The sequence below is a fragment of the Lissotriton vulgaris genome, chromosome 6 (assembly GCF_964263255.1).
Source record: "Lissotriton vulgaris chromosome 6, aLisVul1.2, whole genome shotgun sequence".
Taxonomy (NCBI): Eukaryota; Metazoa; Chordata; class Amphibia; order Caudata; family Salamandridae; genus Lissotriton; species Lissotriton vulgaris.
The window spans coordinates 519374665-519446753 of NC_141694.1; positions in this window are offsets into that span (position 1 = coordinate 519374665).

Sequence of the window (72089 nt, forward strand, 5' to 3'; positions counted from 1 at the left end):
GGGTGACGTACTGGCTTAGCGACACGCATCTCGACGACACGGCCACCGCGGACTACCAATGGACCCACCCCCAGGTGTGCGCCCTGTTTCACCCGTTGACCAAGGGACCCCGCCATCTACCCCTACATATGGCCGTGGCCCGCAAATGCTTTGTCCGTAGCCTGAAACTGACGCAAAACGTCAGACCGTATGCTCCTGCCCTCCCCCTGATGGGCACCCTCAGGAGGAGTGGGATGGTAACGCCACGCAACCTGGAACACAGGAATGCAGCCGGAATAGAGACCATGGGCGACCTGTATGCTGACGGGGCCCTGCTTCCATTTGCGGAATTGTCGGAGGGCACGGGCCTGCCGGCTGGGCAATTCCTGCTCCAGTGTCGGTACTGCGGGCTTATACTGACTCCTGGGGGGACATCCAGGAAGAGCCACCGATGCATCATCTGATCCAATACCTGCATGTAATGGGCAGAGGCTCACACATTACACACTGGTCAGCACAGGCGCTTCTCATCCACACACAAAAACCCACGCAGCAGATCAGGGATAAATGGGCAGCACGCCGAGGGAGGGACTGGACGGATAAGGAGTGGAACCTGATCCACAGCACGGGCCCGGGATTGCCCGACACGTGGGAGGCATGCTTTCTCGGGTTGTATAAAAGGACTAAACTAAACAAAACGCAGGCCCGGTTCTGGGATCTGGGCCTCATCACGGCCAAGTGGCTGCTCACTAGGCACTGAAAGCGGCGGGAACCACCTACCCCAGCACACTGGTTCGCATCCTTCACTAACTGGGCCAGAGCAGAGGGTACAGCGCTTCACCGGGAGGAAATAGCAGGTCTGAGGCAGTTCCCGATTGCACAGCTCTGGGATGGCATCCTGGGGTCCCTGCAGGGGGAGGGGGCAGTCAGAGGGCTCACGTAGAGAAAGCAGTGCTGGGCGAGCGCCACGGGGGCAACAGCTCAGAAGACGGAACCACCACGCACTGTACCGCCCACCCCCAGCCCAGACGCCGATCACCCAGCGCGCAGACCACAGACACGGCCAGCCACCCACACGAGTGCTCACCAGCAGACACCGCCTCACAATTCGCCCCCAGTTCCAAGTCGTTGACACCGCTCCCGCAAGTGCACTCCACCCCCCACCCCTTCCCCTCATATGTTCACATGTTTGCAGTATCGGACTCCTGATCACCGGCTGTAGCCTCACCAACCTTCCACGTCACGGTGGACAGACGCCACTAACCGCGCCCCCGACAGCGAGTCCAGGCGCGGGCGACATCTGCTACACTAACAGCTAGGCTACTCCACTTGACTGCTACACACGCCACTAGCCAGGCCGGCGGCCGGCGAGACACCACGGCCCACAGGAGCTGTCCCACTTCAAGTCCGCGATCATTTGCGCATGCGCACCATTGAACCCCTAATGTACTGACGCATTATCGGTGTACACCACACCGTCTAGAGGGGTCTTCTTTTAGCACTGTGCAAGCAGGACAGACACGACGCGGCGCAGCCGCTAAAGGAACATTGGGACACGCCGATACGAACTGTTCTGTTTAGTTTGCTGAATTCATGGTTTAGTTCTAGAAAAATTGTAAAATAAGACGTCACTTATGGAACTGTTTATTTGCTGAACGAAGGTAATATGACCATAATACATGTAATCTTATATGCCAGAGGCACGTGGGGCACAACAGCACACCCTCCCCTGCAGACCTGCACCCTCACGAACTACCGCTCTTTTGCAGCTATATGTACTGCACTTTTGAATACTAATAAACGTCTTACAAAAAAAAAAAAAAATGATATCTGAAGGAGCCAGAAACTCCCAATACGCAAAAAAGCAGCACGCATCTGGATGAAAAAAACATACAAGCCAGCCTTCTCTGGGGCCGCACCAAGATTCTGGAACTCTCTTCCTCCCTCCATCATATTAGTTCCGTCCCTGGCACACTTTAAGAAGGAGACCAAAAGCTTCTTAATGGGAAGATATCTCAGCTAATGAATACTTTTCAATCACCTAATCAACTTGTTCCACACTCCTCCTCAACATTATCCATGACCTCCACCAATGACACATGTTTGTGCACTCCAGGCCAATCCCCAATGAGATGAAACAGTGTGTAAATATACCTACCTGCTTTGATTTTATCTGCTTTCATTTTTATCCCACATGTAGATAGGACCCTTGACAGCGTGCACCTCCTGTATATTCTGCTTTAATTTGATCCCACATGTACCTTGGACTTAGGACTGCGTGTTCCTCCATTACTATGTATCCTTGGCTCACCCAATGTGATCCCTCCCATCCTCACGACTTGTATTCCTCCCCCTCAAGGCTGTAAAGCACTCTGATAACCTCACAGGTTTGTTTAACGCTCTAAAAACCTATGAAATCAATCGACAAAATATCCAGTGTGGGATACCAAGCCCCCGCATGAGCAGTCAAGCACAGCGGAAGCTCCAGAAAAAATCAAGATTACAAAGCAGGGGTCGGTACTCACGTCCGTCGTTCCTGCATATATAGGCGGATTGGTGACAAATTTGCAATGCTGGCTCCCCAGTGTTCATGCTCTTCAACTCCTGCATGTTTTAGGACAATCTGCACTGCTGTTCTGGCTATGATTCTTGACAGTATGTTTGTGGCTGGCTGCTGGGGTCTCACATAATGGCAGCCATTCCACTTGTGCGCAACCTAGCGGCCCCTGCTTCTGTGTGCTTTGCTGCATATGGTACATGAGAATTTTGAAGTGTGTCATCACACAAGTGTTGGCCATCTTTTAATGAAACATTGCATTCACTCGTTTGAATGTAATACTTATGTCATGTTCATGTCCGTCATGTACTGCTTGCCTTACACATGTGTCCTTCTTTTCATACAGTTAACATAAATGCAGAGGATGAAAAAGGGTTCCGCATCCGAAAAGAAAGATATGGCCATATCTTGGCAGTGGCAAAGGGGTTTCGCTGGACCTCAAGTCAATACGATAAGCAGAAGGTGGCCAAAATCTGGATCATTGCCTCACCAACAAAGAAAACTACAGCAGGTGGACAACAACCAGTGGTTACTAGTGCCACAAGTACTACAGGTGGAGCTGCTGGACCCCAACCTTCCGCATCTGCTCAAACAAGTGCAGCAAGCATGGCAACAAGTGTAGTTGAGCCCATGCAAAAGAAGATTGACATTTTAGAGTCAAAAATCCAAGTTGCAGCAGACCTTAGATTATATTGTTACCCTCATATGAGGGGTGTTTGAACAGTGTTTTTACATTCATATTTTTTTTTACTTAAGTTTTCTTTTATTGTTCCTTTTGTATTGTATATATGTGTATTCATAGTTAGATTAGTTAGTTAGTTAGGTGTTCATTTTAGATATGTGTATACTGTTTTTTACAATAGGGTTTTAACTTTACATTTAGGGTGGGTGTTTTTTTTATATGTGTTAAGCTATTTTATAAAAATAAATTTTTTTAAAAAAAATATACATATATATATTACCTACTGGCGATAGCCAGTAGGTATATATAGTTAGGATTATTTCTCTATGGAACTTTTGAAAATTCTATGTCTAATAACTTTGGCGTTTGTGGACGGAATCGGCTGAAATTTTCAGGAAAATGGCACATTTTGTTTCTGAGCAGCCCCTGAAAATTTGGGGGGGGGGGGGTTCCTCAAGGGGGGGCCGAGAAAAAAGGGGGGTCCCAAAACGCGTTTTTCCCATGTTAATTTCCATAGGGCGTTTGGCCTCACTTTTAGCTCGAACGGTTGAATGGATTTGTACGAAACTTGGCAAAATTGTAGGGACTGTTAGCCCGATGTGCCTTTGCTGGGTCTCAATATATGTGCTCCAGTGGATTTTGAGAAATTAACGTTTTAAAAAATGTATATATCTGTGACAGCGTCCCAGATAGCGCTCCAGATCGCGTACTTTTCGCGTCACGGAGCTTTGCGAAGCGATGCTGATTGGCTCTCCGGTGTCTGTCAACATTCTAAACAGTCCGGTGCGGCCGCCATCTTGTCTCTCGGTAGGATCGAGAGACAAGAAGAGGTGAAAAACGAAGGGGGAATTTAATGAAAGGGGGCAAGGTAGACCCCTCTTGACCCCCTAGGAATGATGTTGGGGTTATTAAAGTGTCCCGTGGGGAAAATAAAAAAAAATTGATTTTTCACGGTAGAAGCGGTTCTTGGTTCGCGAACCGGGTCGCAAACTAACGGCTGAATGGATTTGCACGAAACTTGGCAAAATTATAGGGACTGTTAGCCCAATGTGCCTTTGCTGGGTCTCAATATATGTGCTCCAGTGGATTTTGAGAAATTAACGTTTAAAAAACAGATATATCTGTGACAGCGTCCCAGATAGCGCTCCAGATCGCGTACTTTTTGCGTAACGGAGCTTTGCGTAGCGAAGCTGATTGGCTGTCCGGTGTCTGTCAACATTCTAAACAGTCCGGTGCGGCCGCCATCTTGTCTGTCGGTAGGATTGAGAGACAAGAGGAGGAGAAAAACTAAGGGGGAATTTAATGAAAGGGGGCTAGGTAGACCCCTCTTGACCCCCTAGGAATGATGTTGGGGTTATTAAAGGGCCCCGTGGGGCAAATAAAAAAAAATAGATTTTTCGCGGTAGAAGCGCTTCTCGGTTCGCGAACCGGGTCGCAAACTGGTAGCGAAACGTGAATTCGCCATTTTGTGTTTCGATTTCATTAAATTACTAGGTATAAGGGGGTACGGGAGACGTATCCTGACCCCTTTTGTTTTCTGAGGGTGGCTGAGGAGGCTCATATATGTTGATACATGTCTTCCAGCGGCTGTGCGTGAGCGTTTTTTTTTTTTGCTGCGTGACGTCTGTCAACGTTCGATTCAATGGAAATCAGGAAGTGTTGACCGCCATTTTGTCACTGCGAGTAAATATTTTATTTGTTATAAATAAATCATTATTGATAAACATTGTCTGCGCCATCTTGCCTTTTTTGCAATGCCACACTTTTGTCGAGCACAGCAACCCTTTTAGATGCCTTGACCAGACCCACTGTCTGCACCCTCACAAGCATCTCCCCCATGCACTGGTCACTCCCGCTCTCTTTTTCATGTATGGGCTAGAAACCTCCTCCCATCTGCGCTGTTCTTCTCTGAGAATCACACCCTGTGCCCGCCCGACACCTGCCTTTCACACTATTCACTACCGCACCCTCTGACACTCCTCTTCCTCTGTGTCCGATTGTCCAGGCCCGTCCCAGGCTATCACCTAGCCCTGCAGATGTAGTTTATGGCCTCAACTGTAAAGAATCACCCCTCTTCAAAGAAGTTACAGTAGATCAAGGCCCCCACCCGATGAGATCCGTCACACTACATGCGTTCCTGCAATCTTATAACCATCCTGTATTGTGATTGGAGAGGGGATTCTCACTGTGAGGGTGTGTGGGACCGAGCCGGAAGCGGAAGATTCCAGGGATGCCTTTTTGTACATCAAAGTCTTCACAATTATGTGTCACATAAAAAATATATAGCACTCACAAAAAAGTAGAAGGAAAATAACACTTTAATAACTTATAAATATATACATCGCAACAAAAACAGTAAACACCTTAAAACATTTTTTATTAAAACAGAAGCAACAATGGTCAGTAGCGGTCTGTTGTGCGAATAGTCCCAAGGCAGCATATTTACCTAGAGAGGTGCTGTGTAGGACATTCTGAATGGAAATTAACCAGAACTATAACCATCTACTTCCAATAATATAACTTTTATGGCCAAATTATTCAAAGATTTAGCTAATCTGCTAAAGGGGGGAGTCGCCATTTCTTTACAATAATCAATAATGAAAAATCAACATCAATAGGGTTGTCCGTATTCCCGATGCAGCACTATAGTGTAACATACACAGCACCTGGGGTGTCAAGAGTGAACAGGTCCTAGCTGCTTAACCAATGACTGACAAATGCTATATTAAACACTTACTATGTATAATACTTGCGTTCACAATAGTTTTACTTTACAAAACAGAACAAAAGATGTCCCCTGTAAGTAAACCCATATTAGCTGTTTCAGTTATTGAACATCCTAAGGTTTTATGACATGGGGAACAGTAGTGATATCCTGGGCGGGTGATGGAACTGGGTTTGTTAATGGAAAAACATCTACAGAGAAAACTATTGGTAAATTATATTTCTCCGGAAATTTAAAACTCATAAATGTTTCATTTGTGTAATCGTTTTATGAACATGTACATTAAAAAACTAAAAGAAATGCCAAGAACGTCCCATGTGAAAGTGAATTTTATCTGGCAATATTTTTCTTTTCCTTCTCATGAAACGAAAGTTAAAGCCAGGTTCGTTACCTGCCTCATCTGCAAAAAAAAAACTCTCGAGAGGGACCGAAAAAAAATATAGCTATGGTAATCATACCATGCATCAGCACATGGAGAGGTGGCACCCTCTTAATTATTCTAAAGCACAACTTCGAGATTTTGGGGATAACCCCCGACCGGCAAAAACATCCACCAATGACTTAGCAATAAGTGAGTCAAAGGCAAGGGAAACGGTCCCAAATCTGCAAAAGAACTTTGGGCAGATGAGATTGACTTGTGTAGCATGTGGAAAATTAATTTCATGCGGAGAGATCAGTATTACTTCAATAAATACAGTAATCAATGATGCATTAGAACTTAATATCAATTCATTTTCCAAACGTGTAATCAGTACCTGTCCCATGTCAATTCATTGTTTGAACTTATAATCAATACCCATCCCGGATCGAATCATTGTCCGAACATATAATCAGTAAAAAGTGCGACAAGTGCAACAAAATTATATTGATAATTCATTGTGAGCAAGTTCCAAAAGTGTCGACAATTCTAACCTTCAATAAATACAGTAATCAATGATGCATTAGAACTTAATATCAATTCATTGTCCGAATGTGTAATCAGTACAAGTCCCATGTCAATTTATTGTTCGAACGTATAATCAATACCCATCCCGGATCAATTCATTGTCCGAACATATAATCAGTCTTATCCCATATCAATTCATGTGCTAAAAACTGCATACATATCTCATGATATCAAGGCTGAGCAATCGGGGCACAATAGTTTCATTTGTACCGGCGCCATTTTGGGTGAGGTCAGGAAGGTCCAAGTATAGTCAAAATGTCTCCACCAACTCGTGGTTGGACCGGGACCTCTTTCGGCAGTCTAAAAGTTCTCGTTGAAGGGTAGTAGAGGGGACTGGCGACATGAACCATCAGTCAAAGAGGGGTGGGAGGCAAAAATCTCTCCTACCGGGTCATACTGGTGTCCCACCAGAACTGATCAAGTTGGTAGTCTTGCAGGATTTTGGTTATTTCAAGACTGAGGCCGGCGCCGGCATGAGCGCGCCGACGTCCCGCGGCTACGTCGTGGTCGTTCCGTGGGTGATCATGGCAGTCATTCCCCATTGGGGGTCGGGGGCCCCGTGGCTCCTATAGAATCTTCAAAGTTGAGGAGAACGTTTCTGGATGCAGGACTCATTTTCTAGTTGAACTCAGAAGCGCCGTTGCACCGCAACAGTGGACGAGACCCCCGCTGGGTGAGCGGAGCATCATTGCCTCGCAATAGTGGACGAGACCTTTTGTCGGGTGAGTGCAGCGTCGCTGCATCGCAAGAGTGGAGAAACCCTTTTGTTGGGTGAGTGGAGCGTCGCTGCATCGCAAGAGTGGAGAAACCCTTTTGTTGGGTGAGTGGAGCGTCGCTGCATCGCAAGAGTGGAGGAACCCTTTTGTTGGGTGAGTGGAGCGTCGCTGTATCGCAAGAGTGGAGGAACCCTTTTGTTGGGTGAGTGGAGCGTTGGGGGTGCAGCTGAGGGGCCCCCACCTGGGGGGGTGGGAGAGGCTCGTTCGTGCCGCCTCTCCCTCCCAGCGCACCCCACGCCGACACCTGGCGTTGATATCCGTGATGTCCGGACCAGGCGATAAGAGGGGGGGGGGGTCGGAGGCAGAGGCAAGACATCCCCCCGCGTGGCCTGCAGGGCGCCGCTTCAGGCCTGAACGGGGAGCTCATATCAAGCCGGGGCCAGACCAGGAGATACGAGGGGGGGGGGGGTCGGTGGCATGTGCAAGACATCCCCCCCCCCGTTGTCGCAGCCATTATCTAAGAAAGAAGAAGAATCCCGTCGGCCTCGGCTCCTCTCCTGGCCCACCTTACGGGATGACCTCCCTGGCCAACGGCTGCGAGCAGGACTCGCCCTACACGTGCCGAAGGCCTCGTCTTCCGGATGGGCGTAGCCGCAAACCTGTTGCACTTCGGGAGTTTCCGGAATGGGGGTAGGTATCTGCCGATTTGTATTTATTTCATGTTACCGTTATTGGGCGTGGCGGGCGGTGGGACAGACATGCTTGGAGCAGTGGGGGGGGTGGCGGAGCCTAGCTACCTTGTGGCTGCCGTAACGTCAAGCTTGGCTTCTTTCACCACTTTCATGTTTCTTATTTCTAGCGAAGTCAAAAACTCATCAGAGGCCTACTGATTTTGTTCGATTTCTTTCCCTTCCTTTTCAAGTGTGTTTCATGCTAAAGTTTCTGTTTAACAGGATACAGGGATTACTTCGTATTTTACATATGACTTCTTTATTAGGGGTTCTCTCCGGTTGAGTCAGATGACGTACCTCTAATAAATGGTCCGGGTGGAACTAGTTTCTCAATCAGTGGGGAGTAGATGGGCATGACAGATTACAACGGGGGACAAAGGTCCGCATTACCCACCCTTCACTACCTGCAAAGACTAGACAGAATATTTCTATTCCACGTTATTTGCAAACAGAGAGTACCTCGAAAGAACTATTCCTTGAACAATAAATGTCCAGCCAATCAATCAATCAGGCATGACGGATTACAATGGGGGACAAAAGTCTGCATTACCTATCCTTCACTATCTGCAAAGGGAGACAGAATATTTCTATTCTTCTCTGTTTGTAGACAGGGAATATCTCAAACAGCAATAATCGATAAAAAAATTAGTAGGATTATAACACTTTAATAACTTATAAATATATACATCGCAACAAAAACAGTAAGCACCTTAAAACATTTTTTATTAAAACAGAAGCAACAATGACAACTAACAGTAGTGATATCCTGGGCGGGTGATGGAACTGGGATTGTTAATGGAAAAAGATCTACAGAGAAAACTATTGGTGAATTATACTTCTCCGGAAATTTAAAACTCACAAATGTTTTATTTGTGTAATCGTTTCAGGTCAAACGGATTGTGGGACAATGTTCACAATGGAAGAGTCACCAAAAGGCATTTGGATCGATGTTGCAGCAGGCTGCCATTTTTATAGTTATTTAATAAAACGTTTTACCCTGTTACTTTGCTGGTGTGTTGTATATATTTCTAATATTTGCATAGGGTTTGTCGTTATTTTGGGTGGGGTGGGGTGGGCGGCGGAGTCGAGCTGTCTTGCAGCCATCATGGTGTGGAGCTAAGTTCATCTTACTAGTTTCGTATTTCTCATGAGGGGCTGTTCTTAATGTTTCTATTTTAGCGAGGTCAAAAACAGATCCCATTAGTGGCCTACTGATTTTGCTCGATTCCTTTTGTTTTTTTAAACGATTTTTCACTATCTGCAAAGACTAAACAGAGTATTGCGACTCTGTGCTTGTTTGTAAATACAGAATGAACCAAAGAGACCCAATTCTCAAACAGTAAATGCTTGGATAGCAATCAATCAAATAGAGAGAGAAGCAGGCACGACGGATTACAACGGGGGCAAAGGCCTGCGTTAACTACCCTTCACTATCTGCAAAGAGAGAGTACTGCTAAGAGAAAAGAGGGGGGGGAGGGGGAGGGCAGCGTTCAAAGCACATCAGCGTGCATAAACACGAAAATGTTTTTACCTATCATGTACTTGACATTTGACAGCTTTTGATATTTGCTATTAAAAAACCATTGAAATTCAATGAAAAAACCATAGGTTTTAGCCCATATATAGTTAGGGATTAGCATTTACAAAACCTTATTTTACTCGCATAAAACCATTGAAATTCGCATATATAGTTAGTTATTTAGTTAGTTAGTTAGTTAGCACCCGCAATCCACTGCTGATGATGTCACATATTACATCATTCATGACATGGTCAGTGACATCACTGATGACATCACTGATGACATCACTGATGACATCAATGATGACATCTCATTTGACATTACTGATCACATCACTGATGACATCATTCATGTGACTATACGATGAACCTCTTTAGACTCTGATATAACCTTAGATACACTCAGTGTAAACAGACACTCTCAGACTGTCACTCATCCATGGAGTTACTCACACACCTAGTCAGCATGCAAAGAATCAATCACACCTCCATTTCCTCAACTATACAGTTATACACATCTTACTTATTCAAACATATACTAACACATATTTACTCCCTTATACAATCCCTGATACAAGTTCACAATGATCCATACAGCCACTCGCACATTCACTGGCTCTTATGCACAGTTATTTATATATGTCAACTCTCACATGTACTGTGTTTTACATATGTACTTACTTTGACATGTAGCACTGAGATATCCATTCACTCACCAATACACTCATGCACACAGTCAACCGCCCATGCAGCTGTTTCCACATGCACTTTTGAACCCATACATCTAGTGAATCAACTGCTCACACATCTATGCACAGAGTCATACACCTCCCAGCCACCCCCACACACACTCAGTCTCCCATAAAAATACTTGGGCAACCAATCAATAACCCATATAGTTACTCATATAGCTACTGATCAACACATGCAGCAGTTTACAGAACAACAGACATAATGATGCACAAATTAAGACAGTTTAGTCACTAACCCATGCACTCAGTGAGACACATTTAATCACTCACTTATACAGTCAGTCATGCACCTACTAAATCCTTCATCCAGACACTTATACATCCACTCATTCTTCAATATGTAATACATATTTTAACTTTACAGAAACATACAGTCACTGGATAATGTCATCAGTGATGTCATCAGTGATGTCACTGACCATGTCATGAATGATGTAATATGTGACATCATCAGCAGTGGATTGCGGGTGCGCGATATATAGTCAGCGCAACTAACTATATATGCGAATTTCAATGGTTTTATGCGAGTAAAATAAGGTTTTGTAAATGCTAATCCCTAACTATATATGGGCTAAAACCTATGGTTTTTCATACTTATCCTAAACATAAACTACATACAAATCCAATGAAAAAACACACACATATATATATATATATATATATATATATATATATATATATATATATATATATATATATATATATATATGTACATTACAGGGATTGCCATCACATGTAGTCACAGATGGAGCAGCAACATACTAGAATGTAATAATTACATGCACTCCAACATGAACCTGTCTTCATTCAATGTGTCCACTTACTAACACTTACAACATAGTAAATGCTGAACATAAAAGAAGATAGTTCAAAGTACGTACATTTTAAGTTTTAATATGTAAAAAAAGTTTTACAAAATTGACTTTTCAGACACACATTTTTAAATATATACACTACAAATATTTTTTATAAAAAGTCTAAAACTATCTACACCAACTAATATTAACACCTAACTAACTTAACTTACTTATCCTAACATAAACTATGTTCACGCAGGCAACTAAACATCATCCCCACCCCCCTTAACACATAAATGTACCATACACATACACATACTTATCCTAAACATAAACTACATACAAATCCAATGAAAAAACACACACATATATATATATATATATATATATATATATATATATATATATATATATATAGATAGATAGATAGATATATATATATATATATATATATATATATGTGTGTGTTATAAATGTACCATAGACATACACATACTTATCCTAAACATAAACTACATACAAATCCAATGAAAAAACACACACACATATATATATATATATATATATATATATATATATATATATATATATATATATATATATATATATATATATATATATATATATATATATATATATATATATGTGTGTGTGTTATATATATATATATATATATATATATATATATATATATATATATATATATATATATATATATGTGTGTGTTTTTTCATTGGATTTGTATGTAGTTTATGTTTAGGATAAGTATGTGTATGTCTATGGTACATTTATGTGTTAAGGGGGGTGGGGATGATGTTTAGTTGCCTGCGTGAACATAGTTTATGTTAGGATAAGTAAGTTAAGTTAGTTAGGTGTTAATATTAGTTGGTGTAGATAGTTTTAGACTTTTTATAAAAAATATTTGTAGTGTATATATTCAAAAATGTGTGTCTGAAAAGTCAATTTTGTAAAACTTTTTTTACATATTAAAACTTAAAATGTACGTACTTTGAACTATCTTCTTTTATGTTCAGCATTTACTATGTTGTAAGTGTTAGTAAGTGGACACATTGAATGAAGACAGGTTCATGTTGGAGTGCATGTAATTATTACATTCTAGTATGTTGCTGCTCCATCTGTGACTACATGTGATGGCAATCCCTGTAATGTACAATCCAGGCCAAGATGGCACGCAGGTTTGCGCATAGAATTGTACACCGTGTGTCGACCCAACATACCCGCTCAACTGTGAAGTGTGCGTACAGTCTGGCATGGACCACAGCAGACTTCAACCACTGCTCAATGTATTCCATGTGCGTAGATCGTTCTGCTCCCACAGGCAAACCCACAATTTTTTGTTTGTTTCGGCATGGCCGGCCTTCTGCATCATCAGCCCATGCCTGGAGGTAGTTGATATGATGGTGCATATGATTAAATTTATGTTCATGGACCTGTACCTGAGGTTCAACGGTGGCCACCGTCTGGTCAGCTATGTTGAACCCTATCAACAAGTTTTTTATATCATCCTTCAATATGTTGTAATCAACCAAGATCATGCCCAACTGTGCCTCCAAACAGAACGAGAATCACAGATCTTGTGCAAAATAATGTCCAGCTTGTCACCCAAAGTAGTGGTCTCCACTGGTCATTCCGTTTGATAGGACAGGGCAGAAGAATGGCCCAAGCTCTGTGCTAGAGATCCCACTCTCCTGGACATTTTGTGGACACCCTAGACTCTCCCTTGACCACAGCCAGCAACGTGGTTGGGCCAGACAGTGATCGCCTACCAACAGTAATTGGATATCAGGGATAACTCCTCAGATGGTCAAGAGCCTCACCAGCAAAACAAGCAGCCACCACCAGCAAGTAATACAAGTCAGTGTCGGGTGTGACACTCAACCCAGTCACAAGGGCATCCCAGGGAACCCAGTCGGGATATGGCAGCCGATGTCCCATGCAACAGCGAGACCCTCCAGCACACCAGAACGGGCCCAGTAGTAATGGTGAATTTTACTTATTATGCTGCTCCAGGGGTGTAAAGGCCAAGCAATCGATTCAGTCCACTGTGCAGGCTGGTGCTCCCTCAGCCAGCATGCCAAGGTGGTCCACCCACTGCAGTCTCAAGTCACATACAACCACAACTCAGCGCTGGGTATCACCAGCCTAGTCAGGATTGGGCTGTGACCACGTGGTATGATTGGGCCTTCACAGATATGCATAACTCACCACACAAATACTTCCAGTGTAGGAGGCAGAAGGGGGATCCACAGCAACCAACACCGGCTAAACATGCCCCTCCAGGCCAACCAGTAAACTGAGGGTGGAACTCCAGACGCTGCCCGTCACGGGGTGGGGGTGAGGAGACATCACTACAGCATCCAGCAGCAGCGCTCACCTTGATTCCATCACTGAAGGAGTGTGGCATCAATCCAGCACTCCTAGCTACCCCCTGGGCAGTATAGTGATGCAGGCACAGTAGTAGACCACTGAGGACATGCCACCAATCTGTGGTACTATATGGTCCTTCAATTGATGAGGGCCACTCCAAGGGATGTCAACCCTGTAGCTGGAACAGCAGTATTAGCGTGCCAGGAGGCATCAGGAACCCAGCGCACCCCAGTGCGGCAGGGCATGACAGCGACCAATTGTATCTGTGGCAGTGAGGTATTGGAGGCCCAGAGCTGGTATATTGAGTGGACACTGCAGCCAGGATCAGGCACCCGCTGCCCCCTCAACCCATCGGACAGTCGGTGGCTCTACACTTCCAGCGGTCCACAAGAAGGCCAGGAATCTCCATCACTCACAAGATCACTCCATGGGGTCACAGGCATCTATGAAATAAAGTCCAGGCATCCCGCCAGTCTAGGGATCCCATCTGCAACTAAATCACTTTTGGAAAAAGTATAAAGATTTGGATATTTACTCAGATGTGATGCCCCGGCCAGGAGGCCAGCACTTTAGTGACCTCCATCTTTTGCTGCAGACTACGTCCCCCAGCTATGTCATGTCAATGTATAAGTAGTCATTGTGTTATGACTAGCTGGTTCTTATGACTGTAGAACACAATGTCTGGTTTCAGGCATAGTTGATTTTTTATGCTGGTGTATGATATATCAAGGTGACAACTTCAGCACGTCTTGTTTGCTTTTATGTTTCATTTGTTAAGGTATATGAATCATATATTCAGAAACAACGTCATAATTGTTGGATGTGCAGATCCTAAATCTAATTGTGCATCCAGTATGTGATTTGTGGTGCACACTGGCCTTGCTTTTCTTGCCCCGTTTTGACAAACACTCACCAAGCCGTCAAGCGTGTACTTTATCATGTTAGGTTTTGTGTATACTCTTACGGAGCACAGCAGCACCAGCAATGGCATGTACCAGCACTGATTGCACACAGACCAGGAGGCATGTCACAGAATGAGCCAATTTTTTTAGATAAAAGGTGGATCTTGAATGCCTTACAAAAAAAACAAAGATGTATCAATGATACATTTGTGTGTCTAAAATGTGTTTGATAGTTTAGCTGCTAGTGTGCTGAAGGAGCGCCCACCAGCTGAGCACCTCCTTACCCTGTTGAAAATGGTCAGCTGATGACCTATTAAGCCAAGTCGGCATGTGGTGGTGTATTGTGAAAGCATGTTGGTCAGGATAGCAGGAGAGGATGAATTGTACACCTAAAACTTAGATATAGAAAATGGAACTTCGCACACCTGGCCACCGGTAGCCACTAAAGCAAACACCTGGTACTGGTATTTGAGTAGGTTATAGGGAGACCAAGAGGACTTGTGTCAGCTGCATAAGAGACCCTCTGGGTGCTCACAATCGCAGGCTTCTTTGCCCCCAGCTGCAGCAAGGTGCCATAATACAGTCTCAATAAAAGAGAGTCCTGGAATAAAACCTGACTGATGGATAGCTTGACAAGGAAAACCAAACAGCTGTGTGAGGCCATGTAGTATCCAAACACATATTCCTAGCATGTTCTTAATTTGTGCATGGAAAAGGAGAGGCGAGTTTTGATAGAAATCCCAAGGTCTTTAACACCACATTTCTGTGTGAGGCCCTTACCAAGAGATGGAGGCCGCCAGCATTCAATCCGCTGCTCAAAAAGTTTAACCACCAAAAACACCTTAGACTTACTAGCATTGAGCTGGTGCAGTTGGCAGTCACCCACCCAGCACCAGCTGCAAAATTATTCCAGAGATTATATGCATCCTGCACCCAGTGATTTGAGAGTGCAACTACCAACTGCGTGTGCAGTACTTTCTGCTATCACATCCTGGACATTGTAGCTAATGTTTTTCCATATGAATTTAATGGTGTTGTTCTCAGAATTGCACCCTGTTACACAACCTGTTTATTAGTGCGAAACATGGAGGTGGAAGAGGGTGTCCATTACATGGAAGGTCCCCTCAGGAGAACCAGTGCAGTGCAATGTCCGCTATGCCTGTCTAGTCCAACTTTGGCAGTGTAATGTTTTTGAAGAATGTGTCATACACAGCACAGATATCCACTGGGACCACTGCCAACATACATCCCTCATCCAATGTTGCCCTTGTCCGTCCCGCATTTTCTTTGCAACATTGTATTTGTGAATGTAGCATTCCATGTGTGTTAATGTGTGTGTTGACACCTCTGAACCCAGGCAGTAGACAGATAGCAAGCTTTACAATAAATCTTATTCCTGCTAATGCATCAGCATGCTACAGCACACTAGGGGTTACAGAGAGTGGGCCATTGATTAACTTTGCCTACTACACGTTTCAGTGGGTGAGAAGTTGTGCTGCAGTCTACAGTATGTTTTGGTTTGGAGACCAGCCAGTTGTGACACTTCTTGTGTGGGATCGGGACCATTCATGTACAACTATTATTCCCAAAATGACTCAGGCTTCCCTGAGGAGTGCCACAATGGTGCCTACACAAGCGCATGACAGATGTTCAAACACAAGCACAGGGTAGAGCACAGGAATGCAACATGTAATTGAATATGTGGGCATTTATGTGTTCATAAAGGAGTTGTTGCAATGCACTGCTGTAGATTCCTAAGAAACTGTCACTTATGTCAACATATGTCACCATATACTGTCACATTAGCAGATTCTTTTCATACTGACCAACCTTGACCAAGTACTTAGCCTCTCTTTCACAGCAGACAGTGTACCCAGTGCTATTGTTGAATGTTACAAACATGACACAACTGTACATTGCTACAGACACACAGGTGCTGAGAAAGAACTCCTTCACAAATGTGACTGTGTTAGTACAATGATATTTTATTTCAGGAATGTCATTGTGAATTATACATTGTTATTTTCACAATGTGTATTAGTTCAGTGTTTCATGCAAACAATTTTGTAGTGTGACACAATTTTTCAGACTGGTCTTGGATGTCAGACATTGTTCTCCTCCGTGAAATTTTTAGTGTGTTGTCCAATGACACCTGTGTGCAAATGTAATTTACTGACCAGTATTCCTTTGTATTGTTATAGAAAACTCATCCTCAGAGTCTTCGCTTTGTTCAGTAGGTGCCGGGCATGTTCTGCTACTGCTACCACCAGCAGTGGCAGAGGATGTTTGAGGGTACACATGTTCCGTCGATTTAAAGTTAGACCATTGGTCATTCAGCATCATTTGCTGGTTTTTGATGACGGTCAGCAAGTCTGCATGAAAGGCTGTCATGGCTGACAGGAAGAGGTCTTGCCGTTGCTGCATGTCCCTCATTCGGTTATCAATATTTTTGAAGTGCTGGGCTAAATCCCTGGTGGCATTTTGTGGTAGCATTTGGACATACCTCTCACCCATGATATTGGAAATGTTTTCCAGAGATTGAGCTACTCCCGGTGTTTGGGTGGAGGTGGCTTCTTCAGTGGCGTGTACATACACCAAATTGCTAATGTTCTTAGTGGTAGGTGCACTTTTTGGCCAACACTGCAATTGTAAATGGGTGTGTGATTACAGGGTGTTTGGCTCCTTTCAAAACAACCTAATGAGATGTGTCATTGTACAATTTGTGTCCATTACGGCCCATGGGTACAGGTACTCACTCAAAGTACGACACACCCTATTTATCTACAGTTTGTTGTGTGTCAGCCTATCACCCGCAAAGGACACACTTTTTGTGATGTTCTCAGATTATGTTCAGACATGACAGTATTCACAGTTGTCTGCAATTAAGAGTGACAGACACACTGCTTTGTAAACATTGGTCAATACATTGTAGTCAAGCAATGACTGAAAAACAATACACATTTGCAACAAATTGGATGAAATTATTCAACACTATTTCTTCTGGCGAACCAATTTTGTGAATGATCATAGGAGTCAACCTACAATGATGACTAGGTAACTGACATTGGTTATCGTGCTGAATGGACTACCCAGGCCCCAACACCTCACAGAGCAACAGATCCCACAGATCCCCCAAATGCTATGCCCATACAGACACAAAGTCAAAGGCAGATATCTGGTCTACACTACTGAGTACATGCTCTTTGATGAGCAATACCAGTGTGCATGTCATCTCATTGTACACTCCTACTACATAATGGCATACCAAACATTGTAAGCACTGATAATTTCCCAACTCAGGGTGGCAAAGCTGGTCTGCGATTTGTAATCCAACATGGGATGCTGTGGTGCAGTGTTGTTGCTGGGATGTGCTGTGAGCCATTGATGAACACCCTAACATGGTGTTGTATTTGTGGATGTTACCTGTCGTCTGGAGTAAATACCTAGGGATAAACACATTGCATACCATGCAGCAACAGTACATTGTGCTGCACCAAACAGATTGGCAATGGTGGCCTATGCATATCTGCATCCTGTCCAACAGGGTGTCCAACAGGGTGGGACACTGGCCATACGCTGTGGAGGGTGTTGGCCTTGGGATGATTAGCACTCAAGTTGCACTGGCACTCAAACTACACACATTAGGGATGCATGTTACATCTCCTTCATGTAATTGCCCAGCTGTCTTGGCAGGGAATGCAGTACCCAAGACTCTTTCAGTACACCTAGCAGTGGCTAATGCTGGCAGATTAACCAACTTTGTGAGGGTGCATCACATCGCAACACTGTGTGGATGTCCATTTAAGTGGAAGCGGTGATGTGTAGTGGAGGATGCCCATGAAAATGTGGTGCACAGGTGTAGCACCGGTGGGTGCAGAACACCCATTGTCAGTTAATAATTAATGTAATAGGAGCATTGGGCCCATAATTTTGACAATTGGTAGACGGTGAAACAAATTCCATGATGGTGATTGATCTATGTAGTGGTGCTATGCTTCCTTGTTTTGTAGGATGGTGATTAGGACTGCTCTACTTTGGATCTGGCCCAGGAATCAGTGATATGCCTACTTAGGTGCACAATGTCTATTCATTTGTGCTCTCAGTCTGGCCAAAACAGTCAGGTGCAGTTCCATGTTCACAATGCAGCCAGCACTGTAGCATGTATGGAGTACATGGCCACCCATCAAGCTTCTGCCAGAACACACTTCCCCTGCGTGCATGACAATTGCAACACCACATTGCAGGCCTTGATTCACTTGGGTGAGGGAGCCTGGCTGCTTACTATCCCTTGAAGCAGACTCATAGGCACAGGTGTACATATGACGCCTTTCCAGACCTTGTTTGAGGTTTAAAAATGTAATGTGATGTCAAACGATCTCTGACACACACTCCCAACAAACCTGCCTCTTACAGTGTATTTCCTGGATTTACCCTCCAGCCATCTGTTCAGTGCCCCTACATCATTTCTCACTTCCAGAAGGTGTGCATGCATGTGCAGCAGGCAGACCAGTTATGGCCCAAATTATAATACAGTTTGTTGCCCGACATACTATTGCAATGCCATAGCTTTTCCATATGATGCTTACCACTAGGTCTCATATTACGAGAGTTTAGTGAGAGCTGGATAGGATAGCATTGTGCATTACATTTCCCATCATAGAAAGTGCTACACAAAAAGGAACATTTATGACACATAACAACCACAGTTACATGAGATCCATATCACTCCTCAAAAAGGACACTAGCGGGTAGATTCACAATAACTGGCGCATCCCTGCATATCATCAGGGATGCACCAGTTATTGTGCGTCACGGCAAAACCTCTTGCGCCAGCATTGATGTTGCGCATTTACAATGCGGCGCACCATGGTGCAAGACTAGACAGATATGTGACGCATCTGCTGGCATAAAGGAGCCACATTGCTAGAGTAACGTTGCAGGCGCAATGCGGCTCTAGCAAAGCTCGGGGCACAAAAGTGACGCAACGGCAGCGCAAATGTGGCGTACGGGGCATGTAAATCTGACCCTAGATATCACAACATTGGCAGACTTCACCCTATTCACATGTATAGCCCCAAGTGACGACTATTGAAATGGATTACCCCCCCATGACACCCTATTTTAATGTTTTACCCACAAACATCACCAATAGTGAATTTTTGGCCCAAGAGACACCCTATTTGTATATGTTGCACCAAAACTAAAGGCTACTTTATTATTTTGCTAATAAAATACACCCTATTTTTATAATTTGCACCCAAAAGGAACACTGATTTTATATGTATCCCCCAAAATACGCCCTTATTTCATAGTTTGGCCCAGACAACACCCTATTTTAAGATTTTGCCTCAAAGGACACCATATTTTCATATTTTGCAGCCGAGAAAATACCCAAATGGCTTATTTATCACCATTTACACACCCTTTTGTGATTTTTAAAACCAGAAAGAACTGCAAATTTAAATATTTGAGACCAAAGGACTCAGTAGTTCCAAATGTACTTCCCTAAGGGAGTCCTGTTTTTTTGTGGACACTTCAAAAAATGAGACTAATGTGCATTATTTATAAACAGGACAGCCAATCTTTATTATTTGTTGACAATGGAAATCCCATACTTTGCTATGTCACAGCTAAACACATTACCTAAGCATGAACTACTATAACTCCATTAGTTTCATCACAATGTGTTCATATGACATACAATGTGAAAGCAACTGCCTGCCTGTGGTTACTTGGAATTGACACTTAAATGTGATACCTGTGTTGTGTTCATGTGGCATGACGTAGACAACCATGATTGAGAGCATATGCAGCCATTTGTCACAGGAACACACTCATCAGTCAGGACCTTTATTCTTCCACACTCCTCCGCTGCAATACAAACACACAGAACATCCATGCTGAAAATCCACTGTGTACACAAATACACTAGCCATCTTGCAGGACTGTATGCTTATCTTGCACCCTGCACAAGTCTAATCTCAGGGAAGAAATGCTTCCACATCAGGGCAGTAGTGCCTTGTGCCACCCAGCAAAAGTACACTGCACACAACCTGCTCAAGTCCATCCTCCACAATGTGCAAGCACTACACGTGCACACCACAGAAATGTCACACTACATTGCTGTTAACTCTTCATTTCTCACCTACTTCACAGACACATAAATTTGTTGCAGATCTATGTTCACCATCACCCTCAGTAACAGCTACTTAATTTCCCACAAGGCCCACATCAAGGGTGAGTAATTGCCATCTCCTACGGGTTAGGAAGACACTCTGTCTAAACATGCAATTTAATGATTCAGCAGTGACCATGGTACTGCACAACTTACATAGCCAGGACAGACAGGACAGCATCCACTTTGGCGCATTTATTTTCAGGCCCCCATGGCCAAGAACACCCATTTTCCCATGCCATTGTAGCCACCATTTCACACCAGGCTCACACATCCCCAACTCCATGAGTACATCGTGATCTGTGTCCTCAAGTTCCACCTGAAATACCACCATGAAGACGACACCATCACCTCCTTGGTGATATTTGTGACATTAAACCCTTAAGTGCTGCGCACGTTCACCGGCCGACGGCACCACTACCTCCGTAGTACTGCCGTCGGCCGTTGAACGTTTGAACTGCACCTGCGCAATGAAACGTCCAGCACTGGAGCTGGACGTTCCATAGCAGTTATGAGGTTAAAATGAGACTGCACTTGTGAACCCAAAGCCACATTGCAGGAGACATAGACAGGCACTTATCCTCCGTGGGATCGGGACCATTCATGTACAACTATTATTCACAAAATGACTCAGGCTTCCCTGAGGAGTGCCACAATGGTGCCTACACAAGCGCATGACAGATGTTCAAGCACAAGCACAGGGTAGAGAACAGGAATGCAACATGTAATTGAATATGTGGGCATGTATGTGTTCATAAAGGAGTTGTTTCGATGCACTGCTGCAGATTCCTAAGAAAATGTCACTTATGTCAACATATGTCACCATATACTGTCACATTAGCAGATTATTTTCATACTGACCAACCTTGACCAAGTACTTAGCCTCTCTTTCACAGCAGACAGTGTACCCAGTGCTATTGTTGAATGTTACAAACATGGCACAACGGTACATTGTTATAGACACACAGATGGTGAGGAAGAACTCCTTCACAAGTTTGACTGTTTTATTTCAGGAATGTCATTGTGAATTATACATTGTTATTTTCACAATGTGTATCAGTTCAGTGTTTCATGCAAACAATTTTGTAGCGTGACACAATTTTTCAGACTGGTCTTGGATGTCAGACATTGTTCTCCTCAGTGAAATTTTTAGTGTGTTGTCCAATGACACCTGTGTGCAAATTTAATGTACTGACCAGTATTCCTTTGTATTGTTATAGAAAACTCATCCTCAGAGTCTTCGCTTTGTTCAGTAGGTGCAGGGCATGTTCTGCTACTGCTATCACCAGCAGTGGCAGAGGATGTTTGAGGGTACACATGTTCCGTCGATTTAAAGTTAGACCATTGGTCATTCAGCCAGCATAATTTGCTGGTTTTTGATGACGGTCAGCAAGTCTGCATGAAAGTCTGTCATGGCTGACAGGAAGAGGTCTTGCCATTGCTGCATGTCTCTCATTCGGTTATCAATATTTTTGAAGTGCTGGGCTATATTCCTGGTGGCATTTTGTGGTGGCATTTGGACATACCTCTCACCCATGATATTGGAAATGTTTTCCAAAGATTGAGCTACTCCCGGTGTTTGGGTAGAGGTGGCTTCGTCAGTGGCGATGTTTGCCAAATCTGGATTGATGCTTTGTAGTATGGCTCGCAGGATGCCAGCGATACTCGGCAATGCCACATGCACCTCACTGAGGAGTTCCCGCTGTACAGATACAGCACTTCTTTGGAAATCATGCTGTGTGTTCCTCCACTCGGTACTCATGTTTGTTGAGGAAGGTACAGGTGCTGGTGGTGGTTGGGTTTCGGCTTGAGCAGCAACCACAACGTTGCCACGCTCTGGAGGGGTTGTAGGTGACCATATGGTGGTTATTTGCGCCTCGAGTGTGTCAGTGTCAATGGTGGGAGAGTTGTCATCCATATCATTCAAAACCTTGTTGTCATCCAGTTGTTGTGAAGTTGATGCACCATCCACTAAAACAAAATGCGCAAATCTGTTAGTAGTGATGGCAGGTTTAATTTTAGAAATGTTTAGTAAGAGGCATGACATGTGCCTTATCATAGCTGATCTTTGTATCACATTCAAGCAATCTTTGTCCTAATGCAGACTGATGCTTTAGACTCATAGCCATTTTCATGGTCATTGCACCACTTATTATTACAGTAGTGGTGCAGCTCATTGTGATGCATTAATATGAACCTGTGTACATGCACCAAATTGCTAATGTTCTTAGTGGTAGGTGCACTGTTTGGCCAACACTGCAATTGTAAATTGGTGTGTGATTACAGGGTGTTTGGCTCCTTTCAAAACAACCTAATGAGATGTGTCATTGTACAATTTGTGTACATTACGGCCCATGGGTACAGGTACTCACTCAAAGTACGACACACCCTATTTATTTAAAGTTTGTTGTGTGCCAGCCTATCACCCGCAAAGGACACACTGTTTGTGATGTTGTCAGATTATGTTCAGACATGACAGTATTTACAGTTGTCTGCAATTAAGAGTGACAGACACACTGCTTTGTAAACATTGGTCATTACATTGTAGTCAGCAATGACTGAAAAACAATACACATTTGCAACAAATTGGATGAAATTATTCAACACTATTTCTTCTGGCAAACCCATTTTGTGAATGATCGTAGGAGTCAACCTACAATGATGACTAGGTAACTGACATTGGTTAGCATGCTGAATGGACTACCCAGGCCCCAACACCTCACAGAGCAACAGATCCCACAGATCCCCCAAATGCCATGCCCATACAGACACAAAGTCAAAGGCAGATATCTGGTCTACACTACTGAGTACATGCTCTTTGATGAGCAATACCAGTGTGCATGTCATGTCATTGTACACTCCTACTACACAATGGCATACCAAACATTGTAAGCACTGATAATTTCCCAACTCAGGGTGGCAAAGCTGGTCTGCCATTTGTAAACAAACATGGGATGCTGTGGTGCAGTGTTGTTGCTGGGATGTGCTGTGAGCCATTGATGAACACCCTAACCTGGTGTTGTATTTGTGGATGTTACCTGTCGTCTGGAGTAAATACCTAGGGATAAATACATTGCATACCATGCAGCAACAGTACATTGTGCTGCACCAAACAGATTGGCAATGGTGGCCTATGCATATCTGCATCCTGTCCAACAGGGTGGGACACTGGCCATACGCTGTGGAGGGTGTTGGCCTTGGGATGATTAGCACTCAAGTTGCACTGGCACTCAAACTACACACATTAGGGATGCATGTTGCGTCTCCTTCATGTAATTGCCCAGCTGTCTTGGCAGGGAATGCAGTACCGAAGACTCTTTCAGTACACCTAGCAGTGGCTCATGCTGGCAGATTAACCAACTTCGTGAGGGTGCATCATATCTCACCACTGTGTGGATGTCTATTTAAGTGGAAACGGTGATGTGTAGTGGAGGATGCCCATGAAAATGTGGTGCACAGGTGTAGCACCGGTGGGTGCAGAATACCCATTGTCAGTTATTAATTAATGTAGCAGGAGCATTGGGCCCATAATTTTGACAATTGGTAGATGGTGAAACAAATTCCATGATGGTGATTGATCTATGTAGTGGTGCTATGCTTCCTTGTTTTGTAGGATGGTGATTAGGACTGCTCTACTTTGGATCTGGCCCAGGAATCAGTGATATGCACAATGTCTATTCATTTGTGCTCTCAGTCTGGCCAAAACAGTCAGGTGCAGTTCCATGTTCACAATGCAGCCAGCACTGTAGCATGTATGGAGTACATGGCCACCCATCAAGCCTCTGCCAGAACACACTTCCCCTGCGTGCATGACAATTGCTACACCACATTGCAGGCCTTGATTCACTTGGGTAAGGGAGCCTGGCTGCTTACTATCCCTTGAAGCAGACTCATAGGCACAGGTGTACATATGACGCTTTTCCAGACCTTGTTTGAGGTTTAAAAATGTAATGTGATGTCAAACGATCTCTGACACACACTCCCAACAACCCTGCCCCTTGCAGTGTATTTCCTGGATTTACCCTCCAGCCATCTGTCCAGTGCCCCTACATCATTTTTCACTTCCATAAGGTGTGCATGCATTCGCAGCAGGCAGACCAGTTATGGCCCAAATTATAGTACAGTTTGTTGCCCGACATACCATTGCATTGCCATAGCTCTTCCATATGATGCTTACCACTAGGTCTCATATTACGAGAGTGTAGTGAGAGCTGGATAGGATAGCATTGTGCATTACATTTCCCATCATAGAAAGTGCTACACAAAAAGGAACATTTATGACACATAACAACCACAGTTACATGAGATTCATATCACTCCTCAAAAAGGACACTAGCGGGTAGATTCACAATAACTGGCGCATCCCTGCATATCATCAGGGATGCACCAGTTATTGTGCGTCACGGCAAAACCTCTTGCGCCAGCATTGATGCAGCGCATTTACAATGCGGCGCACTATGGTGCAAGACTAGACAGATATGTGACGCATCTGCTGGTGTAAAGGAGCCACATTGCTAGAGTCACGTTGCAGGTGCAACGCAGCTCCAGCAAAGCTCGGGGCACTAAAGTGACGCAACGGCAGCGCAAATGTGGCGTACGGGGCATGTAATTCTGACCCTAGATATCACAACATTGGCAGACTTCACCCTATTCACATGTATAGCTCCAAGTAACAAATATTGAAATTGATTACCCCCACATGACACCCTATTTTAATGTTTCACCCACAAACATTACCTATATTGAATTTTTGGCCCAAGGGAACACCCTATTTGTATATGTTGCTCCAAAACTAAAGGCTACTTTAATATTTTGCTAATAAAATACACCCTATTTTTATAATTTGCACCCAAAAGGAGCACTGATTTTATATGTATCCCACAAAATACACCCTTATTTCATAGTTTGGCCCAGACGACACCCTATTGTGACATTTTGCCTCAGAGGACACCGTATTTTCATATTTTGCAGCCGAGAAAATACCCAAATGGCTTATTTATCACCATTTACACACCCTTTTGTGATTTTTAAAACCAGAAAGAACTGCAAATTTAAATATTTGAGACCAAAGGACTCAGTAGTTTCAAATGTACTCCCCTAAGGGAGTCCTGTTTTGTTTATGAACACTTCAAAAAATGAGACTAATGTACATTATTTATAAACAGGACAGCCAATCTTTATTATTTGTTGACAATGGAAATCCCATACTTGCTATGTCACAGCTGAACACATTACCTAAGCAGGAACTACTGTAACTCCATTAGTTTCATCACAATGCGTTCATATGACATACAATGTGAAAGCAACTGCCTGCCTGTGGTTACTTGGAATTGACACTTAAATGTGATACCTGTGTTGTGTACATGTGGCATGACGTAGACAACCATGATTGAGAGCATATGCAGCCATTTGCCACAGGAACACACTCATCAGTCAGGACCATTATTCTTCCACACTCCTCCGCTGCAACACAAACACACTGAACATCCATGCTGAAAATCCACAGTGTACACAAATACACTAGCCATCTTGCAGGACTGTATGCTTGTCTTGCACCCTGCACAAGTCTAATCTCAGGGAAGAAATGCTTCCACATCAGGGCACTAGTGCCTAGTGCCACCCAGCAAAAGTACACTGCACCAACCTGCTCAAGTCCATCCTCCACAATGTGCAAGCACTACACGTGCACACCACAGAAATGTCACACTACATTGCTGTTAACTCTTCATTTCTCACCTACTTCACAGACACATACATTTGTTGCAGATCTATGTTCACCATCACCCTCAGTAACAGCTACTTAATTTCCCACAAGGCCCACATCAAGGGTGAGTAATTGCCATCTCCTACAGGTTAGGAGGACACTCTGTCTAAACATGCAATTGCATGATCCAGCAGGGACCATGGTACTACACAACTTACATAGCCAGGGCAGGCAGGACAACATCCACTTTGGCGCATTTATTTTCAGGCCCCCATGGCCAAGAACACCCATTTTCCCATGCCATTGTAGCCACCATTTCACACCAGGCTTACACATCCCCAACTCCATGAGTACATTGTGATCTGTGTCCTCAAGTTCCACCTGAAATACCACCATGAAGAGGACACCATCACTTCCATGGTGATATTTCTGACATTAACCCCTTGCGTGCGGCGGGAATTCCCCGCCCATGCTGACTCCGCCTTGCGCGGGCGGAGTCATGATGGAACGGTTCCGTCATCAGCACAGCTCACCCGTAGCTGATGACGGAACTGCTCCGTCATCAGCATGCAAGGGGTTAAAATGAGACTGCTCTTGTGAACCCAAAGCCACATTCCAGGAGACATAGACAGGCACTTATCCTCCACAGTAGCCACATCCAACAGCACCCCCCCTATTTACCTGAACCAGCCTTCATAGTTATTGTCACAGATTCACCATGCCCACAAAACACCACCACCATCATGTATCCACTTCACAAATGTATCCTGGACATCGAATGAGTTATCATGGAGTCCCTTGGCCACAGCACTTCCCCTACGCTTACATACAATGACCCCGCTGCACACGTCCTCCACCCATTTGCACCTTATTGCCAACGTTACGCATGCAGGCATATGGATGGCCCTGTGCACATGTTTTATGTGGTCCTTGCACCAACAGCTCTTCAGTTTGTAATTCCACAAAAGTATAATTGTGAGGTTGCAAGGCCCTACATACATGAAGGCCATTTTTGTGCTCCAGCAGGGATGGACATAACATTAATTTTCTGACATTTTGAAATCTAGATAAACATATGTGTTTGACTTACAATAAAAATCATTGTTATTGTGGACAAATACGAGGACTATTGTGGCACAGGGAAATTTATAGCTGCAATGAGCACCATGACCCATCACTGACATATGCGCACTTATTCGGACTTACCTGTTGTGTGCCCTACAGTTTCTCTGGCGGCACTGTCCTGACCGGAGATTCCTATTACTATTTCTTCTGGTATGACTTGTGCCACCGCTGCTCTAGTTCATCCAGGACCTCCTGGTCTGCTGGGCTGACTCCTCCAGTTACAAGGGCTGCCTTGCGGTTAGCCGCAAGTTTTTCTTTTGTGCGGCGCTTGCAATCATGCCACCTTTTTTTGCAGTCAAGGACAGTCCTCTTGGCCTGGGCCACAATGTTTATTTTCATAACAATTTGCTGCCAAATTGTCTCTTTTTTCCCATGGGGCAGCTTCGAATTTACAAACAGCTGGTGCTGGTACTTGGTGACCTCTGTCACCAGGATTTCATTTTCCTCATGGCTGAAGTTTGACTTCCGTTTCCGTTTGCCCTCAGACTGTGCATCTGGGCTTCTGCTAGCAGAGTTTGCCTGAGGGTCCTGGCTGCTGGTATGTGCTTTTTCTAATTTTTGATGGTCTTCTGTGGTCCGCAGATATCGCAGTTGGTATTTGCATCGCTTATGCTGCCACCTTTTACCGCTTCCCGCAGTTTACACTGTTGCGGCGGCATCGCAATGGCGTTATGTGTCGCAAATGACCTTACGTGACTTTTCCGCAAGTTGCGTCAGGCTGACATGTGGTACTTTTGCGGCACCTACGTCAGTTTTTCTGACGCAGGTTGCCGTGTTGCGCCACGCTCCGACACCTCATTGATTTGGCGCTTCAGCATTGATTGCGCCATCGCAGCGCCGATGCAAGCCTTTTGACGCATCTCTGCGTTGCGGTAAAGTTGCATCACTCTTCATAAATATGCCTCTAAGTTTGTTTTGTTACTGAAACACTCGCCCTCAGCAGGCTATATTTTTAGTGGTACTCAGATCACTAATTAAAATAGGCTTTGATGGAGTAACCATCTCCCATCTTCACTCTTACAAATACAGATATTGCCTGTATATCGAACGGATCAAATTATATGAACAATTGCCATGTTGATTCCTTTTTACTTTAACTATGGCCATAATATGTAATGTGACTGGGTGGTATGTAACATTTCCATTTTCATGGACTCAAAAACGTGCATTGTTCCTGTTAGGCGTTTTCCCTGATCCTAAATTAATCGGACAATCCAGGACTTTCGACAGTAAACAACTTCTTCAAAGAAGTTGGTGTGATAGTTGAGACCGGGTGCTCTGTTGTAGCAATTACAATAATGATACAATCAGGGCCGGCTTTAGTGCTGTTGGTGCCAGGTGCGACAGTCTTTGACGGCAGCCTCCAGTAACCTCTTAGTCCTCGGATTCTCCCACAACCACACTCCAATGGTGCCCCTCATCTCTCCATATCACTTCTCACACATGTATTTAATTTATTTTATAGCGCTACTCATACAGGTGTATGGAGCCAGGGCGCGTTACATCAATCACATTATCCAGAGTCAATGAAGCATGCATGTGTATATAAACGTATAGGAAATGTTTATTAAGACAGAGGACTACAAGGTGTAGGAGTCACATGTCATCCATGCTGGTAGGCAGTATATTTTAACAGTACTTTGTCAGGAGAAACACAAGCTCAAGATGTAAACGGTCGCATGGGTTGGGACTGGCTTTCGAATAAGATTTTATTTTTACCCACACTAACCCGCTTTAGCAATCTTATGATAATGGAGGACTGAGAACAAACCATAAGTTTCTAAACTATATCTTGCAGTTTGCATGTTGCTCTTTGATGCTTGTTTCTAGCTCCTGTGGTATATAGAGATTGGTGACTTATTAACTGCAAGTTACAAAAAATTCTCTTTGACAAATGTCGTGAACCCCTGAGCTATCCACATAAAAACACTTCTCTGATCTGCATGGTAAATGTGGTTTGCAGCAGGCACATATGCCTCGGTGCTACGTTATGGTGAGTTAAAAAAAACTGTGACTAGACAAAACTTCGCACGTGCATTAATCAGTAGAGTTATCTTGATGTTTTTATTATTGCCTGAAAAGTGGTGGGTGCACAAGAAACTCTGCAGCAGGTGCTTTTAACTCCATCAGACATTTCAAAATACACCACGCATGGAGCTCCTCACCCAGTACTGTGGCACCTGTCACACCGCCCTAAAGCCGCCTTGGAGACAATATCCAAGCAGATTTTTGTTCCATATAAACAGATTAGCTCATCAAACATTTAGGAATCTGTACAATAAAAATTAGAAGCACGCAATGCTATTAAATCAATAAAGAAAGCAAAATGATGCTCAAAATATATCCTGTTTTCGATTATATACTATCGGCAAAACTATGGGGCATATTATCAAGGGGGTTTATCTCCGCTTTTTTGGCTTTAAAAGCCAAGAAAGCGGAGATAAAATTATCTCCCTATTACCTAGCTGTCGCTAACACCAGTTAGCAACAGCTAGTAGGAGATAGCGACCATCTTGGGCCCCGCATTGCATGTCAGTGATATTTATCACTAATGACATGCAAAGTGGGCGTGCCAAGATGTTAGCGACTGGAAACAGTTGCTAACATCGCTATCTCCTATTACCAACTTTTGGAGATATTCGCGCTAAGCGCGAATATCTCCAAAAGCTAACACCTGCCCTGAGCAGTTCTTAGCCATGTTATCCAATGGGAGGTGGATAACATGGCTAAGAGCATTAGCTCGGTAATGCATGAATATCTCTGACTTCTCAGCGATATTCATGCTTTGCGGCGATTTTTATCGCATTTGCGTTAAACCTTGGTAATACCAAGGTTTATTTGCGGTAAAAATCGCTGCAGCTCAGCGGTAAATATTTGTCTCTAACCAAGCAATAGCGATAATTATCGCTATTGCTTGGTAATATGCCCCTATGTTATTGGTAATTATGTTGAAAAAACGGAAAAGATCGCAATCCTCTTTCTAAAACAGAACTAAACATAAGTCATATGTTATGGCATTTGGTGGTAAAAAACAGGTTTCCAGCAAAACAAAATGTAATTCCACAATGTTCATAGTAAAGAATATGGCACCACATCTATAGAGCATACCTCTTAGGTTTGAAGGGGGCACATGCATGTCAAACCCTTGGGGCAAATGAAACTGTTCATCCGCTAACATAAAGCTATAGCACTATATATTACTCTCTAAGGGATTGATTAATATATTTTCTGCAATATCTATGGACAAGGAATACATTCGTTATTGATACCTTAATGATATAGTTGAAAGTCTTTTGCAACTTATTGCAAATTATGTTCTATAGAAAAACTCTGCTACCCCATTCTGTGTTCTGTTTTGCATATCTTTATATGTCTTGTGGTTGTGTAGTCCTCAGACAGGGAACATCACCATTTTACATGTTCACTTTTAACGTTGGCATCTTTCTTACATTTTGACCTTTGCCACACATTTGCATATGCTGACATATACAATAATATTCTCTGAAATAGATTTGCTTACATGTACACTTTTCCGTTGGCATACTATCAGGGACTTGAACATTCTGCATCAGGCTTTAGTTCACTTCACAAAATGTTGCCGTCCATTTGGTGACAGCCCTGCGGAGTAAAATCAATAATGACACCTGAGTGGAGCTCTGGCTTGGCAACATGGGTGAAATTTATATAAACAGCACAAATCCTTTCGTTATACAGATGAGCTTTTTACTATCACTATCAAGGCCGCCCAATGCCTGAATGCAAGTCCAGATGAATCCTGCTTCCCTTCGTGAGACGGATGACGGCTATCTCTGCACAAGAACGGGCCACAGATGAAACATACCTAAAGGTAACTGGGGAATTAGATCACCCTATGGTATGTTGGCAGATTGTCAACCCCTAAACCCAATAGGTTAGGCAACGCTAAATAGGAGTATAGTTATGAATATACATGTATGCATATAATCAGCGTAACAGCACAATGGTTTAGCATTTTATCTTCTTTACCATTCTAGCAATGCTGAATAATCTGTTATGTTTCCTACTCTTCACTGCAGATCACGTATTTTACACAAGAATCTTATTTCTTCAATAAGTGTCTGAAAAACCAATACAAACATTTTGTGTATCTCCCTCTGGGCATGCATGAGTTATTAATGATAGCGATTTGACGTTTGATCTTGATCTTCATGCTGCAAGATCTTTTTCTGAGATACAGTTGTTGCTATGCTATAACCTCCCAGTCTTTCTTCGGAGTAATTCCATCTTTCATATACTACATGCTTGGAAGCATTTTTGGAGGCTCGCCACGTGTCCTATTCCTCATTGTTGAGATATTGATTTTATTTTATCTGCTCCATAATGGATGTTCTGTCGTGCGACAAAATAGAGATGGCACTGCCACATTTACTGCTTTGTCATGAAATGATGATACAGTATTTTGGTGCACCCTTGCTTCAGTAACTAAATGATAACTGGTTCTTGCTCCTACGGCAGATCTAGTTATATTGCATGCAGTCTGTGTTCCACTGTCTAGTACGCACTTTCAAGTGTGCCCTGGATTTATGCCTTGGAATGCAACTGGTTCCATCTTCGGACATAAAACTACTGCCGGGCCTGTTAAAAGGTCACTTACAAATTTGCATTGCATGATTACCGTTTCTAGAAAATTCATATTATGTGCCCACTTGGTATGCTTTGGCTCCTGGATTTCTATATCTTAGCTTGTCCTCTACAGATGCACTACTGGCTGTCACACCTTCAGAGGCTGCTGTAGGGGGGGGGGGGATTTAACCATGTTTGTTCATTGAAACTTGTGAAAGGGGTGCCAAGAGAAACATGGTCTGCGGTCGCTGGTAGCAGTATTGTTTCATCTGCTTCTCAGAACATTAAAACATACTAGGATTTTCGAGCAGTAAAGATTTTATTTTTACTTGACAAATTGCTTTTAATGCAGTCTTTGAACTTAGATTTTAGGACATGTTTTAGAAAGTTTTTAGTCACCTTACTTACAATGAGTGGATGTCATGTGGTTATGTAGGCCTCAGCGAGGGAACACCACCATTTTAAATATGTACTGTGGAATGACGCGATGCCTCTGAGGAAGAAGAAAGAATCTTCTGCACCTTTATGTATTAATTAAGGAATTACCTGTCTTGCTGTGTAGTGCGCTCTCAAAGCTGGGAAAACCTTTTATATATATATATATATATATATATATATATATATATATATATATATATATATATATATATATATATATATATATATATATATCTTCACACGCCAGTTCCCAGTTTCCCGGCCATTAAGCGCTCGATGTGGGTGCAATCCCTACGGCAGAACCTCGCCGTTAATTATTTAGTACTCCTCCGCCACTTGGACGAAAGCAGTGGGCGCACTCCCTTTAAGTTCCACAAATTAGTTTATTACAATCCTTCAGCAATGAAAACAAACACGATCTACGTGTTTCAGTGCTCCCAGCACCTTGCTCACGATCACTTTCTCAAGTTTTTTTCACAACATTTAAAGCGAGCTCAGTGTTTGATGTTACATCACATCCTGTTGTAATTCGCTAGGCATTCTGGTATTTGTGTTTTTTTAACAATCTAATTTTTTTAAAAAAGGTTCTCTAAGTGAAATTAAACCATTTAACAAGAGAAATCAATCAAACATTTGCCTCAACCTTATGTTCATGGTATTTTTGGCTGATATTATAATTATGCATCATTATTTTTTGTCACTTATTTTTGCCAACTATTTATCACTTTCAATCCCTCCAGTGGGATTAGTTCACTGTTTATGACACATGAGATAGTATTGGTCGACATTATAATTTTCATGTCCACATTTGTCCTTTTCCATCCCTCTAGTGGGATTAGTCAACTAATTGATGAGGCTGCCATTTTGGGTCATCCAGTCTTGTTATGAAATGGTTTTCAACGTCACCAATTCACTTATTCTGTCTCTGCTTTTGTCCATATTAGAGATGAATATATAACTCCTCCGATTGGTTCAGGCCGTGAGGACTTAAAGTTCTGAAATTTAGGATTTGGCGTGACTCCTTTTGTCTCAGAATTTTTTCGCGATCTCCACCACGTGTATTTTTTGGGATAGTTTCTATTCCAAAGAATTTCAATTTAAGCCAATCTCCATTGTGCTTTAGCTCCATATGCTTTACCACTGCGTTGGCTCTGTCCTTATGTACTGTGGCTCTCACATGTTCCATTATTCGTTTTTTTAGCTCTCCTTTGGTGCTGCCCACGTACATGAGGGGGCATGGACATTCTATCCCGTAGACTGTAAATTCAGTTTTACATGAGATTAGTTGTCGTATCTGCCATTTTTTGTTGTTGCGTAATGGTATTTCTTTAGTTTGTTTGGCGATTTGGCACATTTTGCAACCATAACATTTCACAAAACCAGTGGTTTTCAGCCAGTCTTTCTTTTTGTTCGGTTTACAATGACTGTGAATCAACCGGTCCTTCAAGTTTTGTGCTCTCCTGTATGTTACAACTGGATGTTGTCCCACTAGTTTGCCTAAAGTGTCATCCAGATGTAGGATCTTCAAATTTTTTCTCATGATTTGAACAAGTTTTTTACTGTTTTCAGAGTAATCAGTGATAAGTCTGATAGGTTCTTGATCACTTTTGTCTTTGTTTGATCGTTTTAAACATTCCTGTCTGGGTTTTTCGTTGGCTCTTTTCCAGCATTTTTCTATGTTCCCTTGATTGTATTTACATTTTTTGAATCTTCTTTTTGTTGTGGCGCTATGTTTTTGCCACTCAGAGTCTTCGCTGCATATTCTTCGAATGCGAAGAAACTCCCCATATGGGATACTTGAAATCAAGGAGGCCTGGTGGAAGCTGGTCCCTTCCAACGTTGCATTGGTAGCTGTTTCTTTTCTGTGCAGCGTCGTGTGGATCTGATTGTCTTTGATATAGATACAGGTGTCCAGGAATGTTACTTCTTCGTTGTTGATTTCGTATGTGAAGGTTAACCCTGTCATACTGCTGTTGATGATCTTGTAATAGTCCTGAAATTCTTCTTTGGTTCCGTCCCAGATGATCAAAAGATCATCTATAAATCTGATCCAACACATGATTTTGCAGGTGAATTGGTCATATTCAGATGCCCAGGCTATTTCCTTTTCCCAGTATCCCATTGTGAGACACGCATAATTTGGGGTAAATGAAAAACCCATTGCAGTTCCACTAGATTGTCTATATAGCTCTTCACCAAACAGAAATTTTTTTGAGATAAGCATAGTTCAATCATGTCTAGCAACATTAGGTTGTGATTTTTGGAGCGTACCGGGGAGCGTACTAGGGCAAAATCCAGTGAAATAGTAAAATAATAATTTAAAGTGCTTAGAGGTAGGGTAGCAGAGTCTTAAATTCAATGTAGACTGTCTCCTCTGTAGATAATTTGAATGTTGTTACAGAAGTTATTGTGGTATATGGAATCTATACTATAGTCTGTCAGGAAAGCAGAAACAACATGGAGGCAGGAGATGAAAAAGAGATGTAAAAATACACATTGGAGATAATATAGTGGGAGAAACTATGAGCAAAATTACTTTGTAACACATAAAATTTGCACAGTATACTATAAATATCACTTTATATTATATTCATTTTGGTACTATTTCATGATTTACATATAAAAAAGAATAATGTCTTGAACAAATATTTATTGCTGTGATTTTTCAAAATTTAAAAGAATTTCCAACATTATATCGTCAGGTATGTCCTCATTTGGATTCAATGATTCCATTTCTTCCACACAATTAAGAAACTCTTGGTTCAGAGACTGATCCAAAAAGACTAAATCATCAATCTCTTCCTTAGGATTGTTCTCCAGATCAATTTAGAATGAAATATTAAATTTGTTTTGTTCTCCTTCCATTTTCTTGCTGTAAATTGCATGAAAAATAAATATATCAGTAGAGATAGGGCACTGTTGGATTTAAGTTCAGACAGGTACTTGTGAGTTTTTAACAGTGAAGTTATCTTTGGGTAGTGTATGGTATGAGGCAGAAAGTAGAAATATAAAAAAGTGTATGTGAAGAAGCCTAAGAAAAATCATAATTATACCAGAGAAGCCTAACTCAATCTATAGCTATAACAGAGAAGCCTATCTCAATCTGTAACTATAACAGAGGGACAGTAAATACCTGTCTGAAAACGTTTTTACAAATGAACTTAAAGTGCCCCTTACAAATTAACAACTTACCTTATAGAAAGGTGATGAAGATAAATGAGAAAATCCTTTAAAGATGTATCTCAGGTAGTTGTAGTCAAAATGGCCGTGTTTCCCTCTCATTTTTCATTTACATTCATGTACATAACCAATCAAATGTCAGGAAAAAAAAGTAGAAAATGAAAGTAACATTTTAATTGGTTGTAAATTGTAACACTTCATATTTTTTTGTCATGTAATTTACCTCAGGATATTTAGACAGGGCTACAGCCCAAATGGCTCAATGGAATTCCACCAAATTTGGTAAAATGGTAGGGACTGCTATGTAGTAGGGGCTATTCTATATTTGGTGTAAGTGTCTGCAGTGGTTTTTATGTAAATTAACTTCCCACATTTTTTGGGAGCGCTTACCGGTGCGCGCTCCGGTTCGCACACCGGGAGCGCTACGGGAGTCCGCCATTTTGTGTTTCGGTACAATTGAGATACAAGATGGAGGACAAACAACGTTGGGAATGGGTAGAAGGGGGCACAGTAGACAGCCTGTGACCCCCTAGGTTTTCTGAGGGGGGCTTAGGAGGCCTATATAGGTCCTAAAAAATATATATTTTTAAAAAGTTTCACTGGGGAAGCCCCCGGTACGCGCCCGGGGAGCCCACAGGGGAGCACACCGGGGAGCGTACCAGGGAGCGTACTTTGGTGAAAAATAGTGAAAAAAGTTAGAGTAAAATATTCATTTTGAGTGATCAGAGGTAGGGTAGCCCTGAAAAGAGCTTTTGGGTTCTGTGTGTGATTTAGGTACCTACAAGAAGGTTCCAATGCACAGTCTTAAATTCAGGAGGAATATTCTATTCCCCTAATCTGAGAAGTGCACACCATCTCCTCTGTAGATATCCTGCATGATGTAACACAAGTTATTGTTGTATATTGAACCCATTCCATAGTCTCTCATGTAAGCAGAAACAGATTTATTCACATGTTTTCGTGCTTTCTCAAATTGTGGACAAAATTGGTTGGACCAGTTCCATTTCTGTCTTTGACATATATTGGAATATACCAAGGCAGTTTGTGGAAAAAAGTGTCATCAATTGAGCAAAGGTGTCCTTTAAAAGCATTTCCAGACCTACCCCAGTGAAAGTGCCCAAGTCATTTCCTCCACAGTGCACTATTAAGAGGTCAGGGTTTGGCAGATGCAAAAAGGTTTTCACCAATGATATCAATTGGTGACATCTCAATCCTCTCTGGCCAATCCACTTGATTTCCACATTTGTTAAATCAAGGTTGGGAAAATTCCTGCTAGCTGCATACCTTTGAGCCCAGTTGATGTAGCTATGTCCAATAATCCACAAAGAATACATGGTGAGAGAAGGTTCTGGTGCAGTCAGATGAAGTGTGGGAATAAAATGGCAGTTGGAACAGTAGGAATTTACAAAAAAATAATTGTGGAGTTTCACTGCTCTTGAATCACAAGCAATGATTGGTGGATTCAGATAGTTGAAAACTAAATGTTAGGGTGCATGGTTGTGTTTTGTGAAAGAAGCAATTTGAATAGTTAAGAAAAAATCAATTAAATAAATATTGCATCGGATAAGCTGGTGTATTGAGAGGTCAAACATCCTTGCTGACTTCATTTGCAACATTGTAGAATAAACTTTTGAACCTGAGAGTTAAGTAAGGAGGGAGTTGCTATGGTAACAGATAGAAAGGGCTGAGGGGGGAAGGGTGTTGGTTTGAAAATTGAGAGGGAAGAGTTTTGATTGGTTGAAATGAGGCATATCTGTGTAGAATTAGAGGTTTTCTGTGCCAGTCATGGTTGCAGTGTCTGGAGTGCATACATTTTGCTTTGCTAAAGAAAAATTGGTGTGTGTGTCTGACATTGTTTTCTATCTCCCAAAGCATTTGGAAAGGTAACAAATGATTCATTTAATTTAGATAGAGACTTGTATGCTCTATGGAGAAGATTTGGAAGCAGATTGTTTTTTTTAATGTTGTTTTGTGTCATGTTTTTGGATAATGCTTGGTTAAAACATTTTACTGCATAGAGGAATTGTCTTTTGTGAAATAGTGAAGTTTCAGTAGTGAAATTGAATGCTTGTAGATAGGACCTGTGCTGTGTTTCTAAAGTGTTATTTAAAAAACGATTTTGGGGTAAATGAATTGGTTTTATATTTTTGAGAAGGAACTATTAGTGTTTGCCTCATTAAAGAAATATATTTGAACCTTTTACAATGATGTCACCTGCATTACCTCAGATTAGGATGCAGATGGAGTTTCTTACTTGTTGGTTTGTGCCATGTTTTTGGATAATGCTTGGTAAATAGGTTTTGCAGCATAGAGGAATTGCATTATGTAAAATTGAGAAGTTTCTCTAGTGACATGGAATTCTTGTACATAGGACCTGTGCTGTGTTTCTAAAATGTTATGTAAAACACGATTTTGGTGTAAATGGATGGCTTTTATATTTTTGAGAAGGAATTAATAGTGTTTGCCTCATTAAAAAAATATATTATCACATTTCACAATGATGTCACCTGCATTACCTCAGATTAGGATGCAGATTGAGTTTCTTTCTTGTTGGTTTGTGTCATGTTTTTGGATAATGCTTGGTAAATAGGTTTTGCCGCATAGAGGAATTGCATTATGTAAAATTGAGAAGTTTCTCTAGTGACATGGAATGCTTGTACATAGGACCTCTGCTGTGTTTCTAAAATGTTATGTAAAAAACGATTTTGGGGTAAATGGATGGCTTTTATATTTTTGAGAAGGAATTAATAGTGTTTGCCTCATTAAAAAATATATTAGCACATTTCACAATGATGTCCAAAAACTGTGCAGAAGTTAATGCTCACCTATAGCTGTAACTATGTTGGGCATTATGTATCGCACATACCATTTGTATCTTCCCCAGCCCTGATGAGTCAGGGAATTAACTTCCTCACACGACAAAACACGTGTCGGATGGTTTCTGTTTGCTCATATAACAACTGAATAAAAAGAACAAAAAGAACACAACGCCTATATGACTATCTATCAATGTTTTGCGCAATTGTTCTATTGTATTGAACCCTACGAAAAGAAAAAAAGTTTTACTTTTATGTGTGCCTAGGTTCAGACACTTCACTTTGGGTATAATTACTGGGTCTCCAACCCTCTAAAACAGACATTAATGGACTTGTAGCTGAAGCTCTGCCAGAAGAATTGTTGTGCTGCTTAAGAGAATCAACTGGACTGCTAATCAGGAAGAGCTGCTTTTCCATGTATTGTCCTTCTGCCTGCTACTCTCTGTCTCTGCTGAAGGAGAGCTGGACTCTGCCTTCACTCCAAGTTATCTCCAAGGGCTTGTTGGCTTGCCTCTTGTTGCTTAAGATTCACAGATGTCAAAGTCTCTACCCCTCCTCTTGTACCCGGCTCACTAGAAGGGACCCAGATACTTGCAACACATATTTTGATACAAATCCTGTCTGTGAAGCAGAGGTGCATCAACCCGGTAGCAGGAGTTTAATCGGTGCATCGCATTGGAACCAGTGCTTTGCCTCCAGGGAAACGACGCATCAGACGGCATATTGCTGCCACTTCAGCTTGGTAAGAATTACGCATCCCCTTGACTACATGACAGAATCCGGCAATAGTTGACACCTCTTGATTCTGGCATTCATCTTTAGTAAATGATGCATCACCTTCACTGCATGGAGAATGTCAACACTCATCATATCTCGCTGTTGGTGGTACTTTGTTCACTGGGACTTCATGGGTCCCGTACCCATCCAGCACTCCATTGCCATCAGCCTGAACTCTGACTTTGCTCCAGTCCAGCATGACCTAAAGTAATCTTTTTAGTGCTACTTACTTCTAAGTGCTTTACTGCATTTATTTCTTTAAAATTCAATATCTCAACTTCTATACATTGGAATTTTTCATGTTGGGCTTGCTTTGTTCAGAATATAATAATCTATCTTTCTAGCCCTGTGTGGAGTTCTGGTGTATGCATAGTTTTACTTTGTAGTTGTGCTACACAAATACTTTACACATTGTCTCCTTCGATAAGCCAGACTCCTCTGTGCCATGCTACAAGAGGGTAAGCATAGGTTATCTTTTAGAGTGCATCTAACTTACCCTGACTAGAGTGTTGATTCCTGACAAGCCTAGGTGCATACCTCAGCCAACCAGAAATCCCATTTCTAACAACAAACTTTCTTTCCAAGCTTGGATAATAAGGCTGTCTTCTCTGGAGGCTGTTCTTTTGTGGAGGCTTTTACAGACCAGGAAAGGAGTATGTTGCAATGAAAACTTTCTCCATTGCACGGATACACATGAGTATTTCAGTTTTTTAAGCATTCAATTTGAGAATGCTTCAAGTCATCCACTGATCCACAGCACTTAGACAGTTAAAAATTGGTGATTTTCCAATGTCTTTGGGGCATTCCAGTTGAAGCAGTATTTGTGCATCATCTGCATAGTTATAGCACATGAGGTGAAGTTTATTGATCAGTACTGGTAATGACTTCATGTAGATTTTGAAAAGCATGGGCGAGATGATAGAACCTTGAGGAACCCCTGCTTTTGTGGAGTACGGTTTGGACGAGAGAGGTGGGGTATGGATGACATTAGTTCTATTTCGAAGGTGGGACCTGATCCAGGCTAGAGCAGTTCCCTCTTTGCCGGCTTCATAAAGTGTTTGTTTCAGAGTGTCATGGTCAACCGTGTCAAAGGCAGCTGAGAGGTCCAAGAGGGGTAGCGCAGCAGCCCTATTGTGGTCAACTGTATTCTTTAGGTCATCCCAGTTGGCAAGGAGGGCAGATTCAGTGCCTCTTCCTGTTTGGAAGTCTGAAAATATGTAATTATCTTCAGTGATATGTGACATCTGGGCAAACGCTGCTCTTTCTATCAGTTTGCCCAGGAAAGGCCCATTTGTAATGGGTCTGTGGTTGGCAGGGTTCAGCGGGAACACAGATTATTGCACCCACCTTCTAACAAAATCCACAGGTGAGAAGGCAAGTCAGCATACTCTGACCGCAAGACCTAGGAGCAGAAAACCACCAAATGCTACCCCACGTTTTAAAGAAATAAATAAAAACAAATGAATTTGTCTCAGGGGTTCATGAACTGGGCTTCCAATTTAATAACACAGTACTAGTGTAGGACCCTGAAACCCATACAGCCAGTTAAAAAACTTACAGACTATAAACTGTGTATGAAGCTTGTGGACTGGTGCTGGGTCCCCTGCTATAGAACGCAGATTCCATTTAGAGTTTGAGGACTATGGGGCATATTATCAACAAACATATCGCCGCTTTTCCTGCACAAATTGCCAGAAATGCGGCGATTTCAGTAATTACAAGGACTCACTAACGCAAGTATCCTTGAGTTAGCTGCAGTTTTTCCCCACTTTGTATGTCAGCGATGAACATCGCTAATGACATGCAAAGTGGGCGTTCCTGCCCACAACTCCATGTAAATATTCGTGTACACGATTTCGCGATAATTTACAAGCCTGTGCAGATCCGCAAAGCAATATAAAAAAACAGGCTAACCTCCGTTATCGCTGTAATTTAACGTCTCCTTTCAAATCAACATAGTTATACTGATAATAGGAGGTTGATTGCCTGGTTAGTTCCACACTCCCCTATCAGCAAGCATTTCAGTAGCGCTTTGAAATCTTCGCCGGATTTCACACGCTACTGCTGATTCTCGCCATGTATTGCTGGAAATTACATTGCTTGTGCGCTGAGCGTTGCTAATACGCTGCTAACACGGCGATGTTAACTAGCGATACACGGCGATACTGAAGAACGCGCTAAGCAAGTTTAGCAATAATTATCGCTACATTCTAAGTTTCAGCAGGAATAGACAAAAACACCATTTAGCCAGGATGCAGTAAAATATTTAAAACACAGGGTTAATTGGTTATCAAAATGTTTGTTACTATGGAGTCATGACAGTAAGACATGCAAATGGTGCCACAGTGGAGTTCCTGGCTTTTTTTTTTATATGTGGTGAATTCGTTTTAAGGTTTGATCACTCAAAATTGGGAGAAATTACCCAAGTTCTCATAAATAAACATATCCATACCAGAAACTGTGTAGTAGATGTTTGGTGAAGCTGCAAGATATCTGCAAGAGAATTGTTAGACTTGCCATCTTTAGGGGTGATTTTTCCGCAGACATGTTGCCTTCTACCTCCTTTATCTGCAAATTCTTTTTGTTGGCCTTAGGACAGACCACTTTACTACTGCTAACCTGTGCTAAAGTGCATGTGCTTCTCCCATAAACATGGTGACATTGTGAATACCTGATTGGCATATTTGATTTACTATTAAGTCCCCTAGAAAGTAGTATGACATATACCCGGGTTTTGTAAGAGAAATGCTACTAGTGGGCCTGCAGCACCGATTGCGCCACCCACAAAAGTTGCCTTTCAAACCTGTCTCAGGCCTGCCGCTGCCAGGCCTGTGTGTACAGTTTACTGCCACTTCAACTGGCATTTAAAACTACTTGCCAAACTTTAAACCCACATTTTATTACATATTGTTCACCCCTAAGGTAGGTCCTAAGTTTCCTTAAGTTTAGATTGCCATGTAAGTAATAGGCAGGATGTGTGTGTGTTCAAACTTTAAACGTTACATGTCCTGTTACTGCCAAACACCCACATGTGTTTTTCACTACTTTAAGGCCTACCCCTCTCATAGGCTAGCATTGGGAAGTCCTTAATTTACTTTTAAGATGTAATTCCTGATCAGAGAGGAGGTTTTTTTTCATATTTCATATCCTTGGTGGGTTAATGATAAATCGTCCTCATTGGTGAAGTTGGATTTGACCTTTCTATTTTAGAAATGCATTTACTGTTCTGTGTCCCTGACAGCCTGTCTCCACACTTTGTGTATTCCCTCTAGATAGCCCTCTAGATAACCACAACACAAGAAGGATAGGGGTGTCTGAGTACTCATCTACATAAATCTGTATTTTGATGGCCTTATCCGGGCAGGATGGAAGGGAGGTGCTAACACTTCACTTGAATGGGCAGTGTCCAAGGATGCCTGGGCGACAGGATTGGGTTGAAAGGGATAATTGTGAGCTGCTATGAAGTCACCCCCACATCAAAGGCACTTTTGGGTATAAGTAAATCTACAAGGGAAGGTTTTTAGAAGCCACGGATTTATAGGCGCACTGCTATATCACGCAAATGTAGAAAATACACAAAGTCAAATGGTACTACCAGGAATGGGGAAAAAGCCCTTTAACCCCTTAGTGTTGTGTAGGAAACTCCCTCACAATATACAATTTAAGTGCCTGAACCTAGGCACACATAAAAGTAAAACTTTTTGTAGAGTTCAGTACAATAGAACAATTGTGCAAAGCATTGATAGAAAGTCATATATGCGATGTGTTCTTTTTGTTCTTTTTATTCAGTTGTTGTATGAGCAAACAGAAACCAGCTGACATGTGGTTCGTCGTGTGCAGAAGTTAATGCTCACCTATAGCTGTAACTATGGTGGGCATTATGTATCACACATACCATTTGTATCTTCCCCAGCCCTGATGAGTCAGGGAATTAACTTCTGCACACAACAAAGCACGTGTCGGCTGGTTTCTGTTTGCTCATACAACAACTGAATAAAAAGAACACAGAGAACACAACGCCTATATGACTATCTATCAATGCTTTGCACAATTGTTCTATTGTATTGAACCCTACAAAAAGAAAAAAAGTTTTACTTTTATGTGTGCCTAGGTTCAGACACTTCACTTTTGGGGTATAATTACTGGGTCTCCAACCCTCTAAAACAGACACTACTGGACTTGTACCTGAAGCTCTGCCAGAAGAATTGTTGTGCTTCTTAAGAGAATCAACTGAACTGCTAATCTGGAAGATATGCTTTTCCATTTATTGTCCTTCTGCCTGCTACTCTCTGTCTCTGCTGAAGGAGAGCTGGACTCTGCCTTCACTCCAAGTTATCTCCAAGGGCTTGTTGGCTTGCCTCTTGTTGCTTAAGATTCACAGATGTCAAAGTCTCTACCCCTCCTGGAAGGCTCACTGGAAGGGCCCCTCCCCTAGATGCATCATTGTAACATTTTGCGATTTCTTAATTGCGAAAATTAAGGAATCGCTATTAAGAAATTGCAAAATGCTATGCATTAAAAAATCGCAAACTATTTTGCTATTCGGTAATTTTCCTTAATTGCGATTCACAATTTGCGAATCGCAATTAAGGAAAACCCTTCCCATTGATTCATATGGGCCAAAAGGCCCATAGGAATCAATGGGAAGGCATTCACATTTTGCGAATTTCAAATTGTGATTCGAAAAATGTGATTGCAATTTCAAGGGTGCAGGGGGGGTTCAAAGAACCCCTCCCTGCACCACTGAAATTGAACTGTAAGTGCCATTTACACACACACACATGACCCAAGGACATGTGTGTGTGTAAATTAAAACTTTCAAATATGCAACTAGTGCATGTTTGAAAGTGTTCTATAAATTAGCATGAAGTTCAACTTCATGCTAATTTACCCCTCCCAAATTGCAAATTCACAATTCTAAAGTAATCATGAATTGCATTTAAGAAATTGCAAAATTGCGATTTCTTGTATGCAATCGCAATTTTAGAAATCGCAACAAAATTGCGATTTCTAAAATTGCGAAAATACCAAAATGCTTGATGCATCCCAAAAACGGGATTTGCATTCGCAAACAGCCGAATTTTGCGATTCGCACCGTTTGCGAATGCAAAAACCCTTGATGCATCTAGGCGCCAGATACTTGCAACACATATTCTGATACAAATCCTGTCTGTGAAGCAAAGGTGCATCAACCTGGTTGCAGGAGTTTAATCAGTGCATCGCATTGGAACCAGCGCTTTGCCTCCAGGGAAACGGCGCATCAGACGGCATATTACTGCCACTTCAGCTTGGTAAGAATGACGCATCCCCTTAACTACATGACAGAATCCGGCAATGGTTGACACCTCTTGGTTCTGGCATTCATCTTTAGTAAATGATGCATCACCTTCACTGCATGGAGAATATCAACACTCATCATATCTCGCTGTTGGTGGTACTTTGTTCACTGGGACCTCATGGGTCCCGTACCCGTCCGGCACTCCATTGCCATCAGCCCGAACTCTGACTTTGCCATGGTCCAGCATGACCTAAAGTAATCTTTTTAGTGCTACTTACTTCTAAGTGCTTTACTGCATTTATTTCTTTAAAATTCAATATCTCAACTTCTATACATTGGAATTTTGTCATGTTGGGCTTGCTTTGTTCAGAAAATAATAATCTATCTTTCTAGCCCTGTGTGGAGTGGTGTATGCATAGTTTTACTTTGTAGTTGTGCTGCACAAATACTTTACACATTGTCTCCTTCGATAAGCCAGACTGCTCTGTGCCATGCTACAAGAGGGTAAGCATAGGGTATCTTTTAGAGTGCATCTAACTTACCCTGACTAGAGTGGTGATTCCTGACAAGCCTAGGTGCATACCTCAGCCAACCAGAAATCCCATTTCTAACAACAATCTTTCTTTCCAAGCTTGGATAATAAGGCTGTCTTCTCTGGAGGCTGTTCTTTTGTGGAGACTTTTACAGACCAGGAAAGGAGTATGTTGCAATGAAAACTTTCTCCATTGCACAGATATGGAGCTGATGTTTAATGTTAAATGTTACGAGATTTCTAGAGCGCATGGCTGCCCATGAGCGTCCCAGCGATATGGAGCTGATTATTATATGTGACAGAAATAATAGTCTAGAACATATGTCACAGCTCTTAGCTGCTCACATTAAAGAGAAATGAACACATGAACTTAATATAAGGTATGGCACATCATCGCAGATCTTGGCATAGTTTATACTTTGAGAAAAGAGCGTGGCCCTGAAACAGAACTAAGCATAGGTTTATAAACCCCAATTCCCTTGGCTGACTCAAGAGGTACCTCTCCTCTTTACCCATAGTTTATACTTTTCAAGCAAAGCATCAAGTTCAGATAATAACAGCTGAAGCGCAGAAATTTTTCTTCCTGTATACAATACCTTAAAGTTAGCACTTATGTTGTAGTCACAAGTTTCGTCTTTTAATCATGACCATTGGTACGGTTTTAGATGGAGATTTTTATTGTGACCTTGTTTTTGATGTATGTGGAGATGTTGATGCTTTACATTAAGTGGAAAAAGGATTCTCTCTCTCGCTGAAGTTAGTACTGAAAACGGATTCCTTAATCATAACCTATGTTAATCAATAACCACTGAGAAAAATGACGGGCTCTCTGCACTATACAGATGTGATTTTGAGGAGAAATGAGGGAAGAGGAACTGTAGAAGAAACAAAAACAGAACTCGTAACTATATTACATGGGATGCGTTTGCTGTAATCGTTTTTTTTTGCACAATGTCCTCATTTTGAATTTTAATTGGTATAAATTGATTGTTGGTGTTTCTGAGCAGCACACTGGAGTCAGTACATTGCGATGAAAAATGTACGAATATACATTTCCTCTAGTCCTACGTCTGTGGATTCCCACAGGCATACATTGAGGTGGAACATGGATATATTTCATTGGTGTAAGAATCAGTTCACAATGTAGATATACAACTATGCCTGCATTTAGTTGCTTATTTTTGTGACTGCCACTATATAACCAACTACAACACATTGGCCATAAGTATGAGTTGCACGACGGGGGGGCTACGGTAAAATCTCGTTATTTTAACGTTACCGCCTGGTAAAATAGTCCAAATACATGTTAAACGTAATGGGCTGGGTAATTACAGTGTTGCACCAGAAAACCACGCCTAATTCTTCATTCAATATGGTTTAAATGCACACCTATACCAGCTGCTGTGATCAATTTTTAAATATATGTGAGCGCTATGATGGAGGCTAAGGAAGGGAGATGGGCGGAGTAGGGCAGGGAAGGGGAAGCTTTTTTAAAAATAAAATACAGTGGAGCACTGTGTGCTCCCAGTGATGTGACATGTTGAAGTAAAGATTGTGGAGGATGAAAAGTAGAAAAGCAAATCTGTTTGCTCTTCTTGACACACAAGCTGTTCAGTAGCTGTAAGCAGAATCATAAGCAGTGCATCCTAATAACTTGAACTTGCTACCACAATTTTACAGTACTGTTCAATAACAACTTAAAAACAACCAATTCAATAGTATTAATGTACAGATGTCATACGAGTGAGTGATTTGCAACTGACAGTATTGAAACCTTTAGTTCAGGATTGCACATAGAACTCTGAATTAGAGCTTAACTCACTGAGCAATGGTTACCTGTATTTGCAAGGTATGGCGTTAATGTTGCACACAGTAATGCAGCATGTGTACACTGCAACGTCTGCCATTTACACAGCCTGTTGTCAGCCATTTGGATAAAAACTACAATGCATAACGTACCACAGCACGTGCATCATTGTTAAAATCAATGCTAAAGTTTGTACTCTATAACATGAATATATTAAATTTGAAATGCCAAATGCAGAAATATCCACTGAAAGACCTTGGTATGGACTCCCATAAGTTGTTGGTAACAAGAATATATACACAACTACTTCGTTTCTAGTTAGTACCTGGATTTCAATAGGTTGCATTTTTTAGAACATTATACAATGGAAATGCTAAACATCAACATTTTAAATCCAGTTACAAATTATTAATGAAATATTCTCTTCAAAATTCAAATGACTACCCCCTCTTAGAATGCAAAGTGTTTTTCAGCTACTGTTTACTAAACTGTACATTACAGAATACCCCATACAGCTACTCTTCTTATATACTTCAACTTTTTGTTATCAATATTATTGAACAATTATATCAAAATGACCACTCATCATCAGACAGAGATTAATCTTTTTTAGACTTGCGGAAATAATATCTAAATATGATACTTATCCCACATTTACACCCTGATTTTCTTTTTAAAAAAATGAAAGCATTGCAATTTGTTTTGCATAGGAACCTTTCCAGCCAAGGAACATACTTAAGGGAATGGATCTGCTCTTACTGGATTGAGTCCTAACGTGGTATCTCTATTTTCAGCTTGAGAGACATTGTTAATTCATCTGGCTCTCTTCCCAGCTCAGTAATGGTTCACAAAATGGACTGTGGCAAACATTTGTGGTTTACATGCTTTATCAAACTGCTTCCAATACACAAAATTGTATTCCAGAAACAGGGGACGTGAAAGTCTCTCATGAGTTACTTCGAAAAGCTGACCGAGCTCGCTTTTAACTTAGTGCTGCAGTATGATACACAAATGAAAACATTGACAAGATTTTATTGTATTAAGAGTGACTTCCTCTTTTATATTTCTAGAAGAAAGTAAAACTGCTTTAAATATTAGTTCAATATAGTACTACGTTTCATTCCAAGCTTTAAAAAAATATATTTTCATGGACAAATACCTGATCAAGTCTTCAGACATGTCTTCTTTCAATATGTTCACAACCATATTTCCGGTCAATTTTTTCTATTTCATTAATCCTTCAAACAGTGCACTATTTTTTCCCATTGAAATCCCTCTGAGTAGGTGGGCTTCACCAAAGGGGAGGGAATCACCCTCTTTGAATGGGAACTTTGAACGAAGCTACGGGATGACTCAGAAGTGTAAAATGTCAGCAGCAGGTGAGCAGTGACGTCTCAACTAGTCTGCCCGATAGCTGAAGTGATTATTTAATCCAACGGAGCCATAATGAGTAGATGAACAGGCCCGAGAGGTGCTCTCTACAAGTATGGTATAGAGACTGTAAAGACTGTGTAGAGTGGTATTGCAAGCAGCGGAGCAGTGCACCATTGCAAGGGTTACAACAGGGATAATGGTGTGTGTGTCTCCCTTGTAATGGAAGAGGAGCAGGTGCCGCCCACAGCACCAGAGGCAGGTCCACCATTGGGTGTGGGTGAGGTGGGCACAGAACAGGGTTACCAATATTCTGAGGGGCACAACAAGGAGATGCCTGACTTGAAGAAGGCTGATAGCCAGAAACCGGTCCTTGGATGCTTGATTCCTGTCTAGGAAAGACATGGCTTGGTAGTTCGGGCTGGACTGTTCCCATGAGGCACAGGGTCAAGGCTGATTTGCATATAGCCATTGTCTGACCTAGGGTGGTGTGGAGTGCAAAAAAACGATGGGTTTAGGCCCAGATCTTTGTACTGGGGTGAATGTAAGACATTGTCCTGCATTCTGTCCATCAACTGTGTTTTTTGCAATTTTCACCCCGAGTGTGCTGGGTATGCTCAGACGTGAGTCCCAGGCTCTCAGCATCACTGGAGTCAAGCTATCCAGGCTGAAGAAGGCTGATAGCCAGAAACCGGTCCTTGGATGCTTGATTCCGGTCTAGGAAAGACATGGCTTGGTAGTTCAGGGCTGGACTGTTCCCATGAGGCACAGGGTCAAGGCTGATTTGCATATAGCCATTGTCTGACCTATGGTGGTGTGGAGTGCAAAGAAACGATGGATTTAGGCCCCAGATCTTTGTACTGGGGTGAATGTAAGACATTGGTCTGCATTCTGTCCATCAACTGTGTTTTTTGCAATTTTCACTCCGAGTGGGCTGGGTATGCTCAGACTTGAGTCCCAGGCTCTCCACTTCACTAGAGTCAAGCTATCCAGGCTGAAGAAGGCTGATAGCCAGAAACCAGTCCTTGGATGCTTGATTCTGGTCTAGGAAAGACATGGCTTGGTAGTTCGGGCTGGACTGATCCCATGAGACACACGGTCAAGGCTGATTTGCATATAGCCATTGTCTGACCTAGGGCGAGTGTGGAGTGCAAAAAAACGATGGATTTAGGCCCAGATCTTTGTACTGGGGTGAATGTAAGACATTGTTCTGCATTCTGTCCATCAACTGTGTTTTTTGCCATTTTCACCCCGAATGGGCTGGGTATACTCAGACGTGAGTCCCAGACTCTCCAGATCACTGGAGTCAAGCTATCCAGGCTGAAGAAGGCTGATAGCCAGAAACCGGTCCTTGGGTACTTGATTCCGGTCTAGGAAAGACAAGGCTTGGTAGTTCCGGCTGGACTGTTCCCATGAGGCACAGGGTCAAGGCTGCTTTGCATATAGCCATTGTCTGACCTTGGGTGGTGTGGAGTGCTAAAAAACGATGGATTTCGGCCCAGATCTTTGTTCTGGGGTGAATGTAAGACATTGTTCTGCATTCTGTCCATCAACTGTGTTTTTTGCAATTTTCACCCCGAGTGGGCTGGGTATGCTCAGATGTGAGTCCCAGGCTCTCCACATCACTGGAGTCAAGCTATCCAGGCTGAAGAAGGCTGATAGCTAGAAAGCGGTCCTTGGATGCTTGATTCCGGTCAGGGAAAGACATGGCTTGGTAGTTCGGGCTGGACTGTTCCCATGAGGCACAGGGTCAAGGCTGATTTGCATATAGCCATTGTCTGACCTAGGGTGGCGTGGAGTGCAAAAAAATGATGGATTTAGGCCCAGATCTTTGTACTGGGGTGCATGTAAGACATTGTTCTGCATTCTGTCCATCAACTGTGTTTTTTGCAGCTTTCACCTTTGGCCACGCTGCCTCTTCACCCGTGCCCCCTCCTGGGACCCATGACTTCAGGTTTGTAGCTCTTGGAGGTGGGGTAGGCTCCCGTCCTCCATTCCACCTTCACTTCCATCTGCACATCGGGGCTCCCATCTGCTCACGGGAGCCCCACACCGTTATCATCACTACTTCCGGTCCTACCGCCGGCCCCTCCCTATTTTTCACTCGGGCTGCAGCGGTGATCTGTTATTCGGTGCAATAGACTCCATAAGAAATATACCACGGGGTGGGCACCCGCTCAACGTGACTCCATAATGCAGGGTGGGCACCTGCAATTAGGACAGCAATATGTGGGGTGGTCCCGGGCATAGCTGCCTATTTCATGATATAATTTGGTATCACAAGTCAAGTTATTCTTTGTATGTTATTGAACGTATGGTATGTTATGTTACAATATTTCAGGTCCCATGCTACCTCTATGAAAACAAGGAATTCCCTGTGCTTGATTCGGCTCAAAATCTTCATTGGCTATTTTTAATAGGTGGTTCGTGTTAAGGTGGTTATTAAAATGCTTCCAAACATTGACATTTAAGCTGGCATTCACAGTGCTAAGGTAATTTACTTTCCAGTGTGGACTTCTCAGACTGGTCCTGCAAGGGGGCATCTGCCGAGAGTGCATCCTACGTTTTGGGAACTGCTAAAAAAAGGCTCAGCTTCCAAGCCAGGCCATGAGGTAAAATCAGCTGGTGATGTGCTAATCCTGTTGATTTAAACTGTCAACCTTTGTGTAACTGCATGTGGGGTGGTTTTCAAGATGTAAGAGCTCAGGACATACACACAGTTAAACACCATAGCAACCATATAAGGGAAAATTAATATTTAAAGGCATACAAGACAGTTAATGTACCGAGTCTGGCACAAGGCCCTGGGGACACACTAGCACCAGCAAATGGCGTCACCGTGCTTCACAATGAACAGAGTTTAATGTTCAAAAGCATCAATATGGTCGTATTCTGTTTCAGATTGCTGTGAGTGACGTTTTCATAATTTCAGTGTAATGAGTGACATTTCAACAACTATGAGTGACACTTTCTCGCAATAAAAATCAAGCAATGAAGACAAGTGTAACATATACATAACAGAAATTGCATCCATTTGAGCATCAAGAGACTCTAAGAAGAACTTAAAACTGCTAAAAACACCTGAAATGGAAGGGCACTGCCACAGACTGATGTTATGAGTTAAAGAATAACAAAATACAATTGTCCCTGAAGGAATTATTTTTACTATCTTGTTATTTTAGAATTACGTCACAAACGTGATCATTAATGAACATGTAGGAACGGAATATCTGAATTTAAGCAAAATACTCCAATGTATTAAAACATTATATTTATTTTTATTTGTATTCAAGTTTTTATATCAACTTCTTTCAAGTTTTTTGGCAACTACAACAAAGCTAATAATTTAGATTCTTATTAACAGCAGTGCAAAAACACCTTTTGCTCAAATAATGGATAATTGAAACACCATTACAGATGATAATTCACCATACTCTTTCATTTAGTACATCATTCCATAAATGAGAAAAAATACGCAAAACGGTGCTAGATGTCGACGTTCCAGTCCCTCGTTGGTCTAGTCGATCCGTAGGACCATCATCAGGACGATGACGTTGCACAAATATACAATTATTCTAAAAAACATAAAATACGACTTAATTCCTACAGAAGAAGGTATCGTTTGTTCACGCATAAAGAAAACAAATAATGAAACCACAACCTCGGTGAAAAATGTGCTACCCAAAACCACAAATAGTGCCACATCAAAGGCATGCCACCGTCCGTCAGTGTACTCAGGACAACATTTAGACAAAACTACACTAAAAAACGACACTTTAAAACAGCGTGACACTTACATGTAAGTGTGAGAATTACTAAGGGGGTGTCCTTTTTATTGTGTGGTATCAATCTGCCCAAGGTCTGGAAAGAACACAAAAAGTTAAGTTTATGGGATTATGTCCTATGTATGCTGTTAGCAAAATTCCTGTATAGGACTATGAAATACTCACATAATCTATTGTCACTTCCCAACTGCAAAACGAGAAGAATAACTTCTTAGTCCAACTACTTCTCTATATGTAAACCAAATTAGAGCCCATTCGACACCACCACACGTGTCTAATTACTTACTTCGCATTTCAAATAGTCTCTCATCACCTGCAATATAAGCAGAGTCTTAATCTAAAATCAATAGACTCACAGAGACCAACAGCGATTCTGAAGCTACCCCACAGCGTAACCGACTTACTTATTTCGAAACCGCCAGATCTGTGTCATTCAATCCGTGATCTTCAGCTACCCGAGTTCGAGTGCGGAACCATTCGTCTCGTTTAGGTTAAAGAATGGTACCTCCTAGTGGAAGATGATGTCATAAGAATGCAAATAGGCGCGGCCATCTTGTAATAGTTGTCCTAGAAGATACACACTGGGCGGATTCTAAGGAGACTGCCACTTCAATCCGTGGCGCACAATCTTTTATAGCAAACACATTTACAATATCCCACTCCCTACACATACAAAACGAACTAATGAGAAAAGTTGAAAAACAAGCTATCAGGTGTCTAAAAAGACGCCCCTTTCTCGGATCCCGTGTGCTACCCCTCCCAACCGATTAATCAGGGATGGTGTTCACAATCCCCTCTCGCAGGTGGCAGGACATGCTTGTGTGTCTCGAAGGATAGTTGTGTAATAGGAGCATACAAGGAGAGAATAGCAAAGGCCAGTCGGATGAGGTAGTATAAGGGAAGAATAGGAGAGGGCAAATAGTCGGCCAAGACAGGGATCAATCAAACCAGACATGGATTAACGAACTCAGCCAAACCCTGACATCAGGTTTCATGAACAAGGATAATGAAGTTACTTTTTAAGAGAAAGTACACGTAGCAGCTGGTAAAGCAAAAGCACATCGCTCGCTGTGCTGCCTGAGTGAGGGCAACACAAAATGGTGACAGGACACAAAATGGCAGCTAGATACGGGACGAAATCTAAAATCACAGAACCTCAGACCCTCCTTTTGCCATTACTCAGGCAATACACCAGGGACTCAAGTCAATCTGAGTCGATGTCAATGGCCATGAGGTCATTGAGCTGTTGCTGTAGCATCATTCTAATGTTCTCTGTCCTCCGTGACGCAGGCTTTGGGACACACATAGCGGCACAAAGACCACATATTGCAGGTCCACATTGCACACAAAGGCAACAAGAGAAGATAATGGCCAAGACCATTCCAAGGAAAGTTAGTATCTTCCATCCCCATGTGGACAGTAGTCCCCAAAACCATCCCATCAAAGACCAATCTCCTGTGTCCTGATGTATAGACTTTGAGATGGTATGTAACTTAGAGATAGCTTGGTATACTGTAGGGGCATTATCAGGAATATTAACACAGCAACTAGACCTGATCAATTTACAGACTCCACCCCTATCTGCAAGGATAATGTCTAAAACTATCCGATTTTGTAAGGTCATAAGACATAAGCCTGAAGCTCGGCTGTCACATTACTCAAGGCTCCAGAAGTTTCATTTATGGTGGCCTCAACAACACGAGCTAGGTGCCTGATATCTCTGCTATTGGCCATTTGGCCCCAGAAAGGAAGCAACCCTTAAATGAAGTCAGCTGCCTCCTGTCCGCCTGTGTCCTTCTGATCAAAGACTCCCCTACCATGTCTCTTCTTGTAATGACTTGAAGGAGCAGTATACGTTGGGGGAAGAAGAGAAGCCACATAACATGTTGCTGAGAAATAAGCAGGAAGCCATGTATAGGCTCTATCGTGACAGATAAAATATGTGCCTTGTGATGGCACTAGCGGTGAGGGAATCTGAGGTGTATATACATAGGTATGAGAACAGATACTTCTCTCTTGCTGATTCTTGACATTCTGACCATTAATTTGTAAACAGAATGAGGTACGGTCAAAATTGGTGGAGAGCTCCTGAGTTAAAATATCGCGTTATGCTCCATCCATCATATGCTCTCTTCTCATCTACAGGAATCTTACTAATCTGAGCAATCATAGCCATAGTCACTATTCCCTTAATCAAAGTACTATGACTAAAATCCGCTCCACCAATATATGGACTGCCAGGAGGGTATCGCAGCTGATTTTGATAAAGGTTAGAAAACATAGCCAAATAAGCCCAGGCAGAACCTTCAATAGGAGAATGGAAAAACCAATTATGGCATGCCTCTTTCTGTATTATGAGGCATGAGCCCGCAAACCCAACAATCAGTATTATTCATTACTAATTGATGTTGATGTAATAGCTGAATAAACGAATTGTTGAAGTATTCGGTCCTCCTAATCTGTTCGTGTCCTGAAAGTGTATAGAACCGATGTGGGGAGGCAGTAGTAAGAAAAGATACGGGGACAGAGGAAGGGACAGGTAACGGCTGCAAAACATAAACAATCCAACTTCCACACGCTAATAAAGTACATAAACATATCAAAATACATAAGGTTATCCCACATGGACTAACCATCAATTTTGTAAATCGTTTTTCATATTTACAGTATGATCATTAATTTCCACTTTTGTATCCATAACTCTAACGGTAATCTTCCTAGATCACTTAGCTGTGATTGTTAGCCGTCCTATGACACTGCAAGTCCTGCAGACCCTAGGTCACTACTCAGGTCACAGCTTAAGACTCCTACCGTGACCCTGCAACTTGATGGATAGTGGAAGAGAACACATAAAAATGTCTTTCAAAACAAAAAAGGTATAACGAGAAGAATCGTCAAAAGGAAAAATTCAATTGTTTTTGACCGTTCTTGGTCGCAAGTTATATCGAGTCGTATTAGGGATTGCCTGGTCCTTAAACAAGGCTTCTGGATTCACCGCGTTCAGACGCAGATGTATTGGGACGGCCTCCTGTAATACATCGTCGTCTTCTATCTCAGAGTTCGTGTGGTCCAGGCGTGCACTACAAAACGGTACAAATCTAGGCACTTTCTCACTTTCGTTATCACCTATGCCCTCACAAACCCACTGATCAAAAGGCAAAGGCAGGGGTATCTTTTTACAGTGCACGCCATGGACCCAGTTCTTTTTCCCAACAACCTTTACTGCCGTCCGTGTAGTTAGTAGCACTTGACGTGGTGGGCCCCAACGAGGTTCCAGATTCCGCTTCCGCTGAAAGTTTTTAATGCAGACCCAGTCGCCAGGTTGGATGGAATAACCTGGGTCTGCGGAGGCCTCTGGCAAAGTGTTTTGAACCTGTTGATGAAGAACACGTAATTTAGTGGTGAGGTAATGCAAGTAGTGAATCAGCATTGGGTATGGAATATCAGAATACTTTTTAGGTCGAGGAACTCCCCAGACATTTGCCGGTCGCCCAAAGACGACCTCATACAGACTCAGACCCAAACGGGAATGCACAGTAGTTCTTGTAGACAGGAGTGCTAATGGTAAGGCATCCGGACCGGCGAGACCTGTGCTCGCCTGAATCTGTGCCAATTTAAGCTTGAGAGTACCATTATAACACTCTACCAATCCTGCTGACTGAGGGTGGTTTGCCGCATGGAATTTCTGTTTAATACCAAGACCTGCATATACTTTCTGCATGATCTGGCCCACGAATTCACTCCCATCGTCAGACCAGACAATGCGCTGCAAACAAAACCTCGGGAAAAACTCCTTCAAAAGAACTTTAGCAGTGGATAAGGTAGTATTGTCCTTTAGCGGGTAGGCCTCTATCCATCTGGAAAAGGCACATACCATCACCAGAACATACTTGAGGTTATTGCAACGTTCCATATGAATGTAATCGATTTGCAATACCTCAAAAGGATACGTAGGGGGAGCAAAATGACCTGCTGGAGTTGGTGTTCCCTTTCCTGGATTATGCATTAGACAAATAATGCCGTGCTTCACCACATTTTCTGCACATTTGGGAATTCCTTCTTTCTACCATACTGGAGCCAAGATTTTACAAATGCCCTTTGCACTAATATGGGCTGGCCCATGCGCCATAGTAACTACAGGTAGTACAAATGCGCTTGGTAACAGCCATCGTTGATGCTCTGACAATTCCGTCCAACACCCAGTCTCATCCAACATTCCTGTACTCTCTCTCCACTCACTCAGCTCTTTCTCAGTAGCCTCTTCTTGATTCATTCTTACACTTTATATCGTGTCCTCATACATTCCTCCTTCCCTGACCCATCTTGCAGGGCCTGTAACATACACATGACTCGTAATATTTCTCACTGTCTCTTTTGCTACCTTGTCTGCAAAAGCATTCCCATGACCCACATCATCAGTAATCTTTTTGTGAGCGCTACACTTGATTATTACTATTTGTGTGGGCAAGGCAAGTGAGTCGAGAAGATCAGTCACCAACTGGCCATGCTGTATTTTAGTCCCATGGGAAGTAAAGAATCCTCTTTCCTTTCACAAGCGACCGAAACTATGAGCCACACCGAAAGCATATTGGCTATCAGTGTAGATGTTTACTCTCCTTCCTCTCGCCAAAACACATGCTCTTGTTAAAGCAATTAATTCAGCTGCTTGGGCTGAATTCTGTGGAATACGTGCTGTCTCCACTACAGTATGCAATGTAGTAACAGCATAAGCTGCAGTTGTCTCACCATTTGGAAGCTTAAAACAAGATCCATCCACCCATAGGATCCTGTCCGGATCCACAAGTGTTGTATCTTTTAGATCTATTCTGCCTTTCGTTTCCTCCTCTGTTTGAAGAAAACAATCATGCTGTTCTTGAATGCCTTTTTCATCCGGTATGGGCAACAATGTTGCTGGGTTCAGAGTATTACACCGCTTAATATGTATATGGCTAGCCAAAAGCGTTAGCTCATTTCCAGACAAGCGAGCACTCGTGAGGTGTTGTGTCTTAGTCCTATTCAAAAGAGTATCTACTGTATGTGGTACCATAACAACGAGGGTGTTGTCCAATACCAATCCAGCAGACTGCCGAATAGAAATTGCTGCTGCTGCTGTAGCTCTGATTGAACTAGGCAATGCCTTGTCTACTAGATCCAACGTAGCCGAAAAAATAGGCACATGGCCGTTGTTTTTCTCCAAATTGTTGCGTTAAAACTGACAATGCACAACCTTCTTTTTCATGCACATAGAGTGTAAAAGGCTTACTTTAATCCAGAGTACCTAACACAGGTGCAGAACACAAAGCATTACGTAAATCAGAAAAACTCTTTTGGCATTCATCGGTCCAAGGGAGAGATTGTGGCGTATTTTTCAATGTAAGCGCTAGCAAAGGCTTAGCTAACAAAGAAAAATTTGGAATCCATTGTCTTACAATATGAGGTAATGCCCAAAAAGGCACATACCTCTCTCTGTGTGGTTGGTTCAGACATTTGTGCAATCGCTTTAATTCGTTCTGGGGTCAATCGTTTTCCCTCCTTCGACAAAAGATTACCTGAATAGGTAACCTCTTGGCGGCAATATTGCAACTTAGAAGGGGACACTTTATGATGTAGATCAGACAAATGACGCAACAAAGAAACCGTCACATCCTTACAAACATCCTCCAAATCAGCAGCAATCAGCAAATTGTCAACATATTGAATCAAAGTGGCACCTGGAGGCAAAAGGAACGCGTCAAGCTGATATTTCAAAGCCTGACTGTAGATAGAGGGACTTTCACAATAACCTTGAGGAGCACGCTTGAACCGGAAACTTCGGCCTCCGAGAGAGAAGCCAAAAATATCTCTACTTTCCTCAGCAATAGGAATACTAAAGAAAGCAGTCTTCAGATCGATAACAGAAAACCATGCTGCCGAGGCGGGTATCATAGTAAGCAAAGCAGTAATGTCTGGAACGACAGGAAACTGGGGAACAACAATCTTGTTGACCTCCCGAAGATCAATCACAAAACAATAAACAGGTGGTTGAGAAGGATCGCTGCGTTTAAGAACAGGAAGAACGGGACTGTTACAAACATTACCTCTCGTTTCTTCAACCACACCCTTCTGGACCAGATCATAAATAATAGCCAGCAAGGCTCGCTCACCATCATTAGAAATCTTATACTGTGGACTGCGTGGCAACTTAATATTAGGCATGATAGTAACCACATAAGGAGGAATCTCTAACAAACCAACATCATTCGGACCTGTAGCCCAAAGCATAGCAGGAAGAGATTGCAACTCAGGCAGAAAACTATCCTCCCATAGATAGATAGGAATAACCAATTTCTTACCCAAAGTAAGACGCACACCAGAGGGGGAACAATACAATGTTGCATGAAGACGTTTCAACAGAGCCAGACCTAACAAATTTTCTCCGCAACCAGTCGTTAAAATAAGTGAGGCTTCTAGATCGTAAGGACCAATCGAAAGAGGCAAAAGACAAGAAACTGGGTTAGCAACTGGGGCGCCAGAAAATCCTACAGAAACGTTTGTTAAGCCAGACAAAGGTGCCCCAGGGAGTTTTGAATGGATCATAGAACTTCTCATTGCACCAGTATCCAAAAGAAATGGCTCTGCAACACCCAAAGCAACTACCTCAACATAAGGCCCATTCTGATCCACTGGAACTGATACAACTCCCTTACTTTGTCCATGGCTGTCCTAACTGGAATGAAAATCCTGAACCTCACCTTCAACACAGTAATCATCATTATAATATTGCGCAGACTGAGTATTCTGCTGATCAAAATAATTCAAAGAGTTCTGAGGGGGAAAGGAACGCTGCCCTTGAGGCAACGCATCTCGCCCTCTACCCCTAGGTGCTGATTGAAAACCACAACGGCCTCGCAGCCCTTGAAATCCACCATTACGCTGCAATAAAACTGGACAACTATTCTTAAAATGGCCTTCCTCTTTACAATAGGCGCACTGATTAGGACCAAGAAAAGGTCGTGGAACAAAAGGCTCATGTTCCTGCAGCAACCTTTGAGACTGAATAGGTTGCTGGAACTGACGCTGACCGGAACGAGGAGGATAAGCCTGCTGAAGAAGAACTTTCGTTTTTAAATTCTTAGTCTTCTTCCCAGCTTTATCTTTTTCCTCCTTGTCCCTGATCTCATAATATTGAGCAGTAGCTAATATTTGGGCAGAGGAAGAAACATCCCAAAAACTTTCCGAATCTTTCAACTTATGAGACAATTCAGGAAGCAGATTGAAGACAAATTTATCCACAAACAATCGTTGTCCCCCTTCAGTACTCAAATCCTGACCACTATGGTAAATAAATGTCTCCTCAAACCGAGTAAAGAAATCAGAGACACTCTCATCTTTCTTCTGTTTACACGCAGCTAACTTATCCCAGTTAACACGCAAGGCAGGCATCATCGTCTTCATTAAAGTTATGATTCTACCAAGCAACTGTGTAATCAAATCATCTGGCTTAGCACCACCGAATTGTGCTGCATCTGCAGCAACTATATCGGCCCAACTACCACCTAAAGCTTGATCGAGGTCCTCTCTACGAATCCGAGCCCACAATGCTTGTGGATCTACATTCCCCATCAGCATATCAACATTAGCCAAATGTTAGTCATGATACAGGCACCAACAGTCTGGGACAACTCTTTATAATATCCAGCAGGATTTTTATGAGAGTCTGGCAAAGACTGCTTAAGTGCTAAAACTTCAGCTCGTTTCCAAGGAACATGTACCCATACGCGCTGAAAATGGGCGGGGACACCTGGAACATTACCTGCTTGCGGTACCGCATCCCTCCATACTGGAAGAACTTCTCTCATAGGATAATTCTTCGTTTTCTGTCTAACTGCAGGATCAGGTTCAGGAATAGTCCGAGAAGAATATAAAGACCTAAAAGTAACAAGCGTCTGTATAGCATCCTTAACGTCAGGACCCACAATAAGTCCTTTATCAAACCTATCCTGCATCTCCAATAGAGCCTGAGGAGTTAGATCCAATTCCATATCCTCCCATCCTTTAACAAGTGCGTCACACATAACATTAAAAACGTATCTCTGTGTAGGCGCATTCCACTGGAGAAAGGTACTCAGTATATCGGGTACACTATATATTGGACCATTCATTATCCATTTATGAGCAAGGGAGTCAAATACAACTCGTTCCTCGGAATCTGGGAGATGACTACGGGATTGCCTTCACGAAAAAGCAAGAGACCTATTGAACGAGCCAAAAAGGGGGAAGAAAAGACCAGAGACAGTATCAACTAACCAATTACGAATCGGAGAAGAAGTAGGGAGTAACACTGGAGACGAAGTATTAAGCAAAGGAAGAGAAGGACTACTCGTTGCAAGAGACACAAAAGGCAAAGAAGACTGAGGTACAGATGTTTGTGGCAAAGGAGGTGCAGGCGGTATTACTGGTAGAGGCAAAGTTGCAGGAGCCGGAGCTCCGGGCTAAACAACAGGTTGCTGCACAGGTGGCAATAATACAGGTGCATTTGCACCTGGCGCATAAGGCGGAGATAATTTCAACAAATGAGACATTAAGGGATCTTCATCAAGATCTTTACGTTGTGGAGGTAACACAGGATAGCACCTATCCATTGCCATCCCATGCTGTCTATCCGAGACCTCAATCGCTCGATCAGTCTCATCGTCTTTAAATTGCTGGGCAGCCTGTATAACCGTCATATCTTTCAATTTCCTATCTCTTTTTGCTTGTTTAATTTCTCTCTGTTTGGCTTCCTTACGCCAAAGGCGGAAAGAGTCAAACATTACCGGCCGGGCTTTTCTTTTGAACAGAATTGATTCCAAATTATCTAATATGTCAGGCTCAAAGCTACCATTTTGTGTCCACCGTAAGACACCATCTTTCTTTGTGTATCGGATCCATGCATCGTTAAAAGCAATGGGACCAACACCATGCTTAGATTAGAGCTCATAAGTGGGAGTTCCAACCGGAGGAATCGGACATGACTCCTCAAGCCGGGAATCCCTGGTACAGCAAAAACAACAGAATTTCCTAAATACGCTCAGACCAGGCATTTTAAGCACACTAATACGTTTACTAACTTCGAGGAGTGAAAGCAAAGAACCCAGTACAAAAGTACTCACCCCTCGGCTTCGACTATTGCAATAGGCAAATAACAAAAGTCAAAAAACAAAACTAAGAATTGGGAGCTACCCACGAATACTGAACTAAATGGTCTTCTCATGCCAACAGAGGTCCGTCTAACGTCTCGCGATACCAACCATCACGAGAGGGTCCAAGGCAGGGCGGTAGTCAGGGCAGCAGTCATCAGCAGCTGTCGGAAAAGGAGTAGCCGTGCTGAAAAAGACCTTCAGTCCACTTCGACATACAGGGGTCGCTTGGCGTGGCTTGCGAATCCTCCGGAATTTTCTTGCGGGGCTTCTCACGACCCTCGGGCTGAACTGCCACCACTGAAACCGCCCTTCGTTGGGCGCCAGTTGGAGAACCGGGCCTTATGGGCCGGGCGGTGCAGGGCACACCTAAATCCCCGGATTCACCTGCCTTGTAACTAACAGAGACACGAGACACTCCGTTGAGCGTGGAAGCCAGGTTTATTAGCTGCAGCTAAGCACAGTTGTCCTAGAAGTTACACACAGGGTGGATTCTAAGGAGACTGCCGCTTCAATCCGTGGCGCACAATCTTTTATAGAAAACACATTTACAATATCCCACTCCCTACACATACAAAACGAACCAATGAGAAAAGTTGAAAAACAAGCTATCAGGTGTCTAAAAATACGCCCCTTTCTCGGATCCCGTGTGCTACCCTCCCAACAAATTAATCAGTGATGGTGTTCACAATCCCCTCTCGCAGGTGGCAGGACATGCTTGTGTGTCTCAAAGGATAGTTATGTAATAGGAGCATACAAGGAGAGAATGGCGAAGGCCAGTTGGATGAGGTAATATAAGGGAAGAATAGGAGAGGGCAAATAGTCGGCCGAGACAGGGATCAATCGAACCAGACATGGATTAACGAGCTCAGCCAAACACTGACATCGGGTTTCATGAACAAGGACAATGAAGTTACTTTTTAACTGAAAGGACATGTAGCAGCTGGAAAAGCAAAAGCACATCGTTCGCCGTGCTGCCTGAGTGAGGGCAACACAAAATGGCGACAGGACCACAAGCTAGTGGCACAAGCACATTATTGCACTCAGACTAATTGACAGCACTACAAATATTAGAGAAAGGAGCCATTGGAGAAGGAAATGTATACAGATGACACATGAAATTAATTCCTTTCAAAACTGCATCTACAGTTGTAGTAGATAGAGGAGGCAGGGAGCAGTGACAAGGCAGGCAGATGAGGCGCTGGAAGAAATATATTCAAGCTTTCCTTGCCATACTCATGAATGCCTAGTTCCTTTATCAGGAAGCATGCCTTGAGACCTGGGCTGAGATTATGTATACTCCTTTTGGCTCTCCTGCACTAATAACGCCATATTCCAAGAACTACAGATTGTGCCTTGCAAAAGCAATGCTACATTCCAGAGCTCATAAGAAGCTACACGTGGTTCTGTTCGGTGCAGCCAAAGAAAATTACTTTTTTGGCCCAACAAAATATTTAAAGACACAGTGATTAGTGCAATCAATTATTGTCCTTATTTGCTCAAAAGCTAAAATAACACAGCGCAGAAGATTTACGATGAATAAATATTCCATTTAATTACCATCATGTTTGTTCTTCCAACGAATCAAAATTGAATAGGCTGTCAAACAAACACAAAAGGAACAATAACATCACAAAAAAGAAATTAATAAGGGGTTACAATGACAAGTAGTGAAACAAAAAGCAACATGCCAAATAAAAATTCAAAAGACAATAGCATAGATTTCTCCGTCCTTCCCTAGGTTCCAACTTTAACTTGCAATGTCTGTTCAGTGTATCGCCATAATGGACCTGGACATGAGTTTGTTAAGCGTCAATGCTTTGATCCTATACGGTATGTGTGCATAAATACATCCAGTAGGGTCTTCCTCAGCAAAAAAGATCAAATGACAGCCCCAGGAGTCCAAATGGCCAAAGACAAAAACAGCTACTCTGTACTTGGAAGGAGTATTTTCAAACAGGGAGAATTGTCACCTCGGGGCGACCATCAAAGGGAGGTGGGTTCACAAAGCGCCTATAGGAGAGTTCAATTCCAATGTGTTCTGTCTGGTAAGAAAGGCAGAAAACACTCCTTTGTGATAAAAGATAACACCATCCCCTGGTCTAGTTCCACTGGTCAGGGAGGGGACCCATATCTTAATAGGGCCACAATGTCATTGAGAAGGTTCCTTCTATTTGGGGGCATACCATTCATCAACATCACCTTCATTCAATTTCCTATTTACGATGGCATGGGGTGCTCGATCTCGGCTCGTAAGTCACATTCCAGAACTCAGCAGTAGAAAGCAGAATGCTGATTTTAGTTGGAATGTAGCTGAACCTTCGTAGGTAGCACATAAGTCCTAATGATGCATTTCTGCTTAGTGCAGAGTAGCTTTGGATGGAAGTGTTATTCTAAATCGCGTTTGGATTCCTGGATCTTATCATTAGAACAATACTTTGAAGAATTGATTGAAGTACCACAACCAGGTGGATTATGCCACCTCGCTGCGAGAGTTGGGACAAAGGTGTCCTAACTATAAATGTTTTTCTATTTGTAGGGATTTATTTTTAAATTATTTTATTATTTTTGCAATGATAATTTGTACATTTGTGCAAAGATGATATTTGGGATGATCACCCCCAAATAAATCTGATATTTTGGTAGTTGAAGATTCAAAAGGAGGAGAATGCATGAGATGAAATTGTGCTGCAAGCAGACAGAATAGCCAGCATTGGGGTTATAGGGTTAAAACACCTGACATAACCTGACCCTCCTAATAGTTATGAAATTTTGCACAGAACTTTAGGGACATAATTACGAGCGCCTTGTGGGAGCATCACCTTTTCTGATGCTCCGGTATGCAAATTACAAATTTATATCTATGAGGCCACAAATATTCATGGCATTGAATGGGCTCATATATATTGAGTAAATCAAGGCAGAGCAAACAATCGTGCTGACTTACTTTCACTCAGGAGGCATTCCGTGGGCTTTGCTGTGGGTTTTCCCACGCAACACCCGTGGAGTATGATGCTGCCACAGATTTACAAGACCATGTAAACTTGGGAAAACACCAAATCCACACGCCTTCTGAAGTGTGGTGTAAGGAGGAGAAATAACTTTATTTCTCCTTATGTTTTCCTCTTTCAATGTGTCCTGCATTCTGCAGCACACATGGTAAGAAGGAAACGGTTCCTAAGTGTGTCTGTGCAGTAAGGTGCCCCTTTCTGCATACAAACAATCCTGCTGACGTCACAGGCACCCTTGCACCATGGTGCAAGGATGCCTGCGTTGGCATGAGGCTGCAAAATGGTGCCAGCACAGGGGGATAGGACAGGAATGCATCGTATTGCATAAATGCAGTGCATCCAGGTCCTTTCACTTTGGTGTAGGGCAGCACAGCAAGAAAACTTGCAGTGCTGCTTTATGCCACATTCCCATAAATGAGGGCATTAGTGAAGAGAAAATATTTGTCATATCAGGGCAGGACTGGACGTAGTGGGCACCAGGCAATCCTCCGGTGCGCCGCACGGGTGGGGACCAGTTTTGGAACCCAAGGGGCCGTTTTTGTTACAGGAACGTTTTTGCAACATAGCAAACCGGCCCTGGCAAAGAGCTTTGCAGCACCCCCAACCCCCCAAAGGGCAAGGAGGGGGTCGAGCACTTTGCCAAGGCCGGTTTTGGTTCCCAGTCCGGCCCTGATCATATACAAAGGGTGAACTTAGGGGCATATATATGAGCCCCTTGCACCACCAGAGCATGGCGACCCAAACCTTGAAATCATATCTATGAGGCCATGCAAATCCAAAATGTGTGGCTTTGTACGGCCTCATAAATATGGAGTAAAGCAAGGCAGTGAAAATCGCTGAGTTACCTGACTCTGTGCTTGGGAGGCGCTCCATGGGTTTCCAGTGGGTGGTCCCATGGTTTTGATACTTCCCAGATTTTCAATACTATGTAAACCTGGAGATGCACCAAAACATTACGCCTCCTGAGGTGAGGTGTAATGAGGAGAAATACGTTTGTTTCTTCTTGTTTTTCCTCTTTTCATATGTGCTGCATTCTGCTTCCCATATGAAAAGATGGTGCCAGCTCAGGGGGGAAGGTTATGAATGCTCTGTATTTGATAAATATGGTGCATTCCTGCTCTTTCACTTTGGGGTATGGCAGCGCAGCAAAGTGACTTGCTGTGCTGCCCTATGCCAAATCTCCATAAATGAGGGCCCCAGTCTTCAGTCATCATGTGGTGAGAACATATTTTAGTTAATTGCAACTACTGCTTCATAACATGGTAGTAGGAAACCATCTCATGGGCCTTCACCAAAATCCCTTAGATTGCTGATAGAAATACAACCCATTATTATGCAGAACGTTCTAGAATGCACATTTCAAGAATGCTGTAAGACCGCAGATATTACTTGCAGTTTTTTGAGGACCTTGCCTTAAGTGAACTTTTGGGATTGATGATTGTCAACATTTCCAATTAAGTATAACATAGATTTGGAGTGTATTCAAGAATCATTTCTCACCGATGAAGCAAAACACTATGATATATACTTTAATTTCCTGCCAAATGATATGTTGCCATTTGCACTCTGTACTCTGGAAGCTGACTTGTTTTCTTTTAAGCACTTTTGAACAGCTAATTAATTGACTCTTTTAAACAAATTCCAATAAACGTCCCTTGGCATTCTGATGGAAATATTGCAACAGTGGTGGAAGTAAATTATGTTTTTGTGCAATAACCGTTAAGTATCCTATCTAAATGAAGGAGCAACATAAACAGATGACTAACACCAATTGTACTGTAAATGCAAACTCATGCATTTTTTCAGAGGAACGGCTTTCCGTCAATGTGCAGTGCATGAAAAGAACCATTTATTTTGGCTAATGAGTTCAATTATGCAATTGCACCACTATTTAATGATTCATAGTCAGAGATTTGTGAACATTTAATATGCGAATTCATCAGTAGCAAGTACGTGAACCAAGCAAGCAGGCACACTATCAAATACAAACACATGTCAAGATTAATATTTTACACATTTTTCACAAGATCATTACAATTCTGAGTCATTAATAAGAATTCTCTTTCATTGCTACTACAGTTGTGGAGTATTTCTTCTACAGCACTATTCTTTTAATCAAAGGGGCAGGTCAGGGAATAGTGTCAGTGCACGACTGTATCTTTTAGTAAAATAATTAGTTTAGTTTAGAGAAGTTCAGTTTCTAGCAGCCATCGTGCCTCATCCTAAAGCATCTAGTGGTTCATTGATAAAGAGACGCAGTTCCATGATTCTGCTAACTAATGTTAAACTCATTGGGGTAGATTTATCATTCTTTCAGGCAGTGCACCACATCAACCACCTTGTGAAAAGAAAATGACTGGAATGCACCATATTTACCATTATACGGCACATTGTTGCAAGGGTGCTTGCATTGTAGGCAGGATTTTTTTTCTGCAGAAAGGGACATTTTCATGCACAAAAACTGTCCTCAGAGACATTTTCCTGATTCCAAGTATGCTCAGTCTCGTAACAAAAGCCACCACAGCCACCAATGGTGTTGGGGGGGGGGGGGGGGGGGGGTCCGAGCTCCACAGGCCCCCCTCCTGCACTGGCAGGTCCCTGGTCTGAGAGCACCGGACCAGTTCTGGAGCCTGGGGGCCTCCTGCGTGTACAATGCAGGAGGGCCTCTTAAGTTTTGTTATGCCACCGAGCGTGCAACAGAAAGCAGCAAACTTAGGAAGTGAAAGGAACGAGCAAGAATAAAGATATTTCTTCTCATTGTGCCTCTGGTGGGGAGGCGTAGAATTCATACGCCACTCAGGTACACCAATGCTGGTAATTCTGGGAATGTGTCGGAATCCTTGGGTGGATGTGTGGGAACCCCCCCGCTACACCCACTTTCCACCCATGGAACACCTCTCTGCCACAGAGTAACGCAAGGCAGTAATTTGCGCTGCCTTGCATTACTCTAAGGTTATCAAGCCTCTCAGGGCCACGCAAGCTGGCCTTACATGGCTTGATAAACCCTATTTGGGTTTTGCATTGCCCTTGTATCCCCTTCCATGGTGCAACGATGACGCAACACCTTAATAAATATGACCCCCCCCAGTGTCTTTAATCTATCACAACAACCCTAAACCTACTACAAACTGAATACACACCTCTTTAAAGAACACTACATCCTAACAAAATGCCAGTCTAACACTAGTCCCAGTAGCCAAAATTCTACCCAACCATTCCTTTACTCAGGCCTTTCAAGGCCTGGACCAGAACTTAATCAGTGCCCATGTGTGACTCTCTCGATGCTTCGTCCATTTTGCAATCAACTCCTGTTTCAAAGTGATAAAGCACATGTTGTCCAGGCAGAAGGAAAAATCAAAATTTTAGCACCATATAGTTTTATGTCCTCATACGCTGCCTCATTATTAATAAGAAGTCACGTTCAGGTTTCTTTGCATTTACAACAACTATATAAATGCATTTGGCTGAAGGGGAGAGTGTCAAGGAAAGCGTTGGAACTTGTAGTATAATGCGCACTCTTCTTTCCATTTGATGGCCCTTCATGTGTTTTTGCTTTTGACTATGTACACCACTCTGCTGCCTGTGGCTAGTTTTGTGATATACAAATACATATACATACATACATTACCTACTAGAATCTACATACGAAACACATATTTTTGTAAGACTATTCAATATCTTCCAAGTCTTTTAACACAGAATTACTAATAAATTCTGCTGCTCTCCTTCGACTGCAGAACTAATCTGCACTGGACTGATCACCTAATAAGCCATAACACTTTGTATAGTCAGGCATAGCTTCAAGTGATGCTGTCAAGAGTATAAAGAGGGACAAATGGCTAAATTATTTTCTGATCGTACTTTTCTCCAGAAATCCTTCATGTCCAAGGCCAGGAGTGATAGCAGACATGCGAGCTGGTGGCGTCCCTTGGAACCCTCTGAGCTGGTTTTTATATTTCTCTTTGAAATGGAGGCATAAAGATAGCAGCAAGCAGGAGGTCAGTGTGTTCCTCGATTAACTTCGTACAATACCATGCCTGTTCATTTATTACAGCCACTGTTCCAACTTTTATGTTTTAGGACAATCAAGATCCATGTAATGTGTATAATGTAGCGTATACAACTATAGACATGTAAGGCTAAAATAGAGTGGGTATTGCCAGTGGTGCTATTCCATTGTATGATGGGCACATGACAGGACAATGTGCAAGAAAAATACCATTTGCGTATTTCTGTAATGCTCAGGATAGTTCATCCCAAATCCCATTGTTTGCCCTGGTCTCTGTACTGAGACAACAACACTTCTGTGTCATTTGATGCTTGTGACCTTGACTGTGACATGCCATGCAATACATTCAGGTAGCAGACAATGTGTAATGCAAGCATTGGTACGTAGCGATTGATCTTTGTGAACATGTTTGCAAACAGCACTGGTGCTATCAGCTGTACAATGTAGCAGCTGGGAAAAGTAGACTTATGTGTACTGATATCACGTCAGACTGGACCTTCTCATGAGTGAGTGAAAGGATACATGCTATCTGATTTTGATCAGATTTAATGTTTTGGACTATGTGTAGTTGACAACAGATGTCTGTGAATGGCTAACAAAGTAGGTGTTAGCTGGAAACAGGGGATATGTACATGGATGTGAAAGTTACACATTCCTAATGGAATTTAGGGTTGTTACAAGGGCCATTATTATTTTCAGAAAACTAAATCCATGGTTTAGCACTATAAATCTGATATCTGGAAATGTGGCTTAACTGACATCTGAGAAGGACAGATATTTTCAGGTGTAGGATACAACAGCATCTAAGCTATACAATATGTGAATGATGATATTTATCAGGGAGGGATATGCTGACTTGTCCTTGTGAGCTGTGGACATCAGCAGGATTTACACGATACTTAGTAGTGTTGTCAAGAGTTAGCAAGTTAAATGTTCTTCACTTCTATTTTGGGCACACAATGATTCTACCTGGCCTGGTGGTATAGTAGTCCAAATATCCTTGATGTTATATGCAGTCATTGTCATTGGCAGTGTGACAAGCTGTGTGTACATCCCACACTGCTAACAGTGTTGCAATCTGCATGGATTTAATTAGAAAACTGCGCTGTGCTGACATGGGAGCTGTGGAGAAGTGTGGCTCGGGGGTGGAGAAGTGTGGCTCAGGGGTGGAGAAATGTGGCTCAGGGGTTAGAGGTGGCAGACCCGGAAGCTGAGATCGGCCCTGGACCAGGGTTCAATTCCCTGCCTCGGCGGGTCTTGGGCTAAAAATTCCACGGACTCGATAATTCTTGCTCTGGTGCCTTCTCGACTCACGGGTTCACACTCTGGGACTCTGGGCAATAGCTTGCTTAATCTCCACAACAGCCCCTCGTGGCGGGATGCCTGGCTTTCACCTTGTGGATACCCTGCCGGGGTTATCTCACAGGGGAATACCAGGATGGGTTCCCTAAGCAAGCGCCGGGAAACCCACTGCGGGTAGCTGTGCGCTATATAAGCTCAAATACATTACACATTACTTGTAGACATATATTTTTGCATTGCTATGCCTAAATCCTATGTGTGACTTCTAATGAGTTACACATGTGACACTTAGAACTGCTTCATCTACTAATGGTCAGATGTGCAACTGTAATGTGTGAAATAGCCTGTTCCATGACTCCTACATCTTGAGAAGGTGAAACATGACATTGCATCAGACTATGTTCCTGACACCATTATGTGAGAATGTGCACAGATCTTGTAGCTTTCACTAATGTTTCATTGACATAATGTGAACAAATGTTGTAATTCCAGTGCAGATTGTGATGCTGGCCAATCTGGGTAGAATTGTATTACACCTATGTACCAAGTTCATATAAACATCTCAAATATTTTTTTAACCTGTTTTTTAGCATCAGACCAAGGCAACAAAGGAGAAAGTGACATACATGTTGGGGAAGCAGCTGGGCACAGTGGTTCTCGTATTGCCAGTGAGCAATAGGAAACTAGTGGCACCGAGGGTGATGGGAGTGCCACAGAGGAGCTGACTGATGTGACAGCTGTAACATTTTCATCAGAATCCAGTTTCCGTGACGCTTCACAGGTGGTGGTGGATCCCCCTGGACATATGTCCGATCCATATGAGTCCACCACCCACCCTATCATCTCCATCCTCACAGTTGCTGCCAAGCCAGCTCTCTGGTGCCACTTTCCTAAAAGGGGAGGAGTCTCATTTTTATCAGGAACCTCTGTCTCCCCTGCTGCCCTGAGTTCGGAGGCCATTGACCTCCTGAGGCAGATCTCTGTGGTTCAGACAGCAGTGCTGAATGTCCTCCAGGTGCAATCCAATCAGCAGACCCAGATTGTATCATACCTGGAGGGCATTCACTTTGACATATCTTCCCTACAGATATCCATTCAGTCTCTAGCCTTCACATTCATAGCAGCAACCTAACCACACACCCACATCAACATCCACACACAAACACACAGACATAAGGCCAAAGACAGACATACATATACTCAGCAGACACAATACACCCTCACTTCCACATCCACTGACATGCAGGCAGTCACAAATCCCACTGCCCAACGTAGCTCACATACAGACATGCAGGCAGACAGAACACAATCACACACATTCACTACAGACACCACACCATCACACACTGACATGCCACATACTTCAATACCGTCTGACTCCACCCCCCCATTGCCTCTCCTCATACTCACTCAGCCCAGAATATTCACCTCATTGCTCTTAACCTCTTCTCTTCCCAAACTGACCAACCCCATCCCATACATAAAAAAGGATGACCCTGCTGCTCCTGCCATGCCCTTCCACATCCAACCCCAAAACATCTACCTAGCCCCGAAAGGAGACCCAACTTAAACATAAAGAAATCTGGAAGAGGAAAGCACCCTGTCCTGCCACCCCCTACCCCCGCCTAAACCCAGAAGATCATCTTTCCCATCCTATGCCAGTACTTCCACGGGGAAGAGGACTAAAGGAAAAAAGTCTCCCCCTCCCTATTCCATTCACCACCCTTCAGGAATACAAACTCCCAAATTTTTTGAAACCCAGCCCTTCTCCCCTGCATCCTTTGACCCCCTGACCAAGCCAACCCAACCAATCCTGAGCCCAGCCCTCCCAAGGACCAAACAGTAGTTTTTTTATATTGGTGTCAGGCCAGCCCGCTAGATGGCCCTTCTTGGGGATGGTATCCGTTTGCAGGATTACTGAAGGCAAGTTTGGATGGGCAACACTTTGCTGTCCCACAACATTGACATTTGGACTGGCCATTGGGCTTTGATTTCTTCATGTCACTATGGAGCTGAATAAAGCTTTATTTTGGCTTTGGTATTCCTATCTCCAAACATCGCACTTGCTGTTAACTGTCATTCATTAGTATTTTGTGATTTGTGAGTACATTTCGGTTACTAAGCCAATCGTAGAAATGGTCCATGGAGTCAGTAAATCTATTCGGATGTAGTGTGAATTTGTGTACCTACACTGGCTGGGTGTCAATGTCTGCATGAGGTTTGTTTATGAGTGTGGTGCAAAGAGCCAAACCTTGCATTGGATATTGTATGCATTTTTAGTTTAGGCAGATTTCTAAGTCCATTGTGCAAGTGTGTCAACGAACA